Below are 71,905 nucleotides of genomic sequence, written 5' to 3'. Positions count from 1 at the left end.
ATATTAGTCCACGTAAGCGACTTGTTTCCAGTTGGCCTATTTGCCGCCACGAGAAACTAAACCCTGATCTGCTTATTTCTGCCTTCTGTTCAATCGCCCTAACCTGGTCCATAAAAATAAGCTGCGGTAAAGACATCACTGCCCCTCTAAACCAAAACTGTTGCTGTCCCTTGTTTTTTATCAGATCAGTTGTACGTCGTACTCCTGACAGATTTCTTTGAAGGAACATATTGTTTCACGACCCACACCCTCTTTTTTACATAATTTGGCACAACATGGCGAAGTTTACATATTCGCAAGCCCCTTTTATCTAAAAACGCCATCCACAGTGGTCGTTCTTCATTTGTAGCATTTTCGATGTGTTTAATGATTACAAAAAACATCAACTAATCGGCTACCTTGTCTGAAACCGTTCACACTTTTGCCTATACCTCAGCATCTTCAGTGCAACCTTACAGCTGATCCTTCGCACAGCGGACATTAGTGTCTTTAGCGCATACATGAACACTAGCGCACATTAGAGTCACTAGCGGACATTAGGGTGCTTCGTTGCACACCAGTGGACATCACCTTCTAGCGCCTCCTGCCGGCTGCCAGTTTCGGACACCATATAACTGAAAGGGAGTATTTTCACTTTTGACTGAGAGAAAACTAAAAAGTGCGGCTAGCTATCTTCTTACGTGCTAAAAAATCAAACTTGAAAAATGCTACCTGCTCTCGCACTGCCTCCGTCAACCGGCCATAAAAAATGAATGGGCTGTAATGAACATTAGAATTTTTTTTTATTCAGCGCCATGTAGCAACTGGTGGTTGTAGTTCAAACTAGAGCCATTTGTCTGGAGGGTCCTTATTTTCTTGGCTTGAAAGCGTCAGTTTGCTCGCTTATGCCTCAAGAATAAAACGTTTTTGTTGTAGAAATCTCAAGGGTGTCTAGTGCCACTCCATGGCGGAGAACGTTTAGCCTCACCACTCGCGTTTCGATTGAGGTGCGAAGCAAAAAATGTGGTCGGACAAGGTGCGGTTTATCGCGGTTAATTCAGCGAGAAGCTGTCATAGGCATCTAAGCTTTGTATGTGCTTTGGCTGATGTTTTTTTCTTGCTTTAGGCGAGCCATCTGCATACTGGTAGTAAATGCAAGCGGTTGCTGGCCTTCTTTCGATACTTATTCTTCCTGTTCATCTTTGGTGACGTCAAGAAACTGCTGCTTAAACGGCCAGTTATCCTGGCTGACACCCTTTTAACTGTTTCTCTCTGCTAAAAACCTCGTGTGCTGAGATGTTTACGTACGTCAAAGATCACCGGGAAGTTTATATGCGCACCTCGTCAGCCATACGCATGCCTCGAAGCCTTGGTGCAGCTTTCGCGATTAAATAAAAATTGGTAACATAGGGTAAAGTTTGATGACACTGCTTATAAACTGAAAGTATCAGTTTGAAGACTATTGACAGGACCCGTTTTCTGCGACAACGGCATGACTGGCTTTCCACGGACGGTACAGCACCGTCCCTGCCGTCACCATCGCAGTATGTCACAAAGAAAATTTTAGTTGCCACCCGCGCAGCGTGCTTACTGAAGCTCTTTCCAAATATAGCGCATAAGTGGGCGTTCTCCAAAAGTGTGCCACTACAGACGTGTGATGTGGTGACGTGTGATGTGGTGACGTGTGGCGCGGCGCGGCGCGGCGTGATGTGATGTGATGTGGCGGGGCGTGGCGGGGCGTGATGTATAGGACGGCGTGGGAATCAGTGGTGTCGTGGGGTGGGGGAGGGTAGGTTCACTTAATATTTTTATCGCTGTCAGTTGTTGGCCCCAAAGAGCGTCGAAAAGGGTGTTGCTTTTTCCTATTTATTTATTTATTTATTTATTTATTTATTTATTTATTTATTTATTTATTTATTTATTTATTTATTTATTTACAGACACTGCTGTCTCAGGTTCGAGACATAGCAGGAGTGGTTACATAAAGAAGAAATCATAATACATGAAAAGGCACTTGTTTTACAAATTGCGCCGGTGGAAGCTGTCGCAAAGCACCATCAAGGGAATTCCACATCTCAACTGTGTGCGGGAAAAAAGAAAATTTGTGGCAATCAAGGAAAGATCTGAATGGTGTGATGTTCACGGGATCTGTGCGGCGGGTCACACGTGCAGTACGAACAGGGAATGAAATGGGGGCAGCTAAAGAAGCGGATTTGTGCACCATTTTGTGTAGCATTACAAGCCGGTCACATTTTCGTTGATACTCGAGGGAATTCAGTGATAAAACATGGTGATGTAGTGAAGGGGAGAAGTTGCGATCGTGCCAGTTAAAAATGAATCTAATCGCTTTTTTTTTATCGACTCAAGTTTATCTTTATCATGCACAAGGTGAGGGGACCACACGACTGACGCGTATTCAAGAAGCGGCCTGACCAGGGATTTATAAGCTTTTAGTTTGCGTTCTTTAGTAGCGCTCTTTAAAGTTCTTCTTAGGTAGCCTAATTTTTGTAATGATTTCGCGTATATATTATTAACATGCTTATGCCATTTTAGGTTCGGGGAGAATACTACGCCAAGGTACCTGAATTCGTGGACACTTTCCAGTATGTGTTCTGCATTGCCGTACTTGAAATGTAAGGGTTGTTTTTATTTTTAAAGGTCATTGTCACTGTCTTCTGAAAATTAATCTCCATTTGCCAAGCTTTACTCCAGTCGTAAAAAGAAGAGAAAACATTATTTAGTAGAACCTCATCATTAACATTATAAACATTGGAATGCAAAACACAATCATCAGCGTTCAAACGAAGCTTAACAGAAGTGTTAGAAACAACTTGAATGACATCATTGATATATATTATGAATAAAAGGGGTCCAAGAACGGAACCCTGTGGAACACCAGAGGTAATAAGAACCGGTAATGACTTTTCTTGATTGTAGGTAACAAACTGAGTCCTGAGGTGTAAGTAATCTATTATCCATTCGAGTAATATATCACCGTAAGATCCTGTACGAAAGGTACGAAGTTTGGAGATAAGTGTTTGGTGGCATACCTTATCGAAGGCTTTAGAATAGTCAATGAAAATGGCGTCGACCTGTTCACGATTGTTAAGAGAGGTGGCAATATCATGCGTGATTTCAATTAACTGCGTAATAGTAGAAAACCCTGCACAAAAACCATGCTGATGCTTTGAAAGGATGTCATTATTGGTTTGGTTTGGTTTGGTTTATGGGGTTTAACGTCCCAAAGCGACTTAGGCTATGAGAGACGCCGTAGTGAAGGACTCCGGAAATTTCGAGCACCTCTGGTTCTTTAACGTGCACTGACATCGCACAGTACACGGGCCTCTAGAAGTTCGCCTCCAAAGAAATTCGACCGCCGCGGCCGGAATCGAACCCGCGTCTTTCGAGTCAGCAGCCGAGTGCCATAAGCGCTGAGCCACCGCGGCGGCTGTCATTATTAGCTAAGTATTCAATAATGTGCTTGTGAATAATATGTTCCAGCAGTTTACAGCAGGTAGATATCAATGAAATCGGTCTATAGTTAGAAATTATCTGTTTGTTGCCTGATTTATGAATAGGAACAATGTTAGCGGCCTTCCAAATCCGCGGTACTTTGCTCAAGTCGAGTGAGCACTGAAATATTATTGTAAGATAACGTGCACACCATTCTGAATACCTTTTCAAAAACATGTTAGGAATCTTATCCGGACCGGGACTTTTAGTAGTGTCTATACTAAGCAAGAGGTTGTGAATTCCAGAACAGGATATTTCAATATTTTGAATGGCTGCTGGTGAAAAACTTGGTGCAAAAGAAGGATCAGTGCCGTTATCAATGGAGAAAACAGATTTAAAATAAGTACTGAAGGCTTCTGAAATCTTTTGCGCGTCAGAGCAGGGCTCGCTTTCAATGATGAATGCACAACAAATAACACAGTGTACTGTAAAGGCGTATACTAGCCGTAATACTTCAATGTGCCCTGTTGGACGGGTGCTTAGTCACGTACCCTTCCTTTACACAGCGAAACAAGGGCGCAGACATGCCAAAGCAAGAGACGCGGACTGAAACGGAAAGGGGCACAGGCAGAGAACGCCTGCTGTCCTTCGGCGGCTGGCGGGACGGCGAGGTTCCCGGCGTGCGCTGAAGCATAATGAGATCCGGCCAAGTCGGCTCATCCTGTCGGTGCTCGGCGTGCATTTCGCACTGGCGAGAAAGTTTTCCCGCTGCGACCGTCGGCGCCGTGGCTTAGTTGGTTAAAGCGCCTGTCTAGTAAACAGGAGATCGTGAGTTCGAATCTCACCGGTGCCTAGTAACCTAATAGGTTGCACACCCCCTTTTTTTTCCCCGCGAAATTCTCGTTGCAACGCAGTGCAATTATCGTTAGCCGTCGCTATAAGGGGGAGCCGGTTACCTGTATTTACTCTCCCGTCGCTTTTGCCTTGATGCGCAGTCTGCACATGGCCGTTGATATTTGTTTACTTTGAAACATATGCCCGCAGACAGAACAATATGGAAAAAAATCAGTGGAAAAAAATTCGCGCAGCGTATTTAAACGCGGCCCAGAATATATATATATGCAGCCCATTCATGAGTATGCGTCCTACACACTGCGCAATAAATCATTAGGCTATGCACCGTGGATAAAAAGACGTTAAATTTCTTCTCCCAAGCAGCGTTACACAAATTTTTCACGTCTGGTGCACGTATAAAGATGTATCAGCTCCTTGCACCCTTAATCCTTGACACGCTGGGATGAAGTATGAAATAACGACTGGTATATAGGGGAAGGGACACGCGCACGGGCAACAGAAAGATCGCTGGGAGACTTCCACGTAAGGGGCGACGCGAAGAGGAATTTAGGCGCATCAGTGCAGGATCACAAGATGGCCACCGGTCAGCGGGGAAGCCATCCGGGCCATGAAGCAGACTGCAGTGGAACCAGAGCTTGTTAGTGACGGCGCGGGAGTGTGTATCCACAGAGCTGCTATAAGCACCAAGTAGAAAGGATGCGGGTAATGAGAGAGAGAGAAAGGAATTTTAATGAGAGGAAAAGGTGGAGAGGTCGGCCGGTGGTAACATGGCCCTGGCCTGCTGCTCCACACAGGGGAAAGGGAAGGGGAAGAAAGGGAAAGTGCGAATGAAGGTTGATGATGGCATAATACAATGAGTTTCATTGGTGATGTCCACACACACAAAAACTCTGGCTGGCACTCCTATCGCAGTAAGTAGACGCACGTGAAACTATTTTCTTGAAACACACATCATGAAAACACAAATGTAAACCATGTAAACTGTGTATATCTTGTATGTAGTGCACAGGCGGTCACAGACGGGTATCCAGGCCTGTTTCACACAAAAACTTGAGCACTGGGGGTAATGGTACAATCAAGGACACAGCACCGGATGAAAACTTCCGGGAATCCAAGTGCGAAAAACGTAGGGCGAACGAAGCCAGGACCACCGCCGCCAGGCGAGGCCAAGCGAGCGGCAGCCCCGTTTGGGCGGGAACTAGGAACTGCGAGAGACACGTTAGTGCGACTCCAAAACTCGGAGTAGCATCCAGAGGCTTGAAATTGAACTGACCGTCAGGCCATTGGCTCCCAGATGTCCATTCTAACTTGTCACGTGCCCAAGTTCTCCTCATCCATTAGTCCATTCGCTTCCTTTTCCTCTCGCGAGCAGTAGTCTAGTTTATATGGAACGCATAAATAAGTAACTGGAACCGAGCTCCACATAACCTTATCCAAGAAAAATGACGACCTGCCTGTACAAGTCATATCTAATCGTGCCACAAAAGTTCGACTCAAAACGACGCAAAATAGGCAGCAAAAGTGCGTGCTCCACATAAAAAAGCTGAAACGAGCTTCGTTCCAGGTGGGATATGTGGATCCCAGGTTTTAGCTGAATCTAATGTAGAACCAAAAAAGTATGCCAGGAACCGAGATTAGGAGCGTAGAGGAACGCACGCAGACCTGGAGGGAAAAATTCAAATGAACAGTTTACTGCGGCTAGCACGCGCTCACAAACACAAGAATTGGTAGATGGCGATAGCATCAAGCGCTCGAAGCGTCCTTTGCACCAATATATTCATAAATGTACTGTGCGACGTTAGTGCACGTTAAAGAACCCCAGGTGGTCGAAATTTCCGCAGCCCTTCACTACGGCGTCCCTCATAGCCTGTGTTGCTTTGGGACGTTAAACCCCCATAAACCATGCCTTACAAAAAAATTTTAGACAGTCCATAGAGTGTCTATAGACTTCTGTCTATAAAGTCTATAGACTGTCTGTAGACAAGTCTATAGGCAATACAAATGCCATAGACAGTCTATAGACAATCTATAGATTTATGGTCATACACTGTTAGTAGACTTTTGTCTGTAGACAGTCTATAGACTATGAATAGACAAAAAACAATATCTATGGGAAGTCAATAGCGTCTATAAGAAGCCTATAGACTGTCTATAGACCATTTTTATAATGAAGCCAAAAATGACTGGGAACAAGCGCCAACAAGCCTGCGAACAACACCGAATTCGTCCTAGCTGTCGCGAGTGATCACAGTCATCGCATGCAGAGCTATCTCTATGTTTCAAGCGATAAACGATAGCTCGCGGTAAAGTGGGAATTAAAAGCCCCCTTCCTGGAGGCACTGTATAAAAAAGGAAAATATAAGAAAGCTGTGCGTCAATGTGGAAAATGTGGAGTCGGGAATTGGACGGAAACTCGTTTGGCTGGGGACCATAATATTAAAACTTGAAAATATTTTCCCATTTTAAATTTCAAAAAATAATATATGACTTATCGGCAACGAAATCCGGCGTCGGCGTTGACCAGCAGCAGTATTCCCGAAAATCCCCGAAGACGTCACTTGGTATTAAAGTTTCTTCCGAAGGGGCGCGGAATTGAGCCCAGGATTTTCATACTGCGAGGAAAGCACTCAACCCATGAGCCACAAAACTTTTCTTCGTGATTGGAATGACCACAAAATGGCGTAGCTTCTCTGCGAACAGAGGTGAACCTAGCATATGCGTTGCCTTACGACAGTGTGCTAAAGAGTAGGTGCGTCATTATAAAACAAGATGAAAGTTAAATAAAATAAAAGGTAAAATAATATAAAACCAACTATTTTGCATTTATAGCACGTAAATAGTCATAAGTGCCATCCGTAATTTTTTTTAACCAAGTTCTGGTCATACAGTACTAACTGGAACCCGGTACAGTTGTATAGTTAACGTTGGCATTTAATAAGTCTAATGCATGTTTCCTTATATAATTTTGACACTTCGGGCCATGCTTCTTTATCAGTGCGTTTTCTCAGCTGTTATTATACAAAGCACAAAAGATAAATGGCTATCAGCAGGCGTTGTTCTACAATAGCGTAATTATGACGCCACACGAACTGGATACCATTCAAAAGATTCATGGTAATCTGAACGTTGAGAAATATTAGGATATCCTCAAATGAGTTCTCCTTCCTTTTGTGTTGGATGATCGATTAGCTGATGAATTCCATGTTTTTCAGCACAATCGAAAGCACCACCCTGGTAGAGAGAAATGACAGCTGTCCCTGCGTGCCATCGCACCTAGCTCTAATTCGTCTAGGACAAAAAAATGCTTCCATAAGAAAAATTACCGGCGAAGGTATTTTAATTTGCTAATGCACGAACCATTTGTGAGGCAACTGTTGAGAAGCTTGTGTCATGTCCGCTTTAGTAGATGCAGACAAAAGCCGTTCTAAGCGCCCACCGTTCTCTGCGAACGCGCTACACGAATATGCTGCAGATTTGGTCGAATGCATTCACCGGCATGCTCTCTCGGACATCACTTTTGACTGCGAGGCAGTTGTGAAATATTGTCACGACCAGAGAGGCCGTGGAGAAAGGCGTCGGGAAGAACCCGAGACTAGCATTCTTTTAATTGCAGCGCCAGGTTCCAGGACACCGAACAGAACAAGCGCGCCTCGAGAGTCCACCGCCGCTTCGTCGTCGTCTTCGACTCAGCGCGGAGGCCGCCCGGCGCGTTAGGCGCGTGGCAATATTGTAAGATGCCCTTATGAACATATTGATAGGAATGGTCTTACCTGTCGAGTTAGAGCGAAATTCTGCTTTCAAGGTTCGTCCTGCGGTCGTAGACAGAAGTTGAGGCTGCCATGGATAACCGATGGGGTGCGTTCTTGACCATAAATATCAGAAAAATTGGCATATGATTACGATAGTGGGTAATGCAAAATTTGAGCGCAAGTACTCACACGACACCTGCCACCGCTGGCAGGTGGCGTGTTAAGCTGTTAGCCGCCCTCCGGGATCTTCCCGTGGCAGCCACCTTCCGCTTGCCCAATAAAGCCCTCACGAGGGAGGAAGCAGTCGGCTGGCGTAGGCTACAAACAAACTCCTTCCCCAACTTGTACATCTATAAAAAGATGTCACCAACACAATACAGAGCAAACTGCCCCTGGTGCGGCGACACACCCACACTATACCACATCACATGGGAGTGCGAACGAAATAAAGCATTCCACCAACACGAATTCCCGAGTGCGGAGCAATGGGAGAGCCGGCTCAGCAGCGAGCTCGCGGCCCAAAGGGCCTTAGTGCGGCACGCTACTGATGCAGCGCGACTCAGTGGAGCCCTGGACTAGGGGCCCAACCTTGCTGAAGAGAAGCCTCAAGTCGCCGGCGCCACGAAAGACGACGGAGGCTTCGAATCCGCGAATCTCTTAAAAGATCTCAATAAAAGTTTTCTACTACTACTACTACTTCCTCCGCTCTCACCGTGGAGTTGGCGTTTCGCCCTGGTACTGCCAGCCACGGTTGTCAGGCGACGATTTACACCCACTACGACGTGGGATACAGGAACTAGCGCCGAAGAGCTGCGCTCTAAAAATACAAGCCTGCCAAGGGGGTGGGGGGCATCAGCGGATATTTATTCAGAACTACTGTCGATCCCCTGCGGCATTTTAAGGCTATAGCTTTACTAGCCCAAGAATTACTTTGGTTTGGTCTAATTGGTTCATAGCTGTAGTTGGTGTCAGGATGGCGCGAAAGGAACAAGGACGAGGAACAAGTTCCGCCTGTCCTGTTGTGTTCTTGTGCCTCTCTCCTTACTAGCCCCATTACGAGAAAAGTGTGTTAGTGTGTGTACACCCAGATGGTGCAGATAATCCGAGCGATGGCAAGAAAAATAGGGTGACGTCATCAAGCGGCCGGAGGACGCACACAGCAAGCCGAGCGGCGCATTTTCGGAGAGCCATATACATTTGGTTCATCTTATGTATACCCGCCACTGGTAGACCTCAATGTGGCGCCAGTTTTCCTGACTACAATCGTACTATAGCTGTGAGCAACCGCTTGTCGTTCCGGGTGGTGCCATGCCATCTCTCTCTGAATGTGGCTTACATGTGCTAGTCCAGTTAGACGCTAGCTTGCGACAGGTATTCGAACTGACGACACATGCACCTTCAATTGTATTCCTTTCCATTTGACCTCTTCCCTTAAGGCGCGGTTGAGGTGTCCACAGAGTTGTGAGACACTGCGCCATTTCCTTTCCTCAAAAACAACTTTTCGTATTTAAATTGTACGCAACCGGTCGCCGTACACACTTGAGGGAGGCGTCACACGAATTCCGTTCCATATAGCGTACGTTTCTTAGTCAGGCTGGAGGCTAGCTCGCGACAGGCATTCAAACCGAGTGTCCGACTGTTTCACTCGGATGTTTGTGGATTCTGCGTTTGTGGAATCAGCGTTGAGAGGCTCGTCTTCGCTTATTTCTCAGTGCGCAACCTACGTCCAGGTCGAACGCCCACGATGACACACTGACGCCTTCGTCTTCGCAGCACGTAAGCAGCCTTAAGGGCTCTCGGGATATTTTACAGGCAGCCCACAAAACACATACATAAATGTTGGACAATATTGGAACGAATGTTTAACAGCAAAAACAATAATTTGTAAGCGAAGCAAAAATGCGGCAAGAGAAGCGAAAAAAGATAACGAAAGATAACGTTCAAATGTGCGTTAAAAACCGCAATGAAGCGTTTTTTGATAAGAAAATGCAATATCGATAACGACTAATGAAACTGTTGACACATATCAGTAAAAGATTACAGAGAAAGGACATTGCACCGAAAGAAGAGTTTTATGGGTTTATGGGGGTTTAACATCCCAAAGCGACTCCAGCTATGAGGGACGCCGTAGCCCCGGAAATTTCGACCACCTGGAGGTCTTTAACGTGCACCGACATCGCACAGTACACAGGCCTCTAGAATTAGTAAAGAAGAATTTAGAACGATTTCTAAGTCATTATCATTGGTGAGGGCTTCTTTGGGTTTCAAAGTCACAGCTGAGGACTTTGCGGACATAAAAATCAGGCTTTTTTGTAGCAAGAAATTCTTCACTAGTTTAACAAAATTCATCCGGTGTAGAACTGTGTGTAAATGAATTTTCCAAGTTGTTCCACTCCCTAATTACAAGTGGAAAATGTGAGTGTTTAAGGCGTTCACAATAGCACGTAAATTGATTTAAAGTCAAAGAATGTTTATTGCATGTAGGTCTTGTATCAGCAATAGCGGTATATTTTGATGTATCTATATTAAAACAGTGAAGCAATATTTGGTATAAAGATTTCAGGGGGTAGTTATTTTATATCTATTAAATCTGCTGCCTTCTTTTGCATTTCTTCTAGTCCGTTTTTTAGTTGAATGGATATTGTTGGGCACAATTTTACGCGTTAAAAAATTGCGTTCAAAGAACTTCTCGTTAAAAAGCTAGCTTGTCCACAATATCCGGGTATGCTGCACACAGTTATCTATGGCGGCACTGCCATAATGAAGCCGCGTGTAAAGAGTGTATTCAAGAGCGATTAGATTTGCTTGTCTTTAACTCAGCCAGCCTGAGGCTTGGCAATTCCTCACCCCTTCAAAGTGACTCTTGTTATCAGCATTCCAAGACAATTTTCTTGAGCGGCGAGAAGGCTGCCGCCAACTATCATTTATTCCAAGTCGCTCAAAACATTTTTTCCCGCTTATCTTTGCTGGCAGCTTTCGCTAATCTGCAGTCAAGCGCAATTGACGCTGGAACGATTCTTGCATACCGCTGCTGCTCTGGCGCCGAAATGCGCCAAAGCTAGTCAGTCAATATCATTGGCGGTGTGTGAGCACCATCCTTTTAACGTCACAGAAAACAAGTCACCGGTCACAACTGCTATTACTTCACCTTACATGGAACCGAGGTCTGTGGTCATTTACAGCCCATGAAAAGTAGCTGAACACTTACACAGAAGGAATTGTTCCCTTTTGCGTTATTTTTCATCCACCATTTTTAAGCACATCTCAAGTATATACGGACGAGAATGAGCTTACGCGGCTTGCTGCATCTACCAGGTGTTTCAGGGAAGATAAGTAACCTTCAAAAGCAGGCATTTTGGCGTAAAATATGACTTTTGCGGCATAGTATTACCGGTATTGGCGGACATAGGAAAGCCCGTGAATCGTTTTTAGTACGCTGGTTAACTAATTTTTAATAATTAACTTTTTAACTATCATAGCTAGGCAACTGGTTGCAATTAGATATTTATAGCCCGTCGTTAGTAATACACATCAGGTTTTAGAATTTCTAAAACGCGATTATCCTCGGCACTGTGGCTCGAAAAAATATGGCTGCATCGTGCCGAAATGCATGCAGATTCTAAAAGCATGCAGGGAAAGCAATGTTTCCAGTGAGCGCAACTAGTAAAAAAAAAAAAACAAATTTTGTCCACACACTGCCAACAGTAATCGCGTTTTCTAAATTCTAAAAATCGATATACCTATCACTAACGACCGGCTACAAATCTCTAATTGCAACTAGGCGCCCAACTTTACTTGTTAAAAAATTGAACAATAAGTTAATCAGCTTATTAAGAAAAAAAACTTTAAAATCGAGATTTCAGGAAAGTAAATGGCGCAGCAATTGTCTCAAATATCTTGGTGGACACCCGAACCACGCCGAAAGGGAAGGGAGGAAGGTGGAGTGAACGAAGAAAGAAAAGGAGGTGACGCAGTGGAGTGCTGAGGAATACTTTCTGCCACCTAGGTATGTAACTTTTAAGACGATTCACTAGTTGTTTTCTGGTGTACGCCAACACAAGTAATACTATACTGAAAAGAAACCATAACTTTACCTTAAAAACCTATTTTAAAAAATTACTTAGCCTTCCCTCAAACATCTGGTATAGTCTCTTGCAGTAGATACGTTTCATCCGCAGTTGTTTTTCGAAGTTTCCTTCTGGATTTTCTACCGACTTCCTTGCGAACACATCAGTAGCGACAGCGAAGAGTACCTCGCTGTACGCGCCGGAGCGAAGTGTGTTGCTTTAACAAACGAAGGCCTTGCGCACCACCTCGAAGTCACACAAATCGCCGCTCTTCGCTGTCGTCCGCGCTACGAGGGCACTAAGTCCAGGCTCACTGAAAGTGGCTCTACGAGGCTACTTAGTTTAAGCAAACATCAGAAGCCGCTCGACCCGCAACCCCTGAAAGTCGAACAGCGGAGGCACATCTACGACCAGCAATAAGGCATTGCTAGTTATGCAGTGTTATGGAATACGCGGCGTTCCTTTAACCTTATTTGCTAGCTACCTTGACAACCGATCCCAAACAACTATCATTAACGGTATTTCATCTGGGATCGGTCAGATTGAGTCTGGTGTGCCACAGGGCTCCGTTCTAGGACCAACGTTGTTCTTATTATATATTAATGATATCGTCAACCTTCGTCCAGCAGACAACATTATAATCTATGCAGAGGATACTAACGTATTTTTTTCAGGGCAAGATAGTAATATTTTGCAAGCAGCCTCCAATAGTTGGTTATCCCAATTGTCTGTTTGGTTAAAATCAAATAGGTTAGAACTTAATGTCAGGAAAACAAAGTACATACTGTTTAGAGCCAAAAATAAGGAAGTTCCGAACAACTTCCAAATTCACTTCGAACAAGCTCCTATAACTCGTGTCAGCTCTACAATGTTCCTTGGAGTCATTTTTGAAGAACATTTACTCTGGACAGATCATGTAAACTACGTTTGCACTAAAATGGCTCGCTCTGTTGGTATCCTAAATAAATTTCGCACAATACTGCCTCGAAAATTCAAACTACAAATTTATTTCTCTGTAGTCTTTTCGCATGTACAATATTGTTTGTTGATCTGGGGAACGACTACCTCAACCAATCTTGTGAAAGTACTTACTTTACAAAAAAGAGCTGTACGAGCGATTGATAATTTACATTACAGTGAGAGCACGGGTCCTTCCTTCCTCAACCATAGACTGCTAACCATCACGGCGGCTTACCACAAGAAGCTTGCTGTTTATATCAGAAACCTTATGAAAGGAAACTGGCAGACTTTCGAGAGCACATATTTAATTGCCCAAACAGCATACAGTCTTAGGCACCCTCAATACCATGCATCAAAATCCCGTACAAACTATGGGTTCCAAAAACTAACTCACATAATTCCTCATACATTAAACACCTATCCATATTGAACAGAATTGTCACTACAAAATATGTCCGAGGTCAGATTTAGGAAAACTGTTCATGAATATTTTTGTTATAGCTAGTTGTGGTGTGTTTTTACCTAATCAGTTTTTGTCTTTGTTATGTTTTGATCTTAGTTTTGTTGTGCTTAGCTCTATGCATGCCTGATCTCTGTTTCGTTGTCAATATATCCGCTGTTTTTCTAGTTTCTGTTACTTATGGAAACTTTGTACCATTGCCAAGTGCCACTTTGTTTTTTTGTTTTTTGGGAGGGCAGGCCTCTGTCAGGCGCTACTAGGCGCCTTTAGCTTGCTCTCCCTTGTTTGCAGTCTCTGTACTGGCCAAACAAAACCAATAAATGAAATGAAATGAAATAATCGCTCTCAACCATGCCTCAATATAGCCTAACGCTTATCCCCGTCAACTTCTAGCGCGCACTATATACAGAAATAGAATAGTGTTCCTCAGGGCTAAAATCAGACCCAAAGACCTATATTTTATTCCCTGCTCCATGAATATAGTTCCGTCTACTAACGAACTCCTTCCATGCAATACATAGACGTCCGTTAGCCGCAAGAAAGGACGCCACCCGCAGCAGTGACAAAAAAAAACGCTTTGTTTACTCGATCTGGCTTCGCGCAATTTTGTTCAAGCGGAAAGCAGGGCTGCCGATGTGGTGTTTTTTCCAAATTGATGCACTAGAGGCTACTAGGCTTAGCTAGGCGCTGTCCATAAGTCTTGGCAACGGTCTGTTCTTCAAAGAGTGGTGCACTCCACCGTCGTGTCCGCGTTCTGTGTCACCCACGGGTGGGCAAGAACTTGTTCCAGTTCAATCCGATTCTCCGCTCGCAGCTGCAGCAGCTGCGCAAGAAAGAAGAAAATGTTAGTCGTTGGCATGTTTAAACCTATTTCTCTCTCTCCCTACCTCCCTTACCCTACAACGTTCTACTATCTGTATCCCTGTATGTTTTCTATCAATCTATATCTATGACTATCTATCTTACATTTTTTATACCCACTGTTCCGTCAATGAAAAGCGAAAAAAAAATCCCTCGGCCTAACCGCCCGCTTTTTAGGGCTCGAACTTTGCATAACGGTGGCATTTGGCGGTAAATTTTGTTTTATGTTACATTTTGATGGAGTAATGGGGTTTTGATTCGGTTAAAATTGATATGAAATCATCGTATGTGGCGACGGCGCGCCAAATTCAGGGGGGCACTTTGTCGACCTAAAGGGCGGTGAGTCGGAAGCCTTAAGCGTGGTGTTGCTGCTTGTGTCACTGATGTGTGGTTAAGATGTTAAGCTTCGCCTCTAAGACTGGAACGCGACAGCGTCTTGCAACGCTGCCAGAGTCTGCAGAACGCTATCGCTCGTTCGGCTGTACGCATTGCTCGTCGGTAAACCGGTTTTTGAGGAAAGGAAATGTATCTGTCTAGCATGTCTCTGTAGACACATGAACCTCGCTGTAAAGGAAGGGAGAAAGATGGGAGTAAACGAAGACACCGTATTCACTAGACGCGCCCTTGTTCATTCCAAATCGTCGAGCTGGCATGGAGGCGTGGTTAGCGTGCTTGTCTCGCACTCCGGAGACGCTGGTTCGATTCCCCAACTCGACCAATTTCCTACTCGCTTTTATTTATTTTTCTGGTCTGCCTATAAAGGTTAATTAGGCTATTTGGTTAATTAACTAATTGACTAAGCTCAGTCACACTTACTTGGAGCATCACTATACGATCCCTTTAATTGGTTGCATGGTCACTAGCCAAAGTACAATAGGCCCCGTTTAAAATTCGCGCACTGGGACGTCACGATCATTTTGACCAATTGAAAAGCGTGTCATTTCTGTCGTTAACAACTGCTTACAACGATGAGTCATTAAAGGTTTCCGCCTTAAAACCTTCGAGCTTTCGCCGTAATGATGCCGGTCGCACCATCATGCGCCCTCCAGCCGAACGAGCACTCTACCGTGCAGGGAGGCTGCGGAAAAACTCATGGCGAGAAGCGCAAGGTGCGGGGTGGGATGCATTTGCATGAAACAGCATTTTCTGCACCCAATTTTGATAAATTAGCCAAGAAAGCACTTTCAAACAAACCGCGCAGCTGCATCCACCAATCTTGAGCTTCGCCGCAGCCTAGCACTCGTTCCTCCGACGGGCACAGATGGCGCTACGGGTACGACCGGTGCGAAAGCTTGCCGTTTCGGTCAGCCGTCACCGCAGACGATAGAGATTTTCTATTAATACTGACCGAATTAGCCGAGCACCCCACCTAAACGAAGTGTAAAACAAAACTGACTGCCAAATGGCACTTTTTGTGCGAAACTGAAGCCCGAACAAGCAAGCGGTAAGGCCGAGATAATTTTTGTCGATTTTCTCTCGACAGAACAGTCGGTATATCTCTCTATATTTCCCTATGTCTACCAATATCTGTCACTATCTATCTATACCTATCTACATCTCTCTATGTCTGTCTATAAAGAGATATCTATCCAGCTTTCTCTGTCTTTCAAACAACGAATATCCCTCTAATGCATAAGCGCGGATGAGGCAAAGATAGATTGCGAAATTCGCTCTTTCTGAATAGAGCAAGGTACTAGGCACCAGTCTATCGCACTGCAATAGTCCCAACTTAGCCGAAGAAAGGTGCGACATTAGTACGGAGGGAGCAAACTGGGTGTTTCAAGTTATTCAATACAGATTTTTCTTTGAAAGCCCACAAAAAAATACGACGGTGCGGTCTGTGCCTTTAAATTAGCGCGCAAGGTGGACAATTATTTTCACGACAGAGACCAATAAAAATATTATGTGAAATCTACTAATCGACTGTTTAATGTGCGTGCGTGCGCGCACGCGCGCACGTTTGCTGCTCTGCACGTTCATCCGGGGATTTCGTCCTTCGCCTTTTCGTTCTGACACACACACACACGCACACACACACACACGCACCCACACGCACGCGCGCGCGCACGTACGCACGCAGGCACGCACGCACACACACGCGCGCACACGCACACACACACACGCGCACACACACGCGCGCACGCACGCACGCACACACACGGGCGCGCACACACACGCGCGCGCGCACACACACGCGCGCGCGCACACACACACACACGCGCGCACGCACACACGCACACGCACACACACGCGCGCGCGCACACACACACACACACGCACAAGCACACACACACACGCACAAGCACACACACGCGCGCGCACACACACGCGCACACACACGCGCGCACACACACACGCGCACACGCACACGCACACACACACACATACGCGCACACGCACACACGCACACACGCACACACACGCACACGCGCACACACACGCACACACGCACGCATGTGTGTGTGTGTGTGTTCGTGTGTGTGTGTGTGTGTGTGTGTCAGAAAGAAAAGGCGAAGGACGAAATCCCCGGAAGAACGTGCAGAGCAGCAAACGCTAAATCATGGATGAAGCCAGTCCTCTGACAGATTCCGAGGCCGAAAGACGCGCACGGCGAGCTCAACAGCAACGCGAAAAGAAGAACGCCAACGTAAGTGAACCGATCCAGTGGATGTAGGGAGGCGGCAAACAGAAGCAGTGCGGCCGAGACCATGTAACCTTGCTAAACGGGATGCGCAAACAGATCAAGAGAGCACATGCAGATGTCAAACTTTACAGGCGAGGAACGACTGCAAGAACATTTGGGTTCAACTAGAATTTTCAAGCCAAAGAGCAAAGAGCAGCTAAACAGAGAGAAACTGAGCTAAACAAGGGCATACGTGCTAGCGCACCTAAGTCGCAGGTAACATCACTTTTGTTTTAGGGCGCAACAACGTTTGTGAAACTGGAGACTTTGAACATCGAAGGTGAGGCAAGTTTATAATATTTCTCAATCTGCATCGTGGTTCGAAATATCGAATTCGTTAAATAGGCTTTCGATAGCTCGCTAGGTTGGCTTTGCCGCATTGCACATTTGCGTCCCTGTGCGTGGTATCATCACGGGATTCACGTCAAAATCTTTTACTTCACAAAAGACGTAAACTGCGTCGGTATTTGATTCATCAACGACATTTTACCAGTGTGCAAGGTGAGAAAGCCAACTTGCGGAGTTTTCATATTTTTTTTTTGTGGGGGGCGTTCGCTACCGCGAACCCCAATGCCTTTTCTGAAATTTTAACACCAGCGCTCGCCATCGATTTATATGGCCTTGCACTTGGGAAGTTAGATGGGGCGCCTTTCATTCGATGAGAAGAAAGTTGATTAGATAATTTTATTCAATAGTAGTCCTCGCTGCCCACTTTCGCCTAAATAATCTCCGCCCTACCACGCAATCAACCTATACAGACTGCACTGTAAACGGCCTTTAAAAGTAAACGATACTCAAGAATTTCAAACACCCGGCATACCTATAGTGGGGACACTGCAACAAGCAGTGCATGCATGCTTCGCTGAGAGGCATGCATGCAGCCTGTAGCTACCATCCATGCACCACTTGATGCAACCTATACTGCTCACCTTTCGGATGACATCACGAGCAGGGGCGCCAACATGCTGAGGGAAAGCAATGTTTGCCCTCCTGATTAACGCCCGCGTCTGGTGTTCGGACGGGGTCTCGAACGGTGCGCATCCAACGAGGAGCTCATAAGTGAGGACTCCTAGGCACCAGTGATCAACTTTTTTGTCGTAGGATCCTCCAGCAACAATCTCGGGGGCCAAGTAGTCTAACGTTCCACATATGGTTTTCCTCCTGCAAGCAGCACTGCAAGTTTCGACATGTGAATACATGCCTCACGCACAAAGAGGCAGTCACCCACTGGCTATTGCTAGCCATGTGCCTCAACCTACAACCAGTTAGCTACTGCTTGGACGTGGCTTTGCAGCCTCTTTGCTGCCACTGATCATCGCAAGAAGACTGAAAGCAGCTCAAGCCCTTCCTGGTTTCTCGTTGCCTCCTCAAGAGTCGCGACCCGACAGCAGACGGGGTGACAGCGTGAAATAACTGCACGCAGGCAAACTGTACGAAGAAGGCCTTATGAGAAGTAATTAATCCATGCCGTCACTTCTTTATGAAAAGATTATTCCCCTTTTCCAAACACTTTGTTAGCCAAACTTTCTTTCGTGACCTAAATAACTGGATTTGTAGTCTGATCCCGCAAAGCAGCTGTCTGCACAGCGTTGGTAAAATGTTTGGGAGAAACCTGAAAGGTGGAGTTATTAATCAATTCCACTTCTAGTTATTGATCAATTCGCTCTCCCTCTACCATGTGCTAGCCGTTCCGGTCAGCTCAGTTGGTAGAGTGACTGCTCCGGTGAAGCGGTGATCCCGGGCTCGAACCCCGGACCAGGAAGAATGTTTCTTTAACTACTAAGTTTCTGAAGATGAATAGCTTTCCTTTGTAGCCGTATGGCTGCGCTTAGGTGGATACCAATGAGTAATTTGCTCCCTTATGTCTGCACAGCATGCCACGGGAATATAACCAAAAGAGCACTAGGGCACTGTCAACATACCAGTCGTGTGCCCCTGCACACCACTGATACTGCAGCAAAAGTTCTCCGGCGTACCTACCTCTCGTCAGGAGCCTGCACTGCCCATCCGAAGTCTGCAATTTTGATCTCTCCATTGAATCCGAGAAGAAGGTTCTCCGGCTTGATGTCGCGGTGGATGACACCATGGCCGTGGCAAAACGTGAGCGCCTGACAGAGTTGGTAAATATACTGCAAGAGGGGTGCCTTGTAAGCAACATGAACAGCGAGATTCGCAGCGCGACAGTGAAGCTGTTCTAGCAAAAACTCAAAAGAATGCAAATCATCACCTGAAACACGCAGCCCTATTTGTTTAGAGCAATGGCAAGACGTCACTTCCTGACCGGGCTACTGAAAATTCGACATGACTTTTTAGTGCCTTTCTGTGCTGAAGCTCAGGAACAGTCCAGTCACGAAGCCATATCACCGAAATATGGAGCCACTGCTCATGCCTGACAACGACACGTTGGTAATCTTGGGCTGCTTTCTGTGTTTAATTCTTAATCTCAAAGAGTATTGCTCGTGCAGCATACAAGAAACATTTTGCGGGCCTGAAATCCTCGGTAGCTTGCAAAAAATGGGGTCACTAAATGCCCCTTAAAAATGCGCCAACTAATGACTCTCCCAGGCACCAAGTGTATGCATCATTCCATCGTTCGTTTCAATACATGGAAAGAAGAACTCGCAATCGAATTCTGCCCCGTTTCAGCACAAGATTGAAAGGCACATCTGAGTATACCGCACATAAAGAAAGACAGCTAGCTGCCTTGTTAGCGCCACTAATTCTGCTGCGACACATATCCCTCCCCTGGTCCCGCTTTCTTATGTCCCCACTTTTGCTCTCATTCATTCTGTAGTGTTTGGCTACGGACGGAATGCATTCCCAAGATTTCACTGCCTTCTGAGCCATTTCTTGCAGCAAATGTGCCTCATTCTTGGCCACTCGATCATGCCCTTGTCTCGCATGTCTTGCACTCTGGTCACGATGTTTTGGCCGCTGCTTCAGGTATTTGGCGTAATCTTTGGAAACGTTTGGTGCAGCATGTGTCCTGTTTAAGAACAGATATTGACTATACCAATGCATTCACCGTACCCCGTCAAAAATTCCCCCCGACTTCAAACTGACGCTTTCGTCGCGTCAGCATCACATGTGTAGCACGATCGAACTCTGTGAAAATCCCACTAGATCCCCGTCGAGTTCCAGTTTCCGCGATCCGACTGCATACGCGTTTTGCCTTGCTTTGTGCTTGCATTATTTAATGCAAGCTCTCTTCGGAAACACCTATAGAGCACGTCTGACTTATCGCAGGTTAAAATGTTATCCCCCCTAAAAATCACATATTCGAAGCTAACCACATGTCCATGAATGCACAACGGCTTAGTAAACGGGACATAGAAGTTAAACAACCTCACACACTTCGAAGACAGAAAAGCCGAACATGTAGAATGGCTGTGGGTATATTTGATCGTCAAAAGTTACAAAACGAAGCTCCCCCCATACCTTAAGTCATCCTTGAGGAAAAAAGTAATGCCAATAGCTATATTAGACTATTAAGGGGGCACGCCGCTTCCAAGGCTACCTGGACAGTAAAATCGCAATTCGCGACGTCTCGAGAGCTCTCCCTCTCTGGCTGATATGGTCACTATGGCCCACTGGGCGAAAGGGCTGTAACGTAGCGGTAGCGCAGGCAGACCAGAAGACTTGAAAGGATGTCGTACGCCAAAAAAGGACGAAACAGGAAGGAAACACAGAACAGGAAAGAGGCGCATGTGTTTTATGTGTTTCCTTCCTGCTTCGTCCTTTTTTGGCGTACGACATTCTTTCAAGACGATGTACCAACTAACCCGTCAAAAAGTTCTACTAGACCAGAAGAGTTACAGGCACGCTTGCATAACCCTTTCGTCTCCGGTGTCTCTATCCGTGCACGTAATTCCTCATATTTTGTCAGTGTCGGCTACTGCAGAGACCTGATGTGCCAAGAATCACTGAACTTTTCATCTGCACGCTTTCATGACAAGCCACGTGGTGGCCCCTCGAAGCAGGAATGCGAAATGAAAGCACAAAATCATTTTTAAGATCGAAGTTTCCGTTTTTATGGTAGCTCTGGCGTGGCTCTGGTAAGTATGTTTGTTTTTATTCGCGTGTTTTTTTTTTATTGTAGCAGGGGTGGTAGCAGGAAGGGCTTTGAATGTTACATACATATTAGCTTAAAGTACACAACGGTGCATACATATATGCAAGCTGTATATAGAAGTTTAACAACGTTTGTAGAAGTGCGGTACTACTAAAATAAAGTTCATACGGCGAGAACAATTACAATTACAGAATCAGTTAGAGGATCCAGTTATAGCATCGGTATTCAGGTACTAAGTAACAGTCAAGCCACAAACAAGGCGACCAAAACACCAAAGAAAAAAAATCAACTACAGTCAATGCAGAAATTACAGCGTACCCCTTCCCCTGTCCTTTCTACTATGCCCTCACCCCTTTCCTTTCACTTCTAAACACTGCCTGCTAATCTTTATTTCCGCTGCCCCAGCTCAGGTGCTTCCAGCCGCGATAGCAGATGCTGGGGCAGCAAACATTCTTTTACCTTCCATATGAAATGTAACAATAAAGTCACTACCACTACTACTAGTCATGGCACAAACAAGATGGCCAAAATAGCAATGCAAGAAGATAGTAGGAAAAAAATTACTGAGATGCATCTAGTCGATCGACAATTACAGCACTAAACGTATTTAAGGATGAACTGTTAATACCTGTGTACCGATGGTTCCATTCAAGTGTCGCTGGTGCACAAAATGAGTAATTGAAAATGTCGATATGAAATGGAAATTCGTTTCATGTGTCTATTCATACCTCTTTGAGCACGTCGATACGTATTTTGTTATGGAAAGTTTTAATTGATAGCGTGTTAACTTGCATTGCAAGGTCTGGTCTGTTTTCCAGGGTTAGGAGTTCAGCACGTTTGAGTAATACTGTTTTCGAGTCTGTAGTGGAACGTTTATTATATATATACACACTATAGTACTTTTCGCGGCACCCCTTTACGTTTCTAATGAGCTTGCTATTAAACTGTTTTGGCGTACTCTAGAATCGGTCCGATAAGTGTTTATATGCTGGTAAATTTGTTTCAGATGGTGCTAGTTTAAAGGGTCCCTGAAACGGTGTCCATGTAGGCAAAGAGAAGTCAAAGTATTCATAGACACTGAACGATCCATCATCCTACCGCAAAAATTTTTGATCTAGCTTGTGTGGAACCAGAGATAATGGCTATTAAAAATAACCACCAGCCTTTTCCCTCTCAACTCGTACACTGGAGCGAACGATAAAAAAATAAAGATTACAGGCCGGGACCATGCTCCGCCCACAAATACGTCATCGACGAGATCGGTTTGTTTACTTCCGGTTGACGCGCTCTTTCGCTCGCTCGCTCGCTTTCCCGCTGTCTGCTGTGTTCACCTGTGTCTCGCAACCGTCGCTGCGGCTTCTCTCGTACTATGGACCCCGAGCTGAAGGAACGACGGGAAGCGGGAGCCAATACGAGCGCTGAGAGCGGCAGCGTCATGATGCCGTACAGCGCGCTGCTCAGGGCGCTCGGGGCCGAGCCACGCCGGACCGGCCTGCCAGCCTTGATGCCGGCCGCCGGCGACTGAAAAACGCGCTAGTATTGTTTGCTCTCGTCCATAGCAAGCCCTTGGATAGATGCATGTCAAAAATGAATAATTTCTGACGATCGTGAACCAATACCGAGTTGCTGGTAAAAGTGATGACTGCGATACAAGCAAATGTCATCCAACAGCCGCTTTGGTGCTGCTGCTACTTGGTGCGGTTCGCCTACCGTCTGCTAGCTTCGTTGCTGAAGGCATCGTGGAAATCGAACATATCTTTTATTATGGGATGAGTTCGCAGTAAAGCGATGTGAATAGTAGGCCTTTTATTATAGCGCAGGCAACTTCCGAAGCGCCGTCAGCTGTGGTTTCGATGCGAAACCAGATAGGCCTAGCGACGACTAGGGCAGCCTGGGGCCAGCGCGCAGTTCGTCGCGCGGCGTTGCCGCAGGCGGTGTCGTTGCCGAAAGATCGACTTTTGCACAGACATATTTTCGTTGCTCGAATCTAGGAAGCATCCTCGCTGTATCATGGCTGTTTTGCATTTTCTTGTGCGAACGTGATGTACGCCGAGCATGCTGGCCGGCCGGCCAGCCTGGATCCCGTCTGCCGGCGACATAAAAACGAGCTAAAGTGTGTTCTTGACGCAAATAATAAACCCTGGGATAAGAAATGTGAAAAATGTGTCATTTTTGAAGATCGCTGACCAATACTGAGCTGCTGGTCAAGGTAACGACTGTAATACGAGCAAATTTCTTGCCACAACCGTCTCGCAGCTACCGCTGGCCCGACGTGGGGTCCGGCTCGCCTGGCGCCCGCTCGCTGCTCAAGGAGTCGCGGAAAGTGACCATACTATTATTTTATTGTGAGATGATGCTGTTGACTGCAAAGCGATGTGTAGAGTAAGCCTTTTGTTATAGCTCAGGCGACTTCCGAAGCGCCGGCCGCTGCAGCTTCGATGCCAAAGAGGCAATAGGCCTAGCGACGACCACGGCAGCCAGGCAGCAGCAGAGGTCGTCGCCCGGAAAGCCCGCGAGCGGTGCCGTTGCCGAAAGCTCGCAACATAAGCAGGCATGCTTTGTCGCTGCTCGAGAAGTATTTCTGATAACAAGGCGATCTTGTCTTGTGATATTTGTACACCATCCCAAGCAGCGCTCAGGCATTGCTGCACGGCGGAGCTTGGGTAGAGCGGCGCAGCGATGCTCACCGCTCCGAGTCTCCCTGCTTGTAGTGGGGCGGCAGTTCGCAAGCGACGATCGGTGCGGCGCGTCGGCCAAGTTTTTAAGGACTCGCCGTTCAGAAATCGGGCGCTGAATCCTGACGACGACGACAGCTCGCTCACTTCCATCTTTCGGCAGACAGTGCCGAAGGGCAACATCTTGCCGAACCCTGGCTTTGCAACCAACGACACAGCACGGCCGGTCCATTTTTATTGCGCATGCGACGGAGGTCGCGACAGAAATCAGTAGTGCGGCGACTCCAAATTGCACCTCGTTTCGGTTCGACGGCGGCGCCGGCGGAGTGACACAAGCGGCACGAGAACGAAAACATTGTAAACCGGAAGTGCAGTACTAATTTCTGACACCCAACACACAATAACTGCGTAAACATGCATATAAACGACAACTCTGCTTGCTGAAATGCGAAATGTTTCCGAAAAGAGTAAGAGTGTGAAGTATCTAGAGCTTCTAGTTTGTTAAATGCGTGATTTCACGTTGGCACCGCGAACCAATCATAGCCCAGCACTTGTGACGTAAAGAGTACAAACTGACGTAATGAGTACGGATTCGGGCGGAAGTTCACCGCCGCTGGTCGCCGCAAGGCTCGGGAAAGGTAGTTTTTGAAAATTTATTACGAATTATCTACTCGCCTTTGATGTACTGTACGCGGCACGAACGTTCAGTGGCCTACGCTCTACATAATGCAAGTATTTTTTTGCCAACCTCAGACACCCCTTTCAGGGACCCTTTAAGCTGTCTGTTAATATTGAATAGCTGTTATAGGGCGGCCGTTGAGATATACTTAACATGATAATATCCTCTGAAATCAGATTTTAGTGACACACCAAGGTACTTTGCTGATAGCCAGACGCAAGAGGAACGTTGTTAAGGGCTAATTGAAGACTGATGCATGTTTTTTCCTTGTTATAGATAAAGGAACCAATATATTTAATTTAAATAAATTCGTCTCTCATTCCTGGTATCGCAGAAACATTGCTATTATGGCGTTATTTAATTTTCTGTTGTCATCAGTGCAGTTAATTTCCTCAAGAATAACGCACACATCTGCCATATTCTTTGAAGCACAAGCTGGTAGGTTCTTTATAAACTTTAAGAACAATTTTTGAACTAAAACATTTCATTGAGGCACTCTTGATGTAAAGTTAGATGTAGCGGATTTCTCATTAATTTCAGTAAATTGCGTGCGATAACTAAATTAGTGCTTAACCCAATCCAGGATAGAGCCAGTTCCCGAAGTTCGTTTTGCCAGAAGTTTGGTGTGTGATACGAGGTCAAATGCTTTCGAGAAATTAAAAATATAGGTCTACTTTTTTTCTGGTCATCAATGTTTTTGGATATATCATGCGTTATTTCAATTAGTTCAGTAACAGTAGAAAGGCCGTTTCGAAAGCCGTGGTGACAAGTGGTTAAATTTTTACTGAAGCGAGAGCTCCACTACGGGACATCGGCCTTCAATCGCGGTCCGTGTAAATTTGATCTTCAGCTAAGTTAGAGGTTAGACCATGGAAAAGAAATAAATTGAATCAATATCCCTGACTTGGAGTCGACTCCGCGGCTGCACGAACAGACCTCGTTTAAGGGCCGCTCAGCGAGATCGCCGCAGCCAACACGCCTCGTGTTGAACTGCACCACACTCTCGCGCTGTGCATTGGAGAGCGCCGCCTTCACCAACATCCATCCGCTACGTGCGGCGGCACTGCCAGCTCACCGTAGTCTTCTACGTAGCACAAATCAGTGCTTTCGCTCCCATTCGAATGCACTAAGCATTCTCTGTAGTTTGTTTTTTTTTTACTTCGTGTTAGGCGTTTATGTCTTTTAAAACAATATGCTCAAATAACTTTTATATTACGCTGGTTAGTGGTACTGGTCTGAGGTTGGAAGGATTAACTTTATTTCTTAATTTTGTATGGCTGTTTTCCATTACCTGAGAAGTGTGCAAGTCGATAACGATTTGTTAAAAAGTAGTGCAGGAATTTAGCTACCCACTCCGCATATCGATGAAGGAATATGTTCGGGATGCAATCTGGTCCTCGTCCTTTCTTAGTGTCTATGTTTAGTGAAAGGTGCAAACTCCCGTTTCCGTTGTAGTTAATGGTGCCATTTTCACACTTATTCCGGGCAGTTTTTCGTTACCTGATGTGAAAACGGAGCAGAAGTAGTTATTAAGCGTAGTCGCTGTATTTCTATATCCTCATGAGTTGCTTTTCTTCCATATCATTTTTTAGAGTTTAAATAAATCGAGAGTTTTTGAACAGCATACTTTAAAAACTAGGAATTTATTTTGTAAACTAGAATTGTTTGCCCTTATTAAATTTTCAAATCATTAACGGCAGAAATCAGTTTTTCAACTGGTTCGGTTGGTTTATTGGGGTTTAACGTCCCAAAGTGACTCAGGCTATGATGGACTTCTTTAACGTGCACTGACATCGCACAGTGTACCGGCCTCTAGAATTTCGCCTCCATCGAAATTCTGCCGCCGCGTCCGGGATCGAACCCACGTCTTGCGGGACAGCAGCCGAGCGCCGTAACCACTGAGCCACCGCGGCGGGACTGTTTTTGAACTCTTGGTTGTGACTGATGATTTTTTTTTAGTCGTCGAATTTTTCTTTGTGCGAGGATTACGATTCGAGTTATCCAGGCGTTATGTTTGCTTCCTCAGTCCTTAAGGATAGATATGTAGTTAGTGATTCGATATGACAACTGTTTTAAATCTATGCCATGAAGTTTCTATGTCTGTGTTTGCATCATCTGTCAGCTGATGAAGTGATGACACTTGGAGAGACAGTGTATCAATGATGCTTGCATTGTGAGCTCTGCTGTACTCATTATACATTACTGTTGATAGTGAAGAGGGTAGAGAATCATGATATGGCACAGCTCACAATACTAGCGCTCTGGCAGGCCACCACTTACTTCCATTTAGCTTCATCAAGTCCAGCTTCCTTGGACAAAAATTTTGGATATTGGAATATTCCGAGGTACGTTAAGGAAAAATTGAAGGTAATGGTCCATTCTTCCCATGCATAGCAAAATCTTTCTTTTATTGTTTTTCCATCACTCGCATCCAATAGTTAAGCCTGTTACAGAAACATACGCAGCAATTGTGGACAAAAGCCTTTTTGAGTGGGAAAGAGTTTATAGAAGAAATTTTTCATACTGGAAAATTTCACTAACAATAAATATATCCGCAGACCTTCTGTTGGCAAGCTTGCTCAAAAACGTTCCCTAGTGGTTTTCTATGGTAGGTTTAAGTGCTCGGTACGAGCGATGGAAAAAGCAATGAAGGAAAGAAAGACTTTGCAGTGCATCGCAAAAACGGACCATTACCTTCAAATTTCCATAACAGTACTATACAATACTTTAATATAAAAAATTCCTGTACAAAAATGCTGACCATGGCGAATAGCGGACGTTTGTGACGATAAAAACAGTAATAGCAATAAAATGCAGGCCTGCCGAGGGGGGGATCTGCTGATACATTGACTGTTATAGTGAAATCTTGCAACTTGTGAATAAATTGCGTTCATGGACTCTTTCCCGTTGAAAAATGTGTTTGCCCAGAATTGCTGGGTATGGGCTGGAGAAATGATTACTAAGAAATTCTAGATCTGAAATGTTAGAGCCAGATCATTGTTCACAAGTCTCACTTGTATTTGGGTTAGAGAGCATAGCGTCAAAAATACTGCGTATGATGATCGATGATGCAGTGTGTGCCAGTTGATATCAGGTAGACTGAAGTCGCCCTGTAATATTTGCTTGTTTCCCCTTCACATCCTGCTGCACGCAGACAGTGGGGATCGCCCTGCTCTGTCCCCTTGGGTTTGCTTCACAGCGATGCGTCCACCCAGTTACCTTACCTAACAGGGGAGAGAGGGTGTGTCGCAGCGCCACGGACGGCGTGTTTGGTGCGTAGGAGGGGGGAGACAACTCTTTCTATTTGGCTCGGGAACTCGTCGCATGCAGATGTCCAACAGAGTTTAACGTCCAAAAGCGACTCAGGCTACGAGGTACGCTGTAGTGAAGGGCTCCGGAAATTTCGACCACCTGGGTTTCTTTAACTTGCACTGACATCGCGCATTACACGGGCCTCTAGAATTTTGCCTCCATAGAAATTCGACTGCAGCGACCGGCATCGAACTCACGTCTTTCGAGTCAACAGCTGAGCACCATAACCACTGAGCCACCGCGGCGGCTCTTTGATGCTTTTGGTTATCCAGGTTTGTGTTATAGCCATATATTCGGGGCCGAAGGTCATTAATATTGTTTCGAGGGGAGCATGCTTATCAATGATACCTCGAGCATTAACATTACCGAAGTTATTTTGGCCATTGAGGACGGCGTGAAAGCAGGGTCCACGTACCGGTGTTTTTTCTTGCTTCTTTTGAAGTTGGCATTACGGGAGACACTTCATTTTTTCCTCCTTCCGAACATGAAGGCAACTATTGACCTTTAGTTTCCCGTATATTAAGGTAACTTCAAGGCAACTTCCTTGGTTTTTCCATATTTTCATTACTTCTTGCTAATATCTCGAACGCGGTGTGAAAAATCTTGGGTTATGGTGTGGCCAGTTTACTTTCAATTTGTGACAGCTGCGGAAAATTTTTATTTCCTCTCGGAAGTCGACGAGCTTTACAGTTACTGGTCTTGTTTTGTTTGCCATTGGTTTGTTAGTCTACAGATACTTTCAATAGCCATTTCTCTCTACTTCAAGGGATGGTTAATGGCCTCTTCATTCAATGGGGTTCCAGGAACTTGTGATTTTCTTCCGTATCTTCCGGCATACCCTACACAGCGAAGTTCGTTCTTCTGGATCAATGCTCGATACCGTATAGCCTAATTCCAAGGATGATAAGTTTTTCTAGGCTAGCAACATGTTTAGCGCAAGCTGACACATATTCTTCGAGACGCGTTCTAGTTTTTCACTAACTAATGTCAGACGTTCTTCCTTTATTGTCTATGCGGCGATTTGAGTTAGCTGTCCTCGAACGTGAAACGCAGGCTAGCGATGGTCTGCACGAAGAGGACAGGTGGGTCAGCCATCTGCGTGCAAACGCTGCTCCCGCACCCTCTGTGATGTGGTGGGTCGGTCTTTATGCTCTGGAAGGTGCGTGGCGGAGCGCTGAACGGCTGGAATACTGTACTTCCGCTGGAAGTAGACGATAATGGGTTTCCATCCGCAGGTTGCAGGATAGCAAGCGACGGAAAGCTGCCGTTGTGTACCACATGCGCGCGTTGAATCACGAAAGACTGATTTGATTCTTGATTCCCCGCTGGTATTAGCAGCAGAAGGCACGAAGAATATGTGCAGAAGACAGGCGGGGGCAGTTATCTGCGTGCAAGCCCGTCTGCTTTGGCCTTTTACAACCATTCGCTCTTTAAAAGGCCTAAAGTGTGGAGATTTGTTTCCATATCTGCTTACTGTTAAAGCAATGAGTCATGAGAAGTGTAACTCAGATCGTCAGGTAATATTAAATAAAAAATAGAACCTTTCGTTGGTCGAACATAGAGGGTCAAGGTTGTGCCTGTCCGCTGGGCCGCACTCTATACGTTACTCACAGCTTTAAAAACAACGCGGTGAGGTCGTCGTCAGGGGCAGACAAGAACAGCACTGCAGACGCACATGCGCGTAAGTGTAGTCCTTCGCGAGAAGACTGCTGGCGTCTCCGGAAATCAAAATGATCAGGCTGCAAGCCCCAACTGATAAACCGGCAATACTCATGAACAACAAATTCGCGGCATTATTACTGGCCACAGGGTGCAGCTAACCTTTTTATTGCCGGAAACAGAGAACGCTACGACGCGTTTACTCCTGTGTACAGCTCTAGCAGTAAACGGGAAGTTGAACAGCGGAGTGCGTGCTAAGCTGCTAAACTGTTTGTCCATGAGGGACACAGTGCAGGAGGAATGGTGTCAGCACAGTAGTATATGTCGTAGCCGACAACCTCCATATCCACCTGCCCCCCAAAGACAATGTTCCCCAGGTATGACGGAGCCCGACACGTGCACTGGGGAACTGCGTTTTTCTAGAATGCGCCATATGCGGTCGCGAAGACCAAGCGGGTCTAAGATCTAGGTGCCTTCAATGGAGCAAGGAGTGAAATGCGGTACGTGTTCTTTGAGGCGAGCTTTATCATGTCGTGAAGATGTACTGAGGCTAGACAACAAGACCACGTAATCATCTGATGATAAATAGTGGAAGTCCTTGCAATCTAAACATGAATTATCTTATATAGTGGGCTATATTGAAACAAAAAGGTTAAGCTGTCCTTCAGGACACTCCCTTTTAGGAGCAGGGTATGCTGCCCAAGCCCTCGGGTAGATTTACACCACTAAAAATGCGTATTACTTATGGTTGGTAACAGAAACAAACTTCCTCTTCGAAGCATGCGAAGTTAAGCAGTTCAGAAGATTATAAGACACCCGGTGTCGCGTTTAGGAGCCTCCTCCCATTGCTAACTGCATAAGTTACTATGCTTTGCAGTGAGTATATACCTTCGTTGCCAAGAGCACAAGCGTTCCGTACAATCAGCGATCGAAATATACACCTGGACTTGACCAGGTTACCCTGCCCCCAAAAGGGATTGTGCTAAAAGATAGTTTACCCCGTTTTTTACTCCTATACACGCTTATTCGTATATCAATCGCATCCTCTTTATGCAAAATGCTAGAGCATATTTTCTGTAAACAACAAGTGCTGTACCTTGAAAATAATAATCATCTTTACAGCAAGCAACATGAGTTCCGCATTCGCCTCTCAAGAGTCACAAAATTATTCGATACTCTTCTATTAACTCCAAAGAACAAATTGACCGTATAGCATTAGATTTTTTGAGGGCCTTCGACAAGATGCGCCACACGAAACGTGTTGAAGAAATGTACGCGTTCAGCATCGATCCCAACGTTATGAAATGGGTACATGCCTATTTAGATACTAGACAGGAATTCGTTGAGACCGATGGTGCGCGTTCATCAACTTTAAATGTGTCCTCTGATGCACCTCGCAAGGGTCGGTTCTGGGTCCCATTTTATTTTTGTCATCTGTTAGTGATATTGGGAAGAACGTACATCCTTCTTTTGAAGTGCGACTGTTGGTCGACGATTGTTTATTATTTTGTAGAGGAGTGTTTAGCCAGGCATTCTTGGGTATCTATGCCTAGTTCGAACTCCGTTCATTGAAGGACTCCAGCTTTGCATTATGCAACATAAAGGACAGTTTATACTGGTTTCTAGTGGTTGCTCTGGCACTATTACGTTACAGATTTGTAGTTATATACAGTAAAGGCATATAAGCATCTAGGTACATGAATAAGTTATGGCACAGACTGCATTCGGAGCTAGGGGGAGGAAGTAATAAAGAGAGCGAAAAGAAAGGCAGCTCTAGTGACGTATATAGCCAGAGCGTCATGAAGGTTGTGGCATCATAAGCATCGGGCACTCTTAGAATACGACAGACATCAAGAGCTTCACAATTCACAATTGGGAGCGAGGTGCTGGAAGTGGTAAAAGAATATGTGTAATTAGGGCAGGTAGTGGCCGCTGACGCGGACCACAAGAGGGAAATAACTAGAAGAACAAGAATGGCGTGGAGCGCACATGCCAGGTTCTCTCAGATCATTCCTGACAGTTTACGAATATCCCTCCACAGAAAAGTATACAATAGCTGTATCTTACCGGCACTCATCTATGGGGCAGAAACGTGGAGGCTAACAACGAGGGTTCAGCTTAAGTTAAGGACAATACAACGAGCTATGGAAAGAAAAATGATAACGTTAAGAAAACGGAAGCGGGAAGGGTAGTTAAGGGAACAAACACGGGTTAACGACGTCTTAACCGAAAACAGCAGAAAGAAATGGGCTTGGGCAGGGCATGTTATGCGAAAGGAAGATAACTGCTTGTCCTTAAGGGGTAACGGAGCAGATTCCAAGAGAAGGCAAGCGTAGCAGGGGGCGGCGGAAAGTTCGGTGGGCGGATGAAATTAAGTTGTTTGCGGGGATACGGGGGCCGCAGCTGGCAAAGGACAGCGTCAATTCAAGACATGGGAGAGGCCTTTGCCCTGCTGTGGTCGTAGTTAGGCTGCGGTGATAATATATCCCCGCCAGTTACTTGGCAAGCACCACTATGTCAATAAGTGAGCTGCACATATGATTTTATTTCACAGCACTGCAAAGCCACTCCTAGTGTTTGCTAAATATTTTGAAACACTCCACATTAGCACTTAGTGACCGACCACATGCTACGATATGCATCATCCTAAACCACAAATATAATCTGACTATTATTTGTTGCAACCGTCCTTCACGTTTCTTTTCGGATCCTACTAAACTCCATCAGTGTCGTGCACGGAATCAAGTCTTCGCAGTCAAACGCATCATTACACATGGAACGTGCTAAGCCAACCTGCATGGCATAAGCGCTAGAGCTCTCAGCTGCTCAGCCGTTGTCTGTGAGGCCCCTGTGTGTGCCGACCGGAGTGTAGGCAAACTGTCCAGGTCACGTACCTTCTAAAGTCATCAAAACCTGCCCATCGGATTGTGAGCAAACTGCCCGCCCTGGTAAGCGGCAGTTCAGTCAATGAGTGGCCGCGAGATATTGCTCGTGAACAGAAACTTGGTTCTCAAAACCCGCACCGGTGGCAGCACCTGCCATCGCAGGGCAGTGACGCATCGCTTAACTGCTGCACCACTGCGCCAGGAATGTTATGAGGACTCCCAGCGATCTATGAATGTAAAGTAGAGAATGACCAATTCCGCATGTTGAGCTGGGCGCATTATAGCCGTAGATGCTTATGTGTCGCTAAACCCAGCACAACACAAAATTCCGCATATATGGCCATGAACCTATTACCGCTCTCACGTCCTGCCCTTAAAACAACTCTGAAAGGGGCTCTGAATAAAGTTCCGGTATGAGGAGGATATGACGACCCCACATAATGCGCAGGTCCACACGGGACGGAGAGGCAAGAAGACACCGTATGGCTCAGTTTAAACAAAATGATGTAATCAATAATTATACATGGTACATCAGAGGCTGGGGTGTCCGAGCTTACGTGGCGACGCCGTCATGGGGGCGATGGATGGTCTCCGGAGTTGCGATCCGTCGGTGGCTGGCAGAAGCTGCGCGCCGTCCGGCTTCGGCGCTGAAGGACCCTTTTTCGTGAACGATCTCGTCCTCTGCGTGCCTTTCGTCCGCACTCGCCAGCTATATCTGCTCCGCCGGCCACGCCCGATCTCCTGTCTTCCCGACTGGAATGGTTTTTTTTTTTCTTCCTCCTTTCCACGGCGGCGCCCTGCGGCATCCCCGACATCCGTCGTTGGAATGTCGTTTGTCTCCCGCCGGCAGCTTTCTTCTCTTGTCCTTGTACGGCCAGGCATGCCTAATTGGGCTGGCTTTCCCTCCGGCCGGCGCCTTTGTACCATTGTACCCCTTCAGTGGCTTGCCGCCACTGGGGGCTCCGTCTAGGCGGCGCCGCCGAACGCGGACCGTTTAAGGGGAGACAAGGGAGTAGGACGGTTGAGCACAAAGAAAATTCCGCCGAAGGTATGGGCCCTGGTATTTCACGCACGGAACGTCACACTCGCTCACCCTCCAGAAGAATGTTCTCAGGTATGGGCCCTGGTATTTCACGCACGGAACGTCACACTCGCTCACCCTCCAGAAGAATGTTCTCCGAACATTTGAGTCCAGGCAGCTCCCCTTCTTTTTCTGAATCGCCTCGCACATTCCGTCCGACAAAACACTTTTCGCTGCACACAACACCACTGCACTGCACCATATGCCGCAGCTGTCATAACTGGCGTCTCCAGGGGCAGCACTGATCTTCTTTCACAGACAAACATGAAACTCAGCACCCAAGCCTCTCCTTGCTAGTCCAAACTGGACGAAATAAATTTACCACAGTTACAAAGGAGCTCCCACTTCCAGCACAATCACGGCACAGACAAAAAAATATATAGATAACGAAAGGAAGTCGGGCATGTTCTGCATCCTGTAAAAGTGTCACTTAATGGCAGAAAGGTTTAACTAGCAACTCCGATATTTTAACACATAAGCACATAGCAATGTTATGAGCTGCAGCATTACACAGTCTTAACCAGTCCCCAACTCCGCTCTGTTTACGCCATTAGTCCGACTTAGCTTTCCGATTTCGAAGCGGATATCGGCGTTCATGAGCCGTACCAAGTAATTCTGTGACCCCTTGTCTGCTTTGAGACTCGCGAGGGCTCGTGGCAGGAGCCTCTCTTGGCGTTATCTGCGCAGCAACCTCGCGCGCTCCTTCCTCCAGCAATGCATGAAGTAAATCCGGTGGCATTCCTGCCGTAACCTCTGGCGCTTGCCGAACAAATGCAGGAGAGGGCGTTTCTTGCGAACAATCTGCGCGCTCCGCTTCACTTCGGTCCCCATCAAAATCTGCGCTTTCCCCCTCCTCAGTTCGTGAATACTGAACCGGTGCCGACTTGAGGCGATTTGCGTGTATCCTTATCAAGCGGCGGTTCACGTCTCGGACCCTGAAGTTTACCGGAGAAAGCTTCTCGACAACCTCGCACGGTCCTCTCCACCTCGTCTGGAACTTACGAGCCAACCCAATCTGTCTTTGGCAGTTTTCGATGTACACGCTGTCCCCCACATCAAACGGCGCGTCTCTAGCACCGCGATCGTGTACCTCCTTCCTGCGCTTCGCCGCTTTCTTTAAGGCCTCCTTTGCGATGTCCCTCGCCACTTGCAAGCGCGATTCTAGCTCAACCTTATAGTCGTCCAGTGAAGCGTATGGGACACGACGGGGGCCCTCTGGCACTTCACTAGGCTGGTCCGGGTCTCGGCCGTAGAGAAGAAAGAATGGCGATTCGCCCGTGCTCTCGTGTGCTGCGGAATTGTAGGCAAACATTGCATACGGGAGCCACAAGTCCCAGTCCCGCTGGTCGCGCGAAACAAAATGCGACAGGAACCCGGCCACGGTTTGGTTCAGTCGCTCCACCGCGCCGTTGCAAGCCGGATGGTACGGTGTTGTCTGCTTCTTAGTGATCTTAAGCAGCTCGCAAACTCTCCTCATTAGCTGCGACACAAAGTTCGTTCCCCGATCTGTCAAGAGTTGCCTCGGAGATCCATGTCGGAGCACGATCTGTTCGACAAATGCTCTTGCAACCGTGTCTGCTTTCTGATCTGGGAGTGCTACCGCTTCCGCGTATTTTGAAAGGTGATCGACAAATACTAAAATGTACCTGTTTCCAGAAGTGGTCGTGGGCAATGGGCCCATTATATCCATACCTGTCCGCTCGAAGGGAGCCGAAACCTCAGGGAACGGCTGAATTGGTGCTGGCCTGCGTCCCTTGGGTGTTTTTCTTTCGAGACAGGAATGACACTTTGCAGAGTAGTCTCTAACATCCTGTCGCATGCCACTCCAAAAGTACAAACGCTCGACGCGCCTGCGTGTCTTCGCTACGCCAAAATGACCGGCGCACGGCGCATCGTGGAACGCGCGAAGAACCCTTTCTGTCCACGACCGAGGTATGACGACTCTCTCCCAAGCGGTTTTCTCTGGTCTCCCTTTCCTGGTTGGCCTCGTGCACCGACACAGGGTGCCGTCTTTGCCAATGAAATAACCTAGCTGTTCGGGGTGAGATGGTGCGCCCTCTAAGCTTTCGATTATTCGCTTCAGGTCAGGATCTTTGCACTGCTCTGTGCGTAATTCGGCGGGGTCGACTACGGGGACAAACTCGTCTATAGCTGACACGGCAGCTGTACGGCTGAGCGCATCAGCATTCAGATGTGTCTTTCCTGACTTGTGCTCCACCTCAAAGCAGTATTCCTGCAGCTGTAGATTCCATCTAGCGAGTCGCGAGCTAGGGTCCCTGACACTCATCACCCATTTCAGAGGATGGCAGTCTGTGACTAGCTTGAATTGGCGGCCGTAAAGGTAGCATCTGAAGTGATTTACTGCCCAGACAACGGCGAGGCACTCCCTTTCTGTAGCTCCGTACTTCTGCTCTGTGGGGCTCAGCTGTCGGCTAGCAAAAGCCACGGGATGTTCTTTGCCCTCGATAACCTGAGATAACACAGCACCAACTGCGAACTTTGACGCATCTGTGGCCAAAACGAAGGGCAAATTAAAATCCGGGTGGCGCAACAGCGGTGCACTCATTAGCTTCCTCTTCAGGGCCCCAAAAGCATCCTCCTCGTCTTTGCACCAGCGAAAGGCGACATTTTTGGCTGTTAAGGCAGTGAGCGGCTTAGCGAGCTTGGCGAACTCCTCTATGTGCCTTCGGTAGTAACCGATCAGGCCGAGAAACTGCCGGACCTGGCGGACACTAGTCGGGAATGGAAAATCCGAGACACACCTTAGTCTCTCAGGGTCCGGTCGCACGCCGTCAGCTGAAACAATGTGCCCGAGGTATTTCATCTCGTTTTTGAGGAATTGGCACTTAGAAGGCTTCAGCTTGAGACCAGCTCCTCTTAGTCGCACCAAAACCTGCTCAATATCGCGCAAGTGGTTCTCAAAACTGTCACTGTATATGATCATGTCATCCATATACACGAAGCACAGCTTCCCCAGAAGACCCGCCAGGATAACATCAGCGGTTCTCTGCCAGACAGCAGGGCTGTTGACCAGACCCATCGGCATTCTTTTCCATTCATAGTGCCCTGAGGGCGTGTTGAATGCCGTTTTCTCAGCATCTGCCAGATCCATTGCTATCTGCCAGAATCCCGCCGCCATGTCCACTACCGTGAAGTACCTGGCAGAGCCCAGCTGAGAAAGCGTCTCCTGTATATTGGGAATGGGGTATGGATCGATGCGAGTTACGGCATTTAGTTTGCGGTAGTCCACCATCAATCGATACGAGCCATCTGGCTTTTCCACCAATAGTGCCGGTGCTCCCCATGGTGACTTTGAGTGTTCGACAATGCCGCGATCAATAAGGTCCTGCACCTGCCGCTCCATCTCCTCACGTTGGGAGTAAGGAATCCTGTACGCACGTTGGTAAACGGGCGATGAAGTGCCGGTTTCTATCCTGTGCTTTATAACGCCACAGCAGCCCAAATCCAGGTTGGACGCGGCGAATACCTCTGAGTAGTCGTTCAGCAAACCAGCCAGAGCCTCCCTCTCCCTGGATTTTACGTGGGAAAGATCGAACAACGCATTTGGAGGAGCCGAAGGACTAGCATGCTCTACAGTTGCGAGTACCGTATCGGTGGGCTCATGTGTCTCTATCGCAGAGGTGAAGAAAGCCAATGTTTTGTTCCTGGGAAGGCTCAGTGGCTGCTGGCTACAGTTAACCACCCGTAGGGGCATTCTGTGGGCGTCATTAACAGTCACGAGGCACGCGGCTGCCTTCAGTCCATTACTAAGAGAGTCGACCGGTTCAAGCACTCCCACGGCGCCGCTCTCTACATCTGCAGGCACATAAGCGTACAAAATGTGCTCCGACCACGGAAGGACGACAGCCTCATCGACCAGCTTCACGGCAACCCGCGAATATACCTTCTCTAATGATCCCACTGTTTGACGGGTGTCAATATCGGTACTGCGAACCTCAGCCCTGCTCCTGTTCAAAAACGGAACTTTTGAGCCCCCCGCATTAACTTCTTCTTCAGAGAATGAGACTACTACCTTCCCTTTTCTCAAAAAATCCTGCCCTAATATACCTGACACTCCGTTTGGCAGAGACACCGAGTCCGGGCATACGTAGCAGGGGTGCTCCAATGCAATTCCGCCGAGAGTGAAGTGTAACCGGTAGAGCCCACTTATGCCAAGAGGATCCCCCGTTATGCCTACAAATTTGGTTGCCATACCACCAGACGCTTCCAACACCTCGCGATCCCCTTTCCTTCGAAGCGTGTTAAAGCTGCTTTCCTTAAGCAAGGTCACCTTTGACCCCGTATCTATCAACAATTCCATGCAACAACCATTTAACTTGCAACGCACAACAGGGCATGCCTCGTCGGCCACACAAACCACCACCACCTCATTAGCTGCTGCTCCCTCCCCACACTCATCAGGATGGGGAGGACAACCTAGTTTTTTGTCCCTGTATCTGGAGCCTCGCTGTAGGCTTGCTTAGGGCGTGTCTCGCCTGCTTCTCTTTGTGGCTCCCCACGGCGCACGTTTGGGCAGAACCTTGCGATGTGTCCGCGACCCTGGCACGCGAAGCACGCGATTTCTTCAAAATCTCGCATACCGCGCCTGTAGCTTTGTGGCGGTCTCCGGTTTCCAGCGAATGGGCGCCGTTGAGCGCCCGCTTCAACCTGGCGTTCCACCTGCTGAGATAGCAGCTGCTCTAAGCGGTCTAACCGCTCTGTCAAGAGAGCAACCTCAGGGTTGGGCACCGCTCTCTCTATGACGCGAACTCTCGCTGCGGCCGCCGTTAGCGCCTCATTTCGTTCCTCATCCAATGCGGCCGCCACGGCTTGGTCGAAATTGCTCGGCTTGCGCGAGAGCACGAACCGGCGCACGGGGTCTTGCAGACCAGCCAAAAACAAAGCGGTCATTTCCTCTTTAAGTAGTTCCTCCGCGTATTTCTTCTTTAGCTGGTCTCCTTCCTCCTCCCTACTCAGCGTATCGTGCGCTAGGCGCTGAAGCCGCGACGCAAACGTTCGCACGTCCTCCCCTACCATCTGTCCGGCGTCACGGAACCTCTGTACCCGCACATGACGTGGTTCAGTGTCGAAATGCTCGAACGCGAGCTTCTTAAATTCCGCAAATGATTTTGTGGATTTTACTTTTTCGTTTCGCCAAGCAAAATCATGAGCAGCTCCTGCCATCTTACACCTCGCCATTCCCAGCATTTGAGCATCGGACCACCCCCCCATTTTCCCAATCTCTTCTAGCATGGAAAAGAAATCGCAGACTGGAACCCCTGTCTTATCTCCCGTAAACGTCGGAATGACGCTTCCTAATGCCAGCATGCTTGCTCCGAGCGACGGCTGTGGAGTGGGAGCTCCGTCAGTTACAGACATTTTTTTTTTTTTTCGCTTCAGCCTTCCGGTGCCTCAAGCCTCTCAAATGGGGGTCAAAGTCCCACAATCAGTCCCGTGATTCCCCTTTCATTACAATTTTGAAGTCATGAATGTCGCAGCATTCAGAGGACATTTGCTTTTGAGACCCCACTTCTGACACCAGTGTGACGACCCCACATAATGCGCAGGTCCACACGGGACGGAGAGGCAAGAAGACACCGTATGGCTCAGTTTAAACAAAAATGATGTAATCAATAATTATACATGGTACATCAGAGGCTGGGGTGTCCGAGCTTACGTGGCGACGCAGTCATGGGGGCGATGGATGGTCTCCGGAGTTGCGATCCGTCGGTGGCTGGCAGAAGCTGCGCGCCGTCCGGCTTCGGCGCTGAAGGACCCTTTTTCGTGAACGATCTCGTCCTCTGCGTGCCTTTCGTCCGCACTCGCCAGCTATATCTGCTCCGCCGGCCACGCCCGATCTCCTGTCTTCCCGACTGGAATGGTTTTTTTTTTCTTCCTCCTTTCCACGGCGGCGCCCTGCGGCATCCCCGACATCCGTCGTTGGAATGTCGTTTGTCTCCCGCCGGCAGCTTTCTTCTCTTGTCCTTGCACGGCCAGGCATGCCTAATTGGGCTGGCTTTCCCTCCGGCCGGCGCCTTTGTACCATTGTACCCCTTCAGTGGCTTGCCGCCACTGGGGGCTCCGTCTAGGCGGCGCCGCCGAACGCGGACCATTTAAGGGGAGACAAGGGACTAGGACGGTTGAGCACAAAGAAAATTCCGCCGAAGGTATGGGCCCTGGTATTTCACGCACGGAACGTCACACTCGCTCACCCTCCAGAAGAATGTTCTCAGGTATGGGCCCTGGTATTTCACGCACGGAACGTCACAAGGATGTTAAATGACGCCGCTTCGCAAATATCCTCCAGCAATAATTTTTAAAATGAGTTTTGTGGAAGCTGAGTTTTCTGTAGTCAAAATTTGAATTTACGCGTCTTCTCGCCTTTCTGTGTCCTATCGTCACTTTTTGCACGGTGAAATGTCGGCGTGCTTCTACCGGCCCCACCCACTCGGTCCCTCCGCCGGCTGCCGACGCGTGCGGAAGAGGGAGCTTCCAGACGCAGCTACGGTGGCTGCGTGCCGTCAGATAGAGACGCCACGGCAAACCAGTGAGATCCTTCCTCTGCCGACATAATGTGAGCTGCGTGACGCGTTGCGCGCGGATTTGGGTGAAAGCCCGGCACCCAGGTCGCCGCGAGGCGTGTAAGGGCGAGTTTTAAAATTATATATATTGTAAATCATCGGTTCGCTTTTTAGTTCCTGTACGCGGCATCAACACTCGGTGGCCTGTGCTCTAAATAATGCAAGGGTATTATAGACAACCTTGCATCTGGCCTAACAACGCTTAATCGTCTCTCGTTTTTTTTTCTCTCATTTCAAATATCCTCTACAAGGACTGTTTGAGCTCTGAGTTCAGTCACAGTGTACTAACTGCATGGCAGAACAGAATTCCTCCTGCCATAGCCTTTTCGGTTTTCGAGAAGGTCTGCTACCATCAGCAGGTCTTTATGTGTTCATCAAGTCATGTGTCCCGTTTCGGTGAAAACCTGCCGCATAATCTACTGCTTCCGCTTATCCCGCAAGCTTCAAACGTCCTCACATTTTCTGAACATTAGTTCCAAGCCAAGATGAAGAGATTACTATAGGTCGATAGAAAAGGGCCTCGCCCGCACCACAAATGTATCTCTGGTAATAAAGAGGTAATCAGCATCATTAGCTTCACAAACCCGCAGCTAATTCTGGTCGCGTAGCGGCGCAAACATGAAGTATCTTAGCGAGTCTTTCCCAAGTGCCGCTAGCGGGTTGCACTTAATTCTTAACGCTGTAAAAAAACTGCCAGGTTCTCGTCAGCCAGCGCTGAAGTGCGCACATTTGCCTGCTCGCCTCTAAGCTTTCAATGGCGTTTTCACTGTAGCGCCTAAAAATCCCCAACACTCCATAGCCCCTCATTAGGCTGTTCTTCAAAGTAGAACAAATCTCCTCATGGCTTGTGCTCAGCGGCACGGCGCTTTTGCCATAGCATTTGAAGACTGCCTGGGAAAAGCGTCATGGCTCTGTGATGAGGAGCAGAAGGTGAGCAGAAGATGGCAGAGCACTCACAGTGGCGGCTCGGGCGTCGGTGAACCGTTTTTCTCGAAGCAGCTCGTCAAACAGTGCCCCCTTGGGCGCGAACTCAAGGATAAGGTACACCTTATCTTCGTCGTGGAACCAATTGTAGAGGTGCAATATGTTTGGGTGCCTGCAAGAGGAAGCACACAGTGGAGTGGTCTTAATTCTTCGCCTGGTCTACGGTCTATGGGGTTTATTGTCCCAAAGCGACTAAGGCTATGAGAGACGCCGTAGTGGAGGGCTCCAGAAATGTCGACCACCTGGGGTTCTTTAACGTGCACTGACATCGCACAGTACACGGGCCTCTAGAATTTCGCCTCCATCGAAATTCGACCGCCGCGGCCGGGATCGAACCCGCGTCTTCCGGGACAGCAGCCGAGCACCATAACCACTGAGCCACCACGGCGGCTGTCTTAATTCGTGATTTTCAACTCCAAAACAAACGAGAAAGCACAAAGGTATAGAACAGGACGAAATGTCACTTCCAACTAGTTTATGACGCACACCAAACGTACTTACATATACATAGCGTTTCACCTAAGACTTTGCAGATTTTTCAAAAACAGTCTTTTTTGAGTTAGAACAGCGCTTTTTCGGCACAGAATTGTCTGTGATGTGGTACACCGTAATACAGCTAAAGATGTGCTAACTAGCAGACTGGTTAAGTAATATTGAATAGTTGACTTTTTAACTATACATGTTAGGCTCCCCGATTATTGAGAGGCGTGTATAGTCCGCCGTACATAATACCCTATTGAAAAAACTCTGCGTGAGTTTGCACGAGAACAGTGATTTTTGTACGATCACGTTCATTTTGCACACGAATGCGCAGAAATTGTGCGTTACCTGTACGCATTCTGTGCGTCCTGTGTGTACATATGCGCGTACTGTGAGCTGATAGACGTTCACGCACACTCTTTGCGTGTAAAAAATCGTGGACTCTCGTGGAGAACTCTTTGTACGTGGACATCTGCGTGCTGAGAGGGGCTTGCTGAAGCTGTGCGTGCTTATGTGCATACTGAGCAAGCTCAGTGAGGCTGCGTGTGGCCATGTGTGCGTTTGCTTGCTTAGTAGCAACTTGTCGAGACTGTAAAGGCCCATTTAGGGTGAAAGCAAACAAAGTTCGAGCATTCAGTTAATGATTACTTCTCAATAATGAGCAATAAGCTCACGTTTTGCTGTTTTATAATTTTCGTCTTGGCGTAAGTACCCATTAATCATTTTCAACTTCAGCAAACAAATAACCAAAAAATTATCTTTTAGTGCAAAATGGTTCCCTTCGATACTGCAGGGACCTGTACATGACAACATGCACACTGAGCAAGAACTTGTCAACATTGCAAGTTCATTGTAAAATAATGTAAAAAACAAGCTGCTAATGACTCTTACAGCATCCTTCAGTTCTTCCTTCAACCAATTCTGAAAGTTACAGATATCTTATAGATGCATGATGAAAGCCGTCCAGAGCACTTATGTTGTTGCCCGTCATGCAGACAGCCATATTTCGAAATCAGAAGCAACACAACCATTTGTTGCTTGCGCTCGAAAGGAGTCAATCAATGGAATAACTCTGAAAGGGCAACAGTGTTTGTTAGGTGCAACAAACAAGCTTGGGGATATAATCAGGTTCAATCAAACATGACGTGCAGAAAGCGAATTGTGAGCTGTAACAGGAATGTTACGAGGCAATTTCCAAAACCATTTCCAAAGCAATTTCCAAAGTCATTAGCATAAATTTACATACACGTAAAAAGGCCATGTAAGCCTACACGAAAAGACAGTTTTGAATTCACAGTTGGTGTCAAAAGTTCAGAAATTAGTGCCCTCTCTCAATTTCAGTGACAAATCACAGATCGATTAATTAATTCCCAGTATGGCTCCAGAACAAATCCAATGAATCTCAAATGTGCGAAGTATATATACCACACATGTTGCCTGATTAGCACCAGCATTGCATGATGCATGACGAAGTATCACACTCTTCATTCTTCTTCAATCTGTTTTGAAATTTGCACTACCACAAAGACCATCTGGATGGACTATGATTCCATCATATTGCTGAGAGTCACATTCGGAGACCAAGAGCAACACAACAGTGTGCTACACATGAGTGGATATAATGCACTGGGACAACTGTGCACAGTAAGGAACGCTTGTAAGGCGTCAGGTATTTGCTTGGGGAATGTAATCAAGTTCAGTCATGTTTCATGTGTAGAAAGGAAGATAAAAGTTGTAGCAGAACTATGAAATCCAACATAGAATACTGAACTTCCCCAGGTGATCTACACACACATAAAAAGCACGAAAGGATAAGCTCAGCGGTACTGTTAAGTTTGATGCCCTTTGAGGTTTGACTTGCGCGTCTGTATGCAACCATCAGATACCATCTTGAAGTTACCAGAATGCCCAAAACAACTTTGTTGAACTGTTCTACTCTAAACTGAAATACTTTTCCTTAAAACATTTTTTTTTTGCGACATGCTGTGTAGCTAATTATAAAATAAAGAAAAGAAGCTGATAAAATTTTCTCATCTCAAACATACTGATAAGTACACAAATCTGAGTGCTTTCAAGAGAGGTGACGCACCCGGTATTCAGTGTCCAGAAGCATACATAATGCTGCAGAATCCTATAGCAAGAAAATTTCTTTTAGTTGACAGATGGCTATGTCTGGTTACAAAGTCAATACCATGTAAGGCACATATCCTAACCTGCAATTACATGAAGCTGCACGTGCTTCATAGGCTGTAACTCCGCCAATAACTGCTACATATTTCCCACCTCTAGCACGAGTGCGGAATCAATATACAGCATGGAAACAGCAGTTTTGTTGCTTTAGCTTCTTTACTATGCTGTTTAGGCAAGAGACGAGTTGAAATATTTCCATGGGCAGTTCTCGATTGAAGTAACGTAAAAAACATCCGCACTCCTTTCTGCTGAAGCGACTGGTGGACCACTTTTGCATGTCGCATCTCGTATGACTTGCTAAGGGTCCAGACTGACACACGCACTTCGTCAAACCTTCACAGAAAACACTCTTCTCTTTTGCTATAAGCTCCGGCCACAGGCAGTAAGTGTCCCGTCACCGTTCACATCGCAAAAGAAGGCAGCGCTCGCAGGCGGGCAGTTTGAGCTGACAGCGACAGGCGTTGCAGGCACACCGCCGACTAAGTTTCCAAGGAAGCCACACTGTAGAAGGGCGCCGTCTTGTAATCGAAACACACCACAGAAACAATGGCCACTGTCGCTGCTTATGAGCCAGGCATTTTTGCAACGAAGTTAGCAGTGCAATAGGCCGAAAGGTTCGACTCATCAAACGACGGCACCGCACTGCTGACCTCATTATCGTTGTCGACCAGACATCCATAACACATATGCCCCGACGGATCGCTTAACTACCACTCTTGGATGAGAGCGCGCCCACCGGCAGCACACACCGGTAATCCTTCTTCTTTTGCGATTCCAGCACAGTAACAGCGGCGCGCAAGACCGCCCAGCAGCAGCACAAGAAAACAAGCGAAGCTCACGGCGGTGATCTCAGAAACCATGCAGCATGTCGGATAGGCTTTGGATTTGACGCGCTAGACCATGCCCACTCACGCACGCACGCACGCACGCACGAATGTACCGACACGCATATTAATGCGTCCATGCGTCACAAATTTCTCAAGTTTTTAATGCTAATATGTGCACAAGAACTTAATTATTTTTGTAACGAAAGTTTCATTTGGTTTTAGTCCTTTGCTATCGCACTGCCCAAAAGCATAGAGCCCGAAAGAGACGACCTGGAGGAATGCCTGGAGGCGATGCCTTTCTAAACGGGCCGAAGGAAGCCGGAACTGGCCGAAGCGCTAGCCAACGAACGCAGCGTCTGGGGAGGGAGAGCATGGCGGTCAGCGTTACTACGTTTGTCGTGGTCCTTTGTGGTGCCGAGGGCATGAACCGTCGCTGGCATGAGCATTTGTCACTCTTCCGATATGTGATGTGCCGACAGCAGTGAAATTCGCTGGTGCGATGTACGAAAACGTGGTAAGGTGCTGAGTAAACCTGTGTTTATAGCGTGCGTCAGCGGGCTCGACGGATAGCGCGTCGTCCTTTGCGCGCCTTCACTGGAAACGCTATGCTGACGGTGGGGCTCATTTCCTCCATGGCGGAGCAGCTGGTGGGAGACCACTGCCCGGGTGACATCTCGCATCTTGGGGGTAAGTTAATTTTCTTCGAACCTGTTCATTATTTCAAAGCCTTTGCGCACAACTGGCCACGTCAACACAGCTAGTACAGAGACGCGAAGACGCAGTGCCTATCGCGGCAGCACGCAGCGCTGAAAGGTTGTTTGCTGGCGGCACACGGGCATGAATGCGCGTGTAGTGTCAGTGGTCACACGGTCATGGTCAGTATGCCACGCAAATATGCACAGCTGATCCGATCGCGGGGTGCACGATATCGGCGCCGTACTGCCGCCGTACTGCCATTCATCTCTCGCCGAGAATGGAATATGTGCCCACCAATAGATCTTCGGCCCGGGCTTTACATTCTCGCCGCATGTTACGCTGTAATTGAAGTAACAGCGCTCGAGCAGTTTAACTACGTAGACTGCGATTCAGCTGTATGCGTTAGGATTCAGCTTCCTCCTCTTTCACTTGTATTTCACTTGTACTTTTATAAATTGTGTATTTAAGGTACGAAGCTGCATATGATCCAGCTGCGTTCGTACTTATAGCCAAGCCAGTGTAGTCGAGCCTTGAATAGCAGAACGGTGAGATAAAAACAAATTGCTCTGAAGTTTTCCGCCTCTATTTTGGCATTCGCTTTTTCATACTTTGGCTCGGAGCTGAAATGGTACAAACAACTGCAAAATGCACACAGGTGCCCTAGCTCCATTTGCCCTAAATCCCGAAGTTGCAGTGAAATTTAAGGGTAATTGAGCTTTTAATATGTACGAAGAATAAACTTGATTGTTTCATGATTATAACCAATGGCGCAAATAAATCTGACTTTGACTTAAATATGCTGAGGTACCTCTCCAATACCTTATTTGATGTTAAAGGAAAAAGTGTGGTTTTTCTGCAATTGGCACTATTAATTCATCACACCTGTGAGAATGTGAAATCAGTGCTAATCATGCCAGATTTCAAATTGAGGGACGCATGCAGAATTTGAAGCAAACCAGCCTTCTACTGAAAATATCGTTCTGCTGTGGTCTGTTCTTTTGAATGGTGGCATGTATTGTAGAAACGCTGCTGGATATCGATATGCAAGTGATGTCTCGTCTGAGGCTAGCTTGTGAATGACTGCCGTGGTTATGAATTTCTTGTTGCCTGGCCCACTTCGAAATGTGGTTAAACAGTTGTGTTCCATTCTGCGACCGGCTCCTTTTTGTGCCTTGCACTTTGCCTTACATGCTTGATTCTAGTCCATTTTTTGCACTGTGCTGCTGTTAAATGTGTCTTTTTACCTTGCAGCAATCTCCACATAGCTTTACCAGCAATGCCTCTTCCAAGCTCTCCAGTATGGCTGTGCCAGCCTTTCACTTGGTGCTAGGATGCCCAGCAAGCAAGCAGGCTTTTGAGGTAAGCACTGAAGACATCTTCCGACACAAGTAGCTTTTATTTTCCTAGTCCACTGCTACTTGTGTGACCCCTCGTTATGTTGATTTTGGCAAGTTAGGTTGCCTATTAAGGGCTCTCTTTTGTTTTTCACCTGCTGCTGTGGCCTACTGCACTGGTGTTCGGCTACTGAGCCCAAAGACGCGGGATTGAATTGTGGTGGCTTCGTTTCGACAAGGCGAAATGCATATTTGCTCGTGTGTTATGCAATGTCAGTGCATGTTAAAGAATCTTTGGTGGTCGAAATTTATGCACAGCCCTCCTCTATGAATGGAGCTATTGTTCAACTTTGAGGCATTAAAGGGACACTGATGGCAAGCTGAAGTTGACCTGTGATGATGAAGTTCCGCATCCTAACCACAAAGACGACACTTTTTCTGAAAGTGGAGCTTTATAAGCCAGAGAAAGCAAAACATACAATTTTCATCAGCACCGGCTGATTTCGGAAGTAAATTGCGATGCGCTGACTCCGTTTTTTTTTGGCACAGATTCCAGAGGCTAGGCTGAACTGCCATTCACCTCAGAACGGTTATCATGGAGTCCTTTGTGTAGACTTCATGAGTTCAAATCGAGTGGCGGGAAAATTTTTAAATGTAATTTTTGCGCCAATCATTGTGTTGATGGCCTTTGCGCTGCTGTTAAAACCGGGATAGCAGTATGGTATCCCATAAAACTAGGTTCAGGACGTGCAGGAAGTGGTTTATCACATTCCGCTAGCTTGTGCAAGAAACTACTTCAGGGATATGTGCAGGTGTCTTTAATGTGTTCCTGAGTGAGCACTAATTTGTTAGGGGGAAGGTAGCTTCTAATCTGGCACTACAGTGCCAATGTCGTGAGTGTAAATCATAAGATGACCCATCAGAGTGTACGCCTGATTTCTGTGACACTTCAGTGGTGTATAGAAGTGGTAAACAAATCTGTAAGGTATTTGATGCATATCTCCAAGGCAACGGCTGTATGAGTAGCGAAGCCATTAGTCAATCTTCAACGGAAAGAATTTTCTCTTTTAGATGACGTGCTTGTATATCAGTGACAGTTATTTGTTGTCCTGCCTTTCGCTGGTGTGGGTCATGTGTGGCGCATCTTCATGCGAGCCTTCTTTTCCTTTACAAAAAATTCAATTGATAGTCCAACCTGTTTTCTTCTCTTTTCCTGTGTTGCATCTTTTGGCTGGTTTTAAATCTGTAACTGAGCTCAGACCGTGATAATTACTGCCGGTAAACAGAGCTACTGAATGTGAGCTTGGCATACATGCGTACTGTATGTGTGAAAGTGCAGTTTACAATATTCAGAAATGCTTGATAGCCTTACAAGAATCTAAAATTTTGTTGGAATTCCTATTTGTTCTCTGTTCAAGTGTCGAGAGTTTTTCCGCTTCATCGTGTGATTAGAGCCACTTTGGTACTTAAGCTGAAATCTTTTCTTTAGCCTGCATGTTTCTCACTTTTGGGACAGAAACTTGGAGGCTAATGAAGAGAGTTCAGCTTAAAAGAGTATAGACACCTAATCTTGGTGGCATGTTTTCTTCTCTATAATGGTGCGGAAGACACTACTATGCATGAATCACCATCTGGTATTCGCTTGAGACCGCTAAATAATTTATAATCAACTTTTTCTGCCATCCTGTTTCGGTGAACAATTTGACTATGGCTATGACATCAAAGAGAGGTTATAGGTCATGTGAGGCGTGGGAAAACTGCACTTATAATCGCTGCTTCATCATTTTAATTCGCTACAGCGCTGACGCCAGCATTCCTTAAGAGCCAGAAGTACCAATTGTATTGCAGTTTTTCATGCCTCACGTGACCAATAACCTCGCTTTGACGTCACAGCCATCATTCAGCTGTTGAAACCGAAACAAATACAGCAGGAGAAAGAAATTTGATTATAAATTATTTAGCGGTCATAGGAGGATGCCATGTGGTAATCCATGTATAATACTTTATGCCTTATTACAAAGAAAAAAACACGTGCCAAACGATAAGGACAGCAAAGTGAGCTATGGAAAGAAAAATGATAAGTCTAACATTAAGAGACCAAAAGGGGGCGGAGTGGGTGAGGGAACAAACGCGGGTTAATGACATGCTACTTGAAATTAAGAGGAAGAAAAGCGCCTGGGCGGGGCTTGTAATGGGAAGACAACATAACCGCTGGTCCTTAAGGGTAATGGAGTGGATTCCAAGAGAAGTCAAGCGTAGCAGGGGGCGGCAGAAAGTTAGATGGGCGGATGAGATTAAGAAGTTTACGGGGATATGGTGGCCACACCTAGCAAAGGACAGGGTTAATGTGGAGACATGGGTGAGTCCTTTGCCCTGCAGTGGGCCTAGTCAGGCTGATGATGATGGTATGTGTCGCACCTGCTGCTTCGTGCTATCAGCTGGCCCATGCTTGGCCGACCGGACTAGCCAAATTTGTGATGTGGGTTTTCTATTGCACCTGCATTTGTGTACACAGAGGACTTGAATGGTAGCAGGCGATGCTGTGCATGTGTTCACGCCACAGCACACATGACCCACACTGAAAGCTTCTCTGCCTTTAGTAAGACAGCTGCATCAGTCTGGGACATAAGGTATCCCAGTGCTAGAGTATGAGTAAATTGCTCTGGAATTTTAATCTGGTATCAGGTAGCATAGTGCAAAAGAAGGCTAGCGCGGCTGCCTAATATTCTCTTGGGCAGCTGTGTTGGATTTTCAGTGCCTGTTAGTGTAATCCGTGAAAGTTCACTGTAACCCATTCGTTTCGATGTAAATTAGGAAGTCCTTAGAGCCCTGTACTTTTTAATGATAATAACAAGGTAATGCAGTAATTCAATTGTACCTGTTCTCTTTCAACACAGTAAAGTGCTGCTGGGTCGAGATCACAGTTTTACTTTGTAGGTGTGCTCAGGCTGTCATGATCATCATCAGCAGCAGCAGCAGCAGCCTGACTACACCCACTGCAGGGCAAAGCCTCTCCCATGTCTCTCCAATTAACCCTGTCCTTTGCTTTGCCACTTGCGGCCACTGTATCCCCACAAACTTCTTAATCTCATCCACCCACCATTTTTTCCTCTGTGTGTGTCTTTTCGCCATTCTGAAATTCTATCATACAAATGGATTGATGCACGTAGTGTCAGGTGCGTAATGTGATACCACCAGCTCACCCCAAGCTGTGCTCAGATTTGCCTCATTGCTGCAGGAGCAATAAGGCAGGCTTGAGGCTGAGTGGTGCAAAAACATGATTTTTCAAGAATGTCTCTGTGGAAATTGCAATTAATCATGTGAATTTGCTTTCATTTTAGGAGCTGCTCACAAGCTGTGCGCCTTTCCATGCTGATCATGCTGGCCAGGTACGCTTATGGTTACATTACTAGGTTGTTTTCATAATGGCAGTTGTGGATTTCTGTGTGGTTTTAAAACTTAAATTGTATAAGTATTTGGCCTGCCACAAAAGTATAGTGGTGCATTCAAGGCCAGTGTTACAAAGGGATGTTTTGATTGCTGCAAGAACTTGAAGGCCCCTGTGTGGTCACTGTGGAAGGCCCCCTCCCTACTTAGGAATTGCTATTTGGGTTACTCAGTCATTTGGCAGAGGAATAGTGTATAGAGATAAGGGATGGAAGAATGCTTCCAACTAAAGAAAAAAATCCAGCAAGCAGTCATAGAAGCAGAAGTACAAAAATGGCAAGGCTTTCTCTAATTTACATCCAATCGTTTTCACTTAGACTTCTTATTGCATACAACGGCTGATGCTTGGCTTACACACATATTTTCTTTAGGTATGCAGTAGGTCTCACATTCTTGTATGATATGGTCACGGTGCCAAAAAATGATGGTGGTGTTAGAAAACTCGGAATATAGAGGAATTTTATTGCTGACCTTATGGAGAACTATGGTAGCTGTGCAGTCGTTATAAATATCTTCCAATATTTTCACATAACACTCTTCTACACCCTGATTCCACAATGCCTGCATGGCAGCTGTGGTTCCACCGAGTCAATTGCTGTCTGGTAGTCAATGAAGGCTATATATTGGGGTTGGTTATATTCTGCCCATTTCTCTATCACCTGATTGATTGCATGAATGTGGTCTCTTGTTGAGTATCTTTTACGAAAGCCTGCCTGATCATTTGGTTGATTTAATTCGAAGGTTGTCGTGACTCTATTAGTGATTACCTTAGTAAATACCTTGTAGGCAATCGATAGTAAGCTGATCGGTCTGTAAATCTTCAAGTCCTTCACATCTTCTTTCTTATGAATTAAAATAATGTTCGCATTCTTCCAAGCTCCTGATACGCTCGTGGTCACGAGGCAAGCGTGTACAGGGTGGCTAGTTTCTCTAGCACAATCTCTCCTCCGTCCTTCAACAAATCTGCTGTTACCTGATCCTCACCAGCTGCTTTGCCCCTTTGCATTGCTCCTGAGGCTTTCTTTACTTCCTCCCTCGTTACTGGCGGGATGTCCCATTGCTATGCTCTACTGCCTCTCTCCGTAACGTTCTGATTACATTCACTACTGTAGAGATTTGTGCACAACTCTTCGGCTACTTTAACTATCTTATCCATATTGCTTATGACATTGCCCTCTTTGTCTTTTAGCGCATACATCTGGTTTTTATCTGTGATTAGTTTTCTCTTCACTGATTTTAGGCTACCTCCATGCTTTAGAGCATGCTAGGTTTTCTCCATGTTAAACTTTCTTATGTTGGCTACCTTGCACTTATAAATAACTTCGATAGCTCTCCTAGTTCTATTCTATCTCTGAAGTTAGACGTCCTCATGCTTTGGCGTTTCTTCATCAGATCTTTCGTCTCCTGAGGTAGCTTGCAGGTATCCTCTCGAATGATCTGACCACCTACTTCTGCAGCACGCTCCAATGAATTTAAATATGTATTTAAAGATAACAGTTGAGGTGGGAGATTGAGCTTCGAGATTTGCACTTCAACTCGGGAGTTATGCCACTGCTACACAGAATACTTGATCGCCGTAGAGATATTTCATCATCTGGCACCAAGCTGCTGTGGCGCCACTGTCACAGTTGATAATTTTGCTGGGAAGCTGTTGTAGCGCTCACACAGTTTTGAAAAGGTGGTATTCATTGTTTTTGTGCTATTGGCAACAGTAATAATATGCTTGCTGCAGTGTTTTGTGGCTAGCCTTCTTTTTTTTTTGTGAAATAAGTTGTACATTTCATGTTGAGTATTCTTTGAGCGATTAAATTGCTTTGATTTTATTCCTTCGTGTATAGTTGCGAGTGCTCCATGTCTGAGTGCAAATTTCTACCACTGAAAAGCCTTCAAAATCTTAATAGATGTCCACACTGTTCTAGGGACTCAGTGGCTATTGGAAATGCCCATTTAGCTGTATTAAAGTGCCACTGAGTTAATAGCCATTTGAAAGCCTTCAAAATGCCTGTGTGACACGGTTATTAGATTTTGTGCAGGTTTGATGCTGAGCAGTCTGCGTGCTTGAGTCGGGTTTTCCAGTGTCTGTATTTCAAACCTGAAACTTTTCGAAATCATCATTAGTTCATTAATGGAAGAAGTACTTGTGCCCTTTTCTCGAATTTCCAGAAAACAGATTAACTGAATTTTTTTGCATATACTCCTACCTTTTTGCAGGTGCTGCATAGTGAGAACCTGTATCAAGACGCCAACCTGCTGGACTTGGAGAAACTGAAGAAATTGTTTAGCCACTGTGTGGCACCCATCATGAGGGATGTGGCATTAATAAAGCCAGTTAAGGTGACCTTATCTATGTCCTTTTGCAAGCATGCTACACACATGAGAACCATCCCACAAAGCACCGTTTCTGCAAAGCTTGTTATCTCACAACATGCATGCTGAATGAGGCAGTGACAGACAGATGAGGAGGCCTTAATGCAGTACATTAGTGTACCGTGTTGAGCAGTGATGTAGGAGCCTTGCAGCCATGCAAGGTATTATCGGCATCATGATGGTAACTCCATTAGACACTGTCTAGTGCTCTGTGAGCCAGACTCGGCTCTTGAACATTCTGGGACTCACCCTTGGCTCTCGGACATTCTGGAAGCCTCACCCAGCTTGCGCATATTACGTGAGGATGTCTCCTGCTGTACGAGCCTTACGCGGCTTGCGCACTTATGTGAGAGATGTCTCGCGTTTGCGAGCTTGCTCAGCTTGCGCAAATAATGTGAAATATGTCTCGCGTTCTGCGACCTCGTTCAATCGTCGCATTTTGCGTGGCAATAAACACGCAAAGATAGGCACGCAGAATTCACGCTCAATATTTTCAATAGGGTATCCATATCACTTTTTATAATTTCGAGAAAAGGGTTACCATCGCCGCTGTGGCTCAACAAATTTTGGCTATTTCGACGAGTTACGTGCACAGGAGAAATTGCTGTACCTGCCAGGTTCTCGAAAGCGCGTGTATTTTCGCGCGATTTAGCCAAAATTTGTTGAGCCACAGTGTCGAGGGTAACCGCGTTTCGAAATTTTAAAAGCCGATATGGATGTTAATTACGGTGGGCTACACGCCTCTGAATAATTAACGAGCCTAACCGTTATAGTTAAAAAGTTCATTATTCAATATTAGTCAACCAGCCTGCGAGTTAGCACATCTTCAGCTGTATTATGGTGCACCACATCACAGACAATGCCATGCCGAAAAAGCGCTGTTCTAACTCAAAAAGACTATTTTTGAAAAATGTGCAGTCTTAGGTGAAACACCCTGTATAACTTTCATCGGCACATGGGCAAAAAGGTCGCCCAAAAGTCATGATCGCCATGATGAAGCACGCTTGTAACAGTACCCTGGCTCTTGTTATTTATGTATTTACTTTTACCTAGAATGCGCACGTAAGTGCAGTACGGGACTCGCACAGGGTGGTTTTGTAAAACCGCTGAAGGGGTGGTTTACGTAGTCCCCCTGTCATGCGACCACTCCTACGTTGGACAAACTGGACGGTGCGTCAGTGAGCGAGCAAAGGAACATGAGCGAAATGTGGAACAGATGAAGGAATGTACACATTTAGTGAAGCGCATTAAAAGGTGCGAGTCTCGTACTTGTGAGACATGCTACACTGACATACGCATTCTCGGTAGAAGTAAGCACACGAAAGCCAGGACGCTGTTAGAAGCGCTATTTATCAAAAAGGAAGGCAGCCAGCGCTTAAGTGATGCTGCAGTTGTATTGTACACGGCTGAGAAGAGATTCCTGTAGCGTGCTTCATCATGTCGATTGTGATCTTTGGGCGACCCGTCTGCGCATGTGACGATGAAAGCTATATATGTACGTTTCGTGTACGTAAGAAAGGAAGCCAATGCAATTATTATGCCTGCCTATATTCCCCACGTTGACGATTTTCCTGAATCATAAATGAACACAATTGAAACATGAAATAAACAACAACACTGACGCATGATAAAAGTGACTGCACTGGTTTCTTAAAGTGAAACTGGACCATTTGTCGTGAATTCGAAGAGATCCAAGCAACTGATTGTAACATTCTTGCAAATAAAGCACATCAAGTTTGTTTTTGCACTAGCATATAAAATGGTAGTAATTCAATTGCCCGTTAAACCCGCGATGATGCGTAGGCTTCGTGTAGCAGCATCAAATGATTGTGGCGAAGCTCCTGATGACCTCATTAAACGATGAGATGCCATATTACATCAGCGTTTGCCCACGCCCTGCCGGGCGTCTTCGGATACCGCCAAACATAGCTCCATAGGTTTTACCTTTTGTGGCGTTGGTTTTCTTGTTAGATCAAGTTCGGTTTATTGGGGTTTAATGTCCCAAAGCAACTCAAGCTATGCGGGACGCCGTAGTGAAGGGCTACGGAAATTTCGACCAAGTGGGGTTCTTTAACGTGCACTGACATCGCACAGTGCACGGGCCTCTATAATTTCGCCTGCATCGAAATTCGACCGTCGCGGCCGGGATCGAACCCGCGTCTTCCGGGTCAGCAGCCGAGTACCGTAACCACTGAGCCACCGCGGCGGGATGTTAGATCAAGTGGCGCGTAGGAACTGTACCGACGCAGTAGATGATGTCATCATATAACACCCTCACCCCGCAATGTGCGTTGCGGAAAATTCTAGACGTCATTGCGGCTTTATTCGACGATTACGTCACCATTTCAAGTGGCACTCACAAAAAACTTCGCATGCTTTAACATCAAGTTTCACACATTGCACCCCTTTAATTTCGCAGAATTCTAAAACCCCTTCAGTAGCTCTTCAAAGAAATGCGTTTCCATCCAAAAATGCCACCTTTTTTTCCCGCTTATGCACCCCATTATATATATCCCAGTACGAAAGCTGACTAATAGTGCCGAATTTCACACACCAATGGCTTTTGGTACGATTAGATGTACATACCCCTTCAAAATTTATTTTTAAATTGCTGGTGAAGCCTGTGTCGGGCACAGCTCCAAGTATTCGGTCTACTACACCGCAAAACACATATAAATGTGCAAAACCACACATGGTAGCTCCTCGGAACCACGAAGCTACGCCCAGCATACATAAATTGTTCTGCCATAAGACGACTGAAAAGCCAACACAGCAGCAGCATTACTATTCCTAACGCTAGCAAACTGAAGGTAGTGTTCCCAAAAGATGACATGTGCTTAAGTTGGGCAGCCAAACTACTTGCCCTAGGGGAGTGGTAACGTTTCTTAAGTGCAGCTGATATTCTGCAGTTCTCAACTGGCAGTATTTTCACTTAACACTGGCATGCATAGTATTCAAATGCAAAATAAAAAAGATTCACATGAAAGTGTTAGGCGAATTTCCAACAGTTTTCTAACTGTCTGGCGAAGCAAACAAGTGATATAAATCCAGAAGAGCAAGACTGGCTGTCGAATGTCAATAAAGATGGTTTGGTTTGTTGGGGTTTAACGTCCCAAAGCAACTCAGGCAGACGTCGTAACGGAGGGCTCCGGAAATTTCGACCACTTGGGGTTCTTTAACGTGCCCTGACATCGCACAGTACACGGGCCTCTAGAATTTCGCCTTCATCGAAATTCGGCCGCCGCGGCCGGGATCGACCCCGCGTCTTTCGGGCCAGCAGCCGAGCGCCGTAACCACTGAGCCACCTCGGCGGGGCTAATGTCAATAAAGAACTGCCATTAATGAGCCATTAATGAGCGTGCGCATGGGAAAACAAGAACGAATGAGGAACAGGAATAAGAGGAAAGGCAAGAAGGTTAACCGGAAGAATAATCTGTTTGCTACGCTACACGGGGGAAAAGGGGTAAGGGCATAAAAAAAATGAAAGAGAAAAGAGAGTGAAGAGAATGGAGCTGAACAAGAAAAATATGGCGAATTCAGATTCGTGGTAACGAGAATGATGAGCGCTATAGCATTCTTTCCGTCGTGTTTCGGGAATATTTATTTCGCGGTTTATATCTATTTATGACCTACCTAGTCCATCTAGAGTGGTTATTATGGGTTCACCACGACCACAAGTAGATGACATTTGAATGTGGGTGTTTTGCTCGGCGAGCCCGTATATTGCCGTTTTTCAAGGGCGGCTTGGAGCTCACATGGGAATCGCATGCGCTCTGCGTTCGATCTCTGCCCTCTGCTCCGGTTGCGCCTCTTCCCCCTTCCGAGCCTGGCCGCTCATTTACGTGCGGCGTCTGCGCGACGTTGCTCCCCCATGTGACTGACGCGAGCTTGAGCCGCATATGGTGACTCCGGGGCTGGCAGCTAACTATAAGTGTTCCCCAGCAATGAAGTTTCCCGAGCTGACGGCTACGTCCTGCCCATATCTTAGCAACCAAAGAACCCAACAGGCGTGTTGCGACGCCAACTGTCATGACATGTCTGTCCTGAAAGTAATGAGACTAGTCGCTGCGTGGCGCGTGCATGCTCTAGATCTGGAAACCGCTTTTGGGGGAAGGAGCGGGAACCTTCAGCTTCACAATGCAAAGCCCTCAGTTGGCTTCGTGCAGGTCAAGCGAGTGGACGCGCTCAAACGTGTACCCCTGTTTCGTCGCTGCGTCGAGGAAACCATGGAACAGCGCGACGCGGTGAAGCTTTGCAATAAACTGAATAAATTACCGACCGAGACATTTGACAGCATGTGGTAATGATGCCATGTCCGGATCGCAAGGGTTCCAATGGCACAAAACATTTACAAATGGCCGTGAAGACGTTCAGGACCACACAGTCAACGTTACCGTCCGTAATCGTCACCGACAGGCGCCTGGACCGCTGCTTGTTGTGAACGTCGTCACGACCGTTTTTAAATGCCTTGTGCCATTAGAACACACGACGTGGACATTGCATCGTTCCCACATGCTGTCTTGATCACGTTGATAGACTCGGTAGGTGACTTACCCAGTTTATTGCAAAGATTCACCGCGTAGCGCTGTTCCAACGTTCGCTCCATGGATTCCTCGACGCAGCGACAAAATATGGGTACACGCTCGAAGATGTCCACTCGCTTCGCCTGCTCGCAGCCAACTAAGCTCGTCGCATTGTGAAGCTGAAGGTTCCCGCTCCTTCCCCCAAAAGCGGTTTCCCCATCTAGTGCGAGCACGCGCCACACTGCGACTAGTCTAATTACTTTCAGGACAGACCCTGTAGGTTGAGACACGGCCACCCATCCTCTGTGCTGACGGTGTGCGTTCGCCTAAAGCAGCGAGGTGAAATGCCGCAGAGCGCGCGTCGTCGTCTCGGTTATTACTAGTTATCCGGAAAGATAAGAACCAGTAGCAGTCCCACACTGAGTGGACTCCTGTACTGTGCCGTGATGGACTGAGTGAAAGGGGCAGCCCATGATGCGGAGGAGCAGTATGAATTAGGCGTGCATCTCTCGTCGTGCATAACGCTTTCTCGTCTCGCGCCCAGCACTCCGGCCGGACGAAACGCTAGGTCAGTCCAGGCCGCGGCGGCCGCGTTTCGATGGAGGCGAAATGCAAAAAAGACGCTCGTCTGCTGTGCTTTGTAGGTGCACATTAAAGGGGAACTCTGACGCTTTTCCTACGAAAGATTTCATGGTACATCTTCCTCAGTCTTACGGTCCCTAGTGTCAAATTTCACAGCCGGGAGGTGCCTTCTTGCATACCAAATTAGTTTTAAAATTTCCTATTTCGTAGAATCAGATCTGGGCAGCTTCTACGGGCAACGTTGCGTGTGTGACGTCAGTGTTTGCGCGCTGGACGATAATGGCTCTGCACTCACTGAAAGAGAAAATTTCCAGCTTGTTTTTATTCATTTCAGACGAATGCCCCATACCAGGGGCCTTTGAGGTATCAAATAAAAAAATTATAATCCCAGCTTTCACCTACATTCACCATTTTAGCCAATCAACGCGCACACGAAAAATTTCCGACAGTATTCGTAATGTCACAGGTACATTTGTAGTGACGTCAGTTTGGTCTAAATCCAGTTTCGGTTTCCCAGTTTTTGCAGTTTTGAAGTTCTTCTGCTCTATTTTTAAAAGCGATTTTTTGCCGGATAGAAGGGACTCTAAAGAATGCGATGTGATTATCGACTCAAAAACCCAGGTTGCCCTTTGAACAGCCCCACGAGGTTGAAATTTATCCGGAGCCTTTCACTACGGCCCGTCTCTCTCTTCCTGCTTTCATTCCCTACTTCCGCCATTCCCTCATGGCGCGGTTGAGGTGTCCACCGAACTCCGGATGTTGACAGCCCCGTCTACTAGACGCAGACCGGGAATCTTTACCTTAACAGCTAATGCTCTAAAAGAACACAAGGAGCAGGATAATCTTCAAGCACGAATGTACCTCGACTCAGTGTGTTAGAAGATGCACTGACAGCCCATTCGTGCCTATGCGGGTCGCAAACCGAGCAAACTTACCTCATAGTTGACTGGATTTCGATCTCTCGGATCAATTGATGCTCAAGCCGACAGCGTACAAGTTCGGCCTTGGACAATACCTGCAAGCACAACGTTTGTGATGAAGATTAATTTATGTTTTCCCGAAGTGGTGACGCGAGTCCAGGCAGTGAGGAAGACAGCGAAAAGTGCTTCTAAAAGTAAATTGTTTACTGGGCTGACCTGCGATCACAATGGACCGAATCACTCGACGGCGGCGAAAGCAAGAAGCGTGCTCGGCGGTCGTCCAACAGAATGCCCGCCGCGCTCGGTCATGCTCAATTTAAAGCTGATAGCGAACTTTCGAGATAAGGCGTGCAAAGTTATTGCAACATTCTGGAACAACGCAGAATCGACTCCGCCTGGATGCGATCAATCGATGTAAATCTGGTCGCGTCTTGTATCACAAACAAGGCGATAAAGCCGCGTGTCGGCACCTTTGAAGACTGAACAAAGAAACATTACAAATATTCGCTGAATATGGCGCAAGGAAAGCTTTGGCCACAGCGCACAATGACGCAAGATGCTCTGGGTGCACCCAAGGAAAGAGACCTATTTTTTAAGCATTTCCTCCCCACCCCACACACAAGCAGACCACCAGGCCAGGCGAAAGCTTGTATCCATTGGTAGCCGGCGGTGGGTACCTGGAGGCGCTGGGGATCGAATATCGCAGCCCTCCCCCCCCCCCCCCCCCACACACACACACACACACTTCTTCCGCACACGAGGTGGATGCTGCAACCGCTAGGCCTCAGCTGCGGTCGCACGCACAACGTTTATCCACCATTTCTTCCTGTAGTTAGGGTGCATCATGCTAATCGCTTCAAATGCCTTGCATTTTTAACAGCCTGCGTGAGACCATCAGAGTAGTAAACAACATGGCAGCAACCTTGTGACTTTTTTTGGTCTGAAATTATAGCTCTGGTTAGTAAATTTCACGATTTTTGTTGGCAATGTTATCACAGCTCTCCGTCCCTTGAGCAGTGCTTCCTTACACTGAGTACAGAAGCAATCTGTGTGTTGGCTACTTAATGAAATATTACAGTCGAAAGGCAAACAGTAATGCAGCAATATTAAATTGTTCCAGTTAAGCAATCTAAGTTGTTCAAACATTGTCACGTAGTGGTGAAGGCAGGCAGTCGAGAAGGAAGACGGACAGGCATGCGCTAAAGTTTAATGCTTTATGGGCCGATATTGCGCCAGCAAACGAAAATAATTCGGCGACGGCGGTAGCACCAACTGTGCTCGGCGATCATGAAGGAACGAAATTCTCGCCGCTATCGGGCTGCGCCCAATTTAAAGATGACGAATGACTTTCGAGATGAGGCACTGAAAGCACCTATGACAACCTCGAACGTCGTAGGAACAGTTGCGCGCGGTTACAGTCTTGCAAATCTGGTCGCCTTTCACATCACAGCTTTCGCATCCCATGCTGAATACCCAACCTGCAATGAAGTTTGCCGTGTCACTCAGAGCGCAGTACCATGCAGCCCAGCGGAAGGAGCAAGAATTTTTCTCCTCGGACTCGTAGTGCTTTCCTACGCCGCATATGCCTGCGCTTTAAGGCATGAACTACCGCGCTCTGTAGCAGCCACATGTATCAAGCGTCAGCTGACTGCGCTATGTCTAGAGCACCCAGGCAAGGAATCTTATCAAAGATGCGCCTCTAATCGTCTAGATTGTGGTATCGCGCTTACTGCGGCCCAAGCGACTGACGACGGCAAATTTTGATTGCGCAGTGGGATAGTTGCCGTGCCACCTGGGCACGTTTGCCCGTAAGGCAGTCCCTGGGTTCCGGAAAAAAAAAAACATCTCCGGAAAAAACGTCCCCATTTAAGAAGTAGGAAAAAATGTCCCCAAACGGGTGGCATCAAACATCTCGTAACCCGCAGTGACATGAGCATCCAGCCGCCTCGCATGCATGTACGCCTCGCATGAGGCAGATTTAAGTTGTGTGACGTAGGAACAAATCACTGACCCATAAACGCAACTGTATAGTAACCTTAACGCACAGGGCACAGGGCTCGGAAGATTGTGCAACAGAACATTAGATGAGAGGACATCATGATACACAGACTAGATACATGCGAAATACAGACAGAAATTCGTATAATGCAGAAAGCAACTGTACAAAAATGTCTATATATGTATCAGATCATACTAAAAGCACTTCACATCATGACCATACCTTTATTGCTGGGCATCATATTTATAGGTTAAATATAGCATGGCCCAAGCACTGCGCACGTCCTGTACACTATCATCGAGCTAACACATGAGCTCGATACAGCATTTAGGGGGTGGTAGTTCAGCGCCTATGTTGCATCTGGAGACAGCAGCTTCGCGCTTGCACCAGCTCTTGCAACGGCAAGTGGACAGGTTAGAAGACATGGTGTAAAGGTATGCAGAGCGCTATAAGTTGGACACTTGTCCCAGTATTCATTTAAACGCTGCGGTATTTATTTTTATAATGGAGATCATCAAGTCGAGAAAAGGAGGCATTAAGTTGAGCCTTGACGGCTTTATGTACGCGAGACCAAAAATAACGCCTCTGGCACCCGCTGGTGCTGTGTTAAACGCAAGAGCTGCAGAGCTGCTTTAGTTGTGGAGAATACCTCTAAAGAGTTCCACCTAAGAGTTCCCCCAATCTCCCCGTAGATAATGTTGCTATAAATATCGCTAAAACAAAGCAGCAAATGAAAGAGACCACTCTTGTCTCGAAAAACAAGCCTGCCGCCATTGTCACAGATGCAGTCAGAGAACTTAAGGAAAATGTCGCACGAGCAGCGAGCACAGCCTGAAACGCAGCATTCACCAACAACGGAGCAAAATCTACCCGCCGAATCCTGTCAGCCTCAGCGACCTTGTTGTTCCGCCGCCGTAGACTGCCAGCAGCCAGCCAGAGCACTTCCTCTGCTACGATAGTGGTTCAAACGCTGAAACCCAGCTACTTGTACTCGACAGCGCAAATTGCTTGAAGTTGTTGGCCGAGAGCAGCACATGGTTTATGGATGGGAACTTCTATTTCCCATTGCGGAGATTCCTGCAGCTATACTTCGTTACTGTACCGCTTGGCGAGAGCGTCGTATCAGTTGCTTAGGCCTTCATGACAAAGAAAAATCAAGAAGAAAAAAAAAGGTGTACTACCGAGCCACTAAATACGACCCCCCCCGCACCTCGTCAATAAAAAGCTATACCGCTGGTGACCCACCATTTGGCAGTACGCGCTGACGACGCGTGTGAAACATGCCACGCCCCGCACTGCATTCTCTGCTTTGCACCTTTCCAGCAGGGTGGAAATTTGGGCAAGTCGGTAATGATTCATAACGCAAGAGTAGCGCTAAACCAGGACGACGGACAAAAGGGGGTTGTGGGTGTGAGTTCTCTCCCTTTTGTCCGTCGTCGTGGTTTTCCGCTACGCTTATGTTTTGCACCTTTCCACAAAGAGCGCTTTTAAGGAGAGCCAAGACAGCGATTTGTTTACAATTAATATTTTTTTTCATGTTTCCCTAAACGAGGCCCGAGTTCATTTTTGTCCCACATTTTCAGGGTGGCCATGGCCCTCAGGGGACATATCTGACCCGATTACTTTTAACTGCGCTACTTTACGTGCGAGATTGTAAATTGTGCTAAAAGTATTTTTTTATTCGCTTTAATACACGGGGCTGCCATTTCTGCAAAGGATCTATGCGAAAGTTATGGCTCTTACACTCTTTACGCGTGAATTCGACGAGTCTCTAGGGTCAGTTAGGATCAAGCTGGTGTGAATTAATAGCCACCGTATTTTTAAGGAAGAAGCATAATAAATAAATTGGGCGCAATGCGCTCTCAGTTTCCCTCATGTGTAATTCATTGAAATCAACGAACAATGAGATTTGAATTCTCTCGTCCTCTTAATTTCCATTTGCGACCGCTTGCCTTCTGGGGTTGTGTCCGTTTACCCCTGCTCATGGTAGGCCTGCCTTAAGTACCAGTGCATGCGTGGGTTTTGACACTACATGCCGACTGCTGTATGCATCACAGCATACACAGGAGGCCATCCAGCAGCCGCTGATGCACCACATACCAGTTCCTATATGACAGGATAATGAAGTCATACGCCAGCAATGACGTCCTGTAAAAAACGGATGCTCACAACACGAATACAATACTTGTAACTCCAACTACATGCACTGATCTCTAGGCTTACTCTGTACTCACCTTCAGTGCCACAATGTACTTCGTCTTCTTTTCGCGCACCAGATAAACTCTTCCAAATCGGCCACGGCCCAGTGGCCGCCCCATCTCGAAGTCCTCCCTTTTCCAGTGTTTCACCGAGCTGCAGTCAAATAGAAATTCTTGAAACATGGAGGAAGGAGCAAAAAAAACTCACGAAGTAAAAATTGCACCTAATAAATCGGTGAAATGCGACCAAAACTCAAGCGATACGAGAAAACGAGTGTGCCCCCTGTGGCTCCTCTCATATCAGCGTAAAGCGGCGCACGTGGGAAGGACAAAGAGTTGCGGGGACACTAAAGGCCTGCCTTTAAGGATACGACGCGACAGCGCTAATGGCTCCCTTCAGCTGATTCTCTTCATATATAGTCGCTGTTCTTTGTTTTCATTCACGCATTCATCACGATTATCGCAACACAGTTTCCACATTCTCGTCTTTAAACTCTTCCACACTGCAGTTTATACGCACATAATGTTGTTCTGATTAGTATCTCACTAAGTAGTACGCCTCTAGAACCCTTCACTACCACATTAAATAGCTCCAATATTAAACCAATATAACACACAGATCACCCCTCCACCCCCCACCCCCCTCCCTTGTTCCGCTGCCAAGTCAACATGCCTCCGTGACCTAGTCGGTAGCCTGCCTGTCTGGCGACCAAAGAGTCGTGGGTTTGACTCCCGACTGTATGCAGAAGCTTTTATTTACTTAAAATTAATGGCTTTCTATAGCTGAATCACATGACACATGCGCGCGACTTTAAGCTGGTGGCAGCTAGGTTCCACCAGCTCATACGTGTAGTTCTACGTTATTCTTGAAAGATGCCCCAGTAAACCAAAATAATACAGGAAAGCTTCGCTGATTCCAAGTTGATATACTCCAAAATCGTGAGCTCTGTTTTGTAGAGCTGCATTACCATTTAAGATCTGTTTACTTCGTTCCAGAATAGTATGGTTTCCTGGCTATTACGTCTATAATTATTAGACTAACTACATCAACTGAGGGACAAAGGCCTCTCCCATGTCCTTCCCACTTGCCCTGTCCTGCGCCAGCTGCGGCCACCCGATCGTTGCAGGCTTCCTCATCCCATGCGCCCGCCGGACAATGACGCCGCCTTCTAGGCTTGACTTCTCTTAGAATTCACTCCCTTATCCAAAGGGATCGCCGGCTACGTTGCCTTTGCATTACATGCCCAGTTCAGGCCCATTTCTTCTTGATTTCAACTAGGATATTAATAACTCGGGTTTGTTCCCCTGACCAATTCGGCTCTCTTACTGTGTCTGTATGTTACACAAGCAGCCACACTGACTCAGTCGCTACTGGCCTCGACTGCTGACCCGAAAGACTCGGGCTCGACCCAGGCCGCGCTGGTAGCATTTCGATCCAGACGAAATGTACAGGCCAGTGTACGCGGTCTGTTAGAAAAGTATCCGACATTATTTTTTTTTTGCAAACAGTTGATGGATATGAAACAAGCGCGCTTGCATCAGCCGACCTTGAACCTTCGTGCGCATGCACGAATTTTTTCCTGCCTGCGGATAGCGTCAGTCGCTGGGACGTAGCGTTTGAGTGAGGCAGTGCGCAGTGCTCTCGTAGGATTTTTATAGGAAGGAAAGTGGCGGAGTAACAGGAGCAGCGCTACTACATCAAATTATGCCATAAACTGGGCGACAGCCAAGTGGAAACCATTCGGAATATTCAGACGGGTTTTGGTGACGATGCTATGAGCAGCACACAGATTAAGCAGTGGTACAATTGGTTTAAAGATGGCCGCACATCGATGGAGAGCGAGCCACGCTCCGATCGGCCATCAACATGCCGAAATGACCAGGTAATTGCCGAAGTGAACGCTGTGGTGATGCAGGACCATCGTTTGACTATTCGAGAAATTGCGGAAGAGGTGGACATGAGCATTTTTTCTGCACATTCCATTATCAACGAAGATTTGGCCATGGAAAGAGTTGTGGCGAAATTCGTGCCGAAGCTGCTCACAGTGGAGCAAAAGCAGCGTCATGTTGAAGTGTCACAGGGCATGCTGGATTCCACAAACAGTGACCCCGACTTCACCAACACCATAATCACTGGTGACGAGTCTTGGGTGTACGGGTACGACCCGGAAACAGAATCCCAGTCGTCAGAGTGGAAGCATTACACGTCACCAAGACCAAAGAAGGCCCGCCAAGTGCGCATATAGTGAAAGTGATGCTGACTGCTTTCTTTGACTCCCTCTGAGTGGCACACCACGAGTACGCACCCCATAGGGTCAAGCAATGATCAAAGAGTACTACAGGGATGTCCTCCGTCGCCTACGTCGTGCTGTGCGGCACAAGAGACCGGAGTTGAGGTCAAGAGGAAAGTGGCGCATCCATCATTCCTAGCACTTCATTCGGACTTTTTTGGCGAAAAACCAGGCTCCTGTAGTTCAGCAGACTCCTTACTCTCCTGATATGGCCCCCTGCGACTTCTGGCTGTTTCCCAAATTCAAGAGGTTATTGAAAGGAGCGCGATTTCAGACAAGAGAGGACATTATGGCTGCAACGACAGCTGAGCTAAACTCCATTCCGAAGGGGGTCTTTTCGGAACACTTCCAACAATGGCAGCACCGCTGGAAGAAGTGTGTGGAGTCCCAAGTAGACTACTTTGAAGGTGACTAGGTTTGCAACGCTCCAGTTATGCCAGTTTTTTTTCTTCGGGCAATGGTCAGATACTTTTCTAACAGACCTCGTGTAGTGTGATATCAGTGCACATTGAAGAACCCCAGGTGGTCGAAATTACCCGTAGCCCTACTCTGCGGCGTCCCTCCTAACCTTAGTCGCTTTGGGACGGCAAATCCCATGAACCAATCTACTTTATGTCACACCTATAATTTTAATGCGATGGCATACGAAGTCCCATTCACGACAAAAACTGCGTCCTTCCGTTGGTCCTTGCCACGAGAAGGAAGGTGGCCCACCCACCCAATTTTGGCACTGAAAGAGGGTTCGTGTGAACTCGGCGATACAGTTCCCAAAACAGCTGAGCGGCCGGCAGCAGAATCGTCTAGACAGCCAGAGAGCTGGAGCTGCGCCGGCACTTCGTCGTCAACTTCTTCGTCTGCCATGGAGGCAACATGAGGCGCGTTCATCATAGTTCACTACAATGGCCCCGAGATGGAAGAGGAGCCATCCTGGCGGCCTAAGGTGATGGCAAGAGGAGCAGGTCGTAATAAGTCTTGAGGCGACTGACATAGACAGGTTCACGCCCGCGACGACGCAAGTCCGAAGAGGGTGTAAGCGGTTCTACAATATAATTAACAGGGGACGTTGATTCGACAACGCGGTAAGGGCCATGATGTTCTCTGCGAAATTTCGAAGACTGTCCCGGTGTATTCGAAGGGATCCAAAGCCAAACTAATGATTCCGGATAGAAAACGTGCGGGGTGTGTCGTGTTCATGCTTACGGCGACCTTCGGAGACCGAGGTGAAAGAACGGGCCAGTTGGCGAAATTCCTCGGCGTGCTTGGCGAGTTCGAAAAGGAGCGTGCATTCGAAGGCATCCGGAGTGTACGGAAAAAGCGTGTCCATTGTGGAGGACGGCTCGCGGCCATACAACAGGTAGAAAGGGGAAAATCCGGTGGTTGACTGGGCGGTGGTATTGTATGCGTACGTCACGAAAGGAAGGACAACGTCCCAGTTAGACTGATCTGACGAGACGTACATGGTGAGCATATCGCTGACTGTGCGATTAAACCGCTCAGTCAGCCCGTTAGTTTGAGGGTGGTAGGCAGTGGCGGTCAGATGAATGGTGCACCACTCTTGGAGGAGGGCTTCAACCACGTCCGAAAGGAAGACTCTACCTCGGTGACTCGGCAACTCGCGCGACGCACCGTGGCGAAGAACAAAATTGTGCACCAGGAAGGGGGCAACGTCGCGAGCAGTGGCAGCGGGTGGTGCGGCGGTCTCTGCATATCAGATTAGCTGGTCGACGCCAAAAATTATCTAGCGGTTCCCAGAGAACGTTCAGGGGAGCGAGCCGTAGAGATCCACGCCACCACGATCGAATGGGCGGGCCGGGCGCGGTAATGGCTGCAAGGGGCCGCTCGTACGAAGCGCGGGAGACTTGCGTTGCTGACAGGCGATGCAGGAGCGGACGTATTGGCGAATGTACCCGTACATTCCCCGCCAAAAATAACGTTGAGAGATTCTTTGGAACGTCTTCAACACACCAGTGTGGGAGCACTGTGGATCAGCGTGAGACGAGGCACAGATCTCAGAACGTCAATGGCAAGGGATCGCGAGGAGCCACCGTGGACCATCTTGCGTGCGGTTACCGCGGTAGAGCAGGGCATCGTGGAGGGAAAAATGGGGTGCTTGGCGGTGGAGGGTGTGCGAAGGCGCATCAGTGTAGCGTTGGTCATGACTTCGATGATCGACGCAAGCCACTGGGCTGTTCCGCAACAATATCAGAGGCAGTAAGAGGCGAGAGGACGGCTTCTGGCACCGATGAGCATGCAGCGGTGGTGGGCAGAGGAGATCGAGATAGAGCGCTGGCGTCCATGTGCCTGCGGCCAGAGCGATATGCAACGTGGATGTCGAACTCCTGAAGGCGGAGAGCCCATCTGTCAAGGCGGCTGGCCGGCCATCAAAGCGCATGATGGTCCGTGACGACATCAAACTGGCGGCTGTACAGATGGGTCGAATTTTCGGGAGCGCACAGACGATCGCTAAATATTCCTCCTCCATAACGGAATACTTGCATTCAGCCTTGCTGAGCACCCGACTCGCATACATTCGCCACTACTGTAAATGAGGATGATCCGAACCCGGACATGCATCTCCTTAATCTCTGGGCTCTTCGTCGCAGGGCGGATCATTATGCTTCTCGTAATCCTGACGACCCTTCAGCTCTTCCAGCTCTTCATCGGGCTACTGCACGTGCACGGCGCTACTCAAAGCGACTTAGCAGACAACGCTGGGCTGCATGGTGTGCCCGCCTCTCCTCTACACAGGGTAATAGACATCTTTGGCGGGTATTTCACGCCATGGAACGCACTTCTCAAGTAGCTGATTATACCGAGAGCATTCGCTTGGCTCTGAATGTGGATGAAACTTCATTTGCACAACAAGCAGCCCGTCAGTTTTTCCCACATCATGACTGCCTCCCTACCCCTTCTCCCATATTGTCGATTTCTGAGCCCCCTGATGAGGTTACTTCAGATTTTACCATGGCAGAATTGCTGGCCTCCATAGATCGCCTCAAAACAAGCACTGCTCCCGGGCATGACGGTGTACCTAACTCGTTGTTTCGCAACTTGGAAGGACCTGCTCTACATTCCCTCCTTGATACATTCAATGAGGTGTGGCATTCTGGAGTTATTCCTGCAGAGTGGAAACATTCCATCGTTGTCCCAATCCCCAAATCAGGTCAGCCGCCGGTTTCTCTTTCGGCCCTCCGCCCTATTTCACTTACGCCTACTATCTGCAAGCTTTATGAACACATTTTAGCAGCTCGCTTGTCGTGGTGGCTGGAATCGAATGATTGTTATCCAGAATCTCAAATTGGGTTCCGCCCTCACATTGGAACATAAGACGGTCTGGCTGTTTTGGCTGCGGACGTACTAAACCATTCTCCCCATAGTCATCTTGTTCGTACGGTGATCGCGACTGACATCACAAAGGCATATGACAACGTCCTACACTCTTCTATTCTTGGCACCCTTCAAGATCTCGGTCTCCCGCATCGCTTTCTCCTTTCAATTCACTCATTTTTAACAAACAGAACCTTCAGTGTACGTATCCAAGGGAAGCCTTTTGGTCACTTTACCTACAACCGCGGTGTACCCCAGGGCTCCGTCCTCGCCCCCACATTATTTAATGTAACTTTTATACCTCTTGTCCGAGCCCTAGAGAAAATTCCTTCCGTGCGCGTCCTTGCGTACGCCGACGACATAACCTTGTGGTCCTGTAATCCAGATGCGTCTGTGCAACAGTCGGCGCTTCAGCAAGCGCTGGATGCCTTAACATCACGACTACCCCCTTTGGGTCTGACCCTCTCGTGTAATAAATCTTGTTTTATTCGCATTGGCAACAGAAGTGGCTTACGGAAAGCAGCACCTTTTACCTTTACGGTAGACAATTCTCCAATTCCTCAAGTTGAAAGTGTGCGTGTTCTAGGTCTTCTACTTCATACATCTGGGACTGGGACTCCGTGGCAAAACGCGACCCGTAAATCGGCTCACGCTACTCTCGGTCTGATTCGACGCATAGCTATGCGCTCTGGCGGAGCGCGTTTTGATACTGCCCGTCAGCTCGTGCGCTCCATCCTTCAGCCGCGGATAGTGTACCAAGCGCAATTTCATCGCCTCACCCGACGACAGTGGGACTCCCTTGAATCAATCAATCGGGAGGCTATGCGCGCCATAACTTATCTTCCGCGTATCACACCCATACCCATTCTGCAAGAGTACGCTCAACTTAATACATTGAGTGAACTTATCGACCAGCGTGAGGCAAACAGAGCACGCAAGCTGTCGCTTCAGCTTCATCGTTTACAGACTCTTCCCCCATGGTCATACTGTCAGCTCACAGACAATCGCCCCTCTGCTTCGACGCCGATATCAGCCGCCCATCTTTCTTCAGGGTGCATAATATACACCGATGCATCACACACAGCAGTGCAGGGAGTTACTGCAGTTTACAGTCCCTCACATCCTCATCTCAACTCCCGCGCTACATATAGCACGGATACTTGCTCCCCCCTGGCCTTGGAGCTTCAGGCGATACACAATGCCATTGCTTCCCTTCCACTCGTACCTACTTTCGATATTGTACACATTTACACCGACTCCCTTGCCGCCCTTAAGCAGCTTAAGGCTGTCCGGCGCACATTCCAAGTTACACAATCCATTCACCAACTTTGCACAAAATACCCCTGTCCTGTGCGTATACACTGGATTCGCGGGCATGCCCAGGATCCGCATAATATTCATGTGGATGCAATGACACACCTTGACACATCCGATATCCCGCCACCTTCCCCTCTTCCCTCAGATCCGTTCCTGTCCCTTGTTTCCGAGAAACAGTCTTTGCGTCAGCGAACACGCGCTCTAATTCCTCCGTGTTCGTACCCTCTCCCCCGGAGTCTCACTCGGGAGGAGGAGGTATCTGTGCGCCGGATTCGGGCAGGAGCGGCTCTGACTCCTTGTGTGCGTCATCGGTGGCGTGACAAACGTTACGAAGTGACAGACAAGTGTCCCCATTGTGGTGCTGCGCCCGACCAGTGTGATGAAAAACACTTGCTGTGGACTTGCCCGGCTACAGCTTCCGTGAGACGACGTTTACTAAGAAAGGTTGGCCTGCGATGGGACGTTGCAGACGACTATACCAAGTGGACTCTAGATAATCGCTATATCACGAACTTGTGCCGCTTTTTAAGCGAGGCTTGTTTGCACTCCTTTTTATAACTTTCTTTCCTTTTTCATTATGCCTGATGGCGAACAGCTCGAATAAAAAAAAATATTCCTAAAAACCAACCCTACGCTGAGTCAGGACAGCTCCGAGGCCGACGCCACTTGCATCCGTATGTACCTCGGTAGGGGCTGTCGGGTCGCAGTGGCGAAGTATGGGCGACAAGATGAGAAGACAGCGCAGCGTGGTGAACGCGTCTTCGCATTCGGGTGACCAAGCGGACAGGTGGTTGTCGGTTTGAATCAGTTTCGTGAGTGGCGCAATGATCGACGTAAAAATTCACGGGGGCACTTTGTTGACCTAAAGTGCGGTGAGGCGAAAGCCCTTAGCGCGGTGTTGCTGCTTGTGTCACTGATGTGTGGTTCAGATGTTAAGCTTCGCGTGTAAGAGTGGAACGCGACAGCGTCTTGCAACGCTGTCAGGGGGTCCATACAACGCCATCGCCCGTTCAGTTCTACGCGTTGCTCGTCGGGAAATTGGTTTTTGAGGAACAGAAATGTATCCGTCTCTGATATCTAGGTGGACACCTAAACCTCGCCGTAACGGAAAGGGCGGAAGGCGGGAGTGAGCGAAGACACCGTATTCACTATACGCGCCTTTGTTCATTCCAAACCATCGAGCTGGCCATGGCGGAGTGGTTAGCAAGCTCGTCTCGCACTCCGGAGACCGGGGTTCGATTTCCGAGCTCGACCAGTTTCCTACTCAGTTTTATTTATTTATCTGGCCTGACTAGAAAGGTTAATTAGACTAATTGGGTAATTAAGCAATTAACTAAACTTGTAGCATCACTATACCATGCCTTTAATTGGTTGCATGGTTACAAGCCAAAGTACAATTGGCCCCGTTTGAAATTCGCGCACAGTGACGTCACGACCGTTTCGAACAATTGAAAAGCGTGACATTTCTGTCGAGAACTCCTGCTTACAACGATGAGGCATTACAGGCTTCCGCCTTAAAAATTTCAGACGAAGCGCCGAAAGTAGGAGCACAGACCGATAAAGCTCCGAAGCTGCTTGATTGATGTCGGCTTAGGAAACTCCGCAACAGCGCGGAGTTTGGCCGGGTCAGGGAGAACGCATTTCTTAGGTACAATGTGACCCAAGATAGTTAGCTGCCGGGCGCCGAAGTGGCATTTCTTCAGATTAAGCTGCAGGCCGGCGTCGTGATGCAAGTCACAACCTGCTGCAGGCGCGTGAGGTGAGTGGAGAAATCTGCCGAAAAGACAACGATATCGTCCAAGTAACCGAGGCATGTGTGCCACTTCAGCTTGCGTGAGACGTTATCCACCTTTTTTTTTAAATGCGGCTGGCGCGTTGCACAGGCCGAATGGCATAACGGTGAACTTGTAAAGGCCGTCCGGGGTAACGAATGCGGCCTTCTCACGGTCAGCGGCAGCCATCGGGACCTGCCAGTAGACCGAACGCAAGTCAAGGGAGGAGAAGTATTCTGCGCCTTGGAGACAATCAAGAGCGTCGTCGATGCGGAGGAGCGGATAGTTGTCTTTGTGGGTAATTTTGTTGAGTCGCCGGTAATCGACACAAAATCTGATAGAACAGTCTTTCTTCATGGCCAGCACCACCGGAGAAGACCAAGGGCTGTGAGACAGATGGATGACGCCACGGTGCAGCATGTCTTCAACGTGCTCACTTATCACTTTATGCTCAGCCGCAGACACGCGATAGGGCCGCTGCCGAAAATAGCGGATGGGAGCCGGTCTCAACGCGATGAGCCACGGTTGATGTACGGCCTAAAGGCTGATTGGCTGCATCGTAAGCAGAGTGGAACGTGTGAAGAAGGGCTGAGAGCTGTTCACGGTAGGTGGACGGAAGAGTATCGTCGATGGCGGCGTG

The 71,905-nt window shown here is 47.3% G+C and overlaps 2 protein-coding genes and 1 non-coding gene across 3 annotated transcripts; 2 read left to right on the top strand and 1 right to left on the bottom strand.

Annotated features, from left to right (window-relative positions):
* Nucleotides 1-4,211: 4,211 nt before the first annotated feature.
* Nucleotides 4,212-4,285, top strand: TRNAT-AGU (transfer RNA threonine (anticodon AGU)). The gene has a single exon. It is a non-coding gene; the product is annotated as a tRNA-Thr (tRNA).
* Nucleotides 4,286-14,192: 9,907 nt separating this feature from the next.
* LOC149354568 (aurora kinase C-like) lies at nucleotides 14,193-70,486 on the bottom strand. Its single transcript, XM_089577523.1, has 7 exons — nucleotides 70,470-70,486; nucleotides 62,595-62,712; nucleotides 58,377-58,456; nucleotides 40,969-41,107; nucleotides 19,048-19,196; nucleotides 17,997-18,228; nucleotides 14,193-14,346 (listed from the first exon to the last, which is right to left on the bottom strand). Exons 1-7 carry the CDS (start codon nucleotides 70,484-70,486, stop codon nucleotides 14,242-14,244), a joined length of 840 nt encoding a protein of 279 aa, XP_089433649.1. The 3' UTR covers nucleotides 14,193-14,241.
* Nucleotides 44,872-52,405, top strand: LOC149354569 (uncharacterized). The gene is made up of 4 exons (XM_089585146.1): nucleotides 44,872-45,179; nucleotides 46,440-46,547; nucleotides 49,864-49,911; nucleotides 52,181-52,405. The coding sequence occupies exons 2-4, from the start codon at nucleotides 46,488-46,490 to the stop codon at nucleotides 52,403-52,405; spliced, it is 333 nt and encodes a 110-aa protein (XP_089441272.1). The 5' UTR covers nucleotides 44,872-45,179; nucleotides 46,440-46,487.
* Nucleotides 70,487-71,905: the final 1,419 nt, after the last annotated feature.

This window comes from Amblyomma mixtum, chromosome 3 (assembly GCF_055824585.1).
Source record: "Amblyomma mixtum isolate Tamu chromosome 3, ASM5582458v1, whole genome shotgun sequence".
Taxonomy (NCBI): domain Eukaryota; kingdom Metazoa; phylum Arthropoda; class Arachnida; order Ixodida; family Ixodidae; genus Amblyomma; species Amblyomma mixtum.
The sequence above is the reverse complement of the archived record's forward strand: the minus strand, read 5'-3'. Positions and strand labels throughout refer to the sequence as shown.

Coding starts and splice junctions, on each gene's coding strand:
- LOC149354569 (XM_089585146.1), top strand. CDS start 46,488: ATGGCTGTGCCAGCCTTTCACTTGGTGCTAGGATGCCCAGCAAGCAAG. Junction 46,548..49,863: donor CAAGCAAGCAGGCTTTTGAG/GTAAGCACTGAA, acceptor CTTTCATTTTAG/GAGCTGCTCACAAGCTGTGC. Junction 49,912..52,180: donor ATGCTGATCATGCTGGCCAG/GTACGCTTATGG, acceptor ACCTTTTTGCAG/GTGCTGCATAGTGAGAACCT.
- LOC149354568 (XM_089577523.1), bottom strand. Junction 58,457..62,594: donor AGTACATTGTGGCACTGAAG/GTGAGTACAGAG, acceptor TTGTGCTTGCAG/GTATTGTCCAAGGCCGAACT. Junction 14,347..17,996: donor CTCGTGATGTCATCCGAAAG/GTGAGCAGTATA, acceptor TTTCTTGCGCAG/CTGCTGCAGCTGCGAGCGGA.